Source organism: Microtus pennsylvanicus, chromosome 1 (genome assembly GCF_037038515.1).
Source record: "Microtus pennsylvanicus isolate mMicPen1 chromosome 1, mMicPen1.hap1, whole genome shotgun sequence".
NCBI lineage: Eukaryota > Metazoa > Chordata > Mammalia > Rodentia > Cricetidae > Microtus > Microtus pennsylvanicus.
The window spans coordinates 82,958,982-83,019,308 of NC_134579.1; the positions used below are offsets into that span (position 1 = coordinate 82,958,982).

Consider the following 60,327-nt stretch of genomic DNA (forward strand, 5'->3'; position numbering starts at 1 on the left):
CACCTACTGAGACAGTGTGTCTGTTCTAATGGGAGCTCACAAAGTTTAGCTAGACTAGGACTGAATGAGCATGTGATCAAACCAGACTCTCTGAATGTGGCTGAAAATGGGGGCTGACTGAGAAGCCATTGATAAAGGCACTGGGACTTGTTTCTACTGCGTGTACTGGCTTTTTGGGACCCTAGTCCGTTTGTCTATTTGGATGCAAAGCTTCCTAGGACTGGATGTGTGTGTGTGGGGGGGGGAGGTTTGGACTTCTCACAGGGCAGGATTCCCTGTCCTCTTTTAAGGAGAGAGGGGAGGGAGGAGGGGAGGAAGTGTAAATTTTTTTAATGGAAAAATAAAAAAAAAGAAATGGAGGAAGAACTGGAGAACTTTGCAGGTCCAGGCATGAGTGTAGGACCTTTGAGTGAGTAGAGCAGAGCCAGAAACCTTTGCAGGACTGGGCCCAACTCAGGAACTTCTTCAGGAGTAGGCCCAGACCAGACACATTTACAGAAATAGGTCACATCCAGTGAGGTAGGCCAGAGCAAGCCTGAGACAGCAAACTCCACAGAAACAGGAATAAGGGAGCCTCCACTGAGGGAGTAGGCCAGAACTAATGACCTGCAGGTCTGGGTGTGAGTCTGGGACCTCCACGGAAGTAAACCTGAACCAGGACCTCTGCATCCAGGCATGAGTCTGGGACCTACAAGAGAGTAGGCAGGAACCAGTGACCTCTGCCAGAGTAGGCCCAAGGCAGCAACCTCATCAGAAAGAGTCCCAAGCAAGAAATCTCCATGGGAAAAGGCCCAAATGACCCCTGGTATTGCAGAATGATCCCGGTAGTGCCAAGTGACCTCCAGGAACACGGAATGACCAACAGGTTGACTGTAACTGTAGCTCTGACTGTACACAGGGAGGAACACACTGAGCTTTGGATACACTGGCACCTGGAAGTTTGATTACCGGAGTCACAGACAGCCCTTACTACACCAATCAGAGGAAAAGATGGGTAGACAAGATGAAGCAGAAGAAAATGACCTAAAAATAACTTTAGGAGGATGTTAGAGGACTTTAAAGAGGAAATGAAAATTTTCATCAAAGAAATGGAGGAAAAGAAAAACAAAAATTGAAAGACATCAATAAATCCCTTAAAGAAAAATGAAAAATACAATCAAACAGATGAAAAAAAACTATTCAAGACTTGAAAACCAAAAGAGAAACAATAAATAAAATACAAGCTGAGGGAACTGGAGAAACAGAAATCACGAGAAAATAATCAGGAATCACAAATGCAAGCACAAACAGCAGATTACAAGGGATGGAAAAGAGAATCTCAAGCGCTTAAGACACAATAGAGGAAATAGACTCATCAGTCAAAGAAAACATTAAATCTAATGAAAGCTAAACACAAAGTATCTGGAAAATATGAGACACCATAAAAAGACCAAATCTAAAAACAATAGGTTTAGAAGAAGGAGAAAAACAACTCAAAAACACAGAAAATATATTTAACAACATCATAGAAGAAAACTTTCTCAACTTAAAGAAAAATATGCCTATGAAGATAAAAGAAGCTGAGAGAATAACAAAAGGACTGAATCAAAAGAGTCCCCTTTTGATTATTATATGGATAATAATCAAAACATTAAATATACAGAATAAAGAAAGAATATTAAGAGCTACAGAAAAAAGCCAAGTAACATATAAAGGCAGGCCTTTCAGAATTACACCTTACTTCTCATTGGTAACAATGAAAGCCAGAAGGTACTAGTCCCATGTTATGCAGACATTAAGAGACCACGGATGCCATCCCAGTCAACTATACCCAGCAAAATTTTCAATTACCACAGAAGGATAAAATAAGATATTCTATGACAGAACCTGATTTAACCAATACCTAGTGACAAACCCAGTCCTACACAAAGTACCAGAAGGAAAACTTTAATGCAAAGAAGTTGTCTACATCAACAAAAACACAGACAATAAATGATCTCACAGCAGCAATTCCCATAGAAGGGAAAACTACACACGATAACATCACTAACAACGAAAATTAAAATAAAAAGAGATAGCAATCACTGATCATTAATATCCCTTAGTATAAATGGACTTAACTCACCCATGAAGAGACACAATCTAACAGATTGGATATGAAAACAGAATCCATCGTTCTGCTGCATACAAGAAACACTCTTCAACCTCACAGCAAAAGGTTGGTAAATATTTTTCCAATCAAATGGACCTAAGAAACAAGCTGGTTTAGCTATCCTAATATCTAACAAAATAGACTTCGAGGTAAAATCACTCAAAAGAGACAACGAAAGACATTTTATGTTAGTCAGCAGAAAAATCCAGCAAGAGGAAGTCTTAACACTAAACATCTATTCCCCAAATACAAAGGCATCCTCATATGTAAAAGAAACACTTCTAAAGCTTATATTACACATTAAACCCCACACACTAATAGTGGGATATTTCAACACTTCACTCACACTATTAGACATGTGTGTCAGACAAAAACGTAACAGAAAAAGAAGAGAACTAATAGAACTAATAAATGTTGTGACACAAATAGACTTAACAGAAAGCTATAGAGCATTCCATCCGATGATAAAAGAGTCTACTTTCTTCTCAGCACCTCATGGAACCTTCTCAAAAATTGACTATATACTAGATAACTAAACAAATCTTAACAGATACAAAAAAATTGGAATAACCCCATGTATCGTATAAGATCACTGTGACTTAAAATTAGAATTCAACAGCAACACTAATTGCAGAAAATCCACAAAAACATGGAAATTAAACAATGCTCACCTGAAGCATCAATGGGTCAAGGAAGAAATAAAAAACGAATTTAAAGACTTCTTAAAATTAAAGAAAATGACCACAAAACATACCAAAATTTAGGGAAAACAATGAAATCAGTGTTAAGAGGAAAGTTCATAGCACTAAATGCCTACATAAAGAAGTTGGCAAAATCCCACACTAGTGTTTTAACAGAACATTTGAAAATTTTAGAACAAAAAAAGCAAACTCATCCAAGACAACTAGACAGTAGGAAATAATCAAATTGAAAGCTGAAACCAACAAAATAGAAACAAAGAAAACAATTTAAAGAATCAATGAGACAAAGAGTTCAAGAAAATCAACAAAATAGACAAGTACTCATCCAAACTAACCAAAAGGCAGAGAGAGAATATCCAAACTAACAAAATCCAAAATGAAAAAGGCACATAATAACAGACATGGAAGAAATTCAGAGAATCATTAGGTCATGTTTTGAAAACCTGTATTCTAAAAAATTGGAAAACTTAAAGGAAATGGACAACTCTCTGGATAAATATCACTTACCAAAATTAAATCAAGACCAGATAAGCAAATTAAAGAGACCTATAACTGCTAAAGAAATAGAAACAGTCGCCAAAATCCCCCCCCCCCAAAGAAAAGCTCAGGACCAGATGGTTTCAGCTCAGAATTCTGCAAAATTTTCAACAAAGTAATAATACCAATACTCTTAAAATTGTTCCACACAATAGAAACAGAAGGAACATTGTCAGACTCTTTTTATGAGACTATAATTAGCCTGATACCCAAACCACATAAAGATATTACTAAGAAAGAGAATTACAGACCGATCTCATTCATGAACATTGATGGAAAAATACTCAATAAAATACTGGAAAATCATATCCAAGAAAACATCATTTGCAAGAAAATGGATGGAACTAGAAAAAGTAATCCTGAGTGAGGTAACCCATACTGCAAAGATAAGCATGGTATGGACCCACTCATAGCTGAATACTAGCTGTAAAGCCAAGGATAAGGCTTTACTCCACAACCCTAGAGAAGCTAAGTAAAAAGAAGAACCCTAAGAGAAACATACATACATCCCCCCTGGGAAGGAGAAATAGGAAAGATCTCCTGAGAAAATTGGGAATGTGGAGGGGAGATTAGGCAAGTCAGAAGGGGAGGAGGAAAGTAGAAGAGGAGGGAGGAAGAGAACTAGAGGGTTGTTCAACATGGGTGAAGGACAGAGATGGAGAACAAGGGAAGATATATCTTGATTGAGAGAGCCATTATGAGTCTAGCAAAAAGCCTAATATTAGAGAAATTCCCAGAAACCCACAAGGATGACCCCAGCTAAGAACGTAACCAATAGTAAAGATGGTGTCTGAACTGGCCTTGCCCTGCAGTCAGATTGATGAATATCTTAAATGTCTTCCAAGGACTTACATCCAACAACTGATGGAGACAGATGCAGAGAACCACAACAGAGCACTGGGCTGAACTAAAAAAGTCCAGTTGAAAATAAGGAGGAGTGAGAATATGAGCAAAGAGGTCAAGACTGTGATGGGGTTACCCACTAAAACAGCTTACCTGAACTAGCAGTCTTTCAATACTGACCTGACAGCAAGGGAGCCTACATAGGAACAAACTAGGCCTTCTGAATATGGCTGGGGCAGACTGTGGGGCCACTGGCAGTGAGACCAGGATTTATCCCTACTGCTTGTTCTGGCTTTTTTGGAACCTATTCTTCCTGGAGGGACACCTTGCTCAGCCTAGATACAGTATGAAGGGCCTTGGTCCTACCTCAAACAATGTGTTAGATTTTGTTGACTCTCCATGGGAAGCATATCCTCTCTGAGAACAGGATGGAAGGGAGGATAAGAGTTGGCAAGGGGGAAAGTGGAGGGACCATGAAGATTAGAGGGATGGAAAATGTATTTGGCATGTAAAATGAAGAAAGACAGATTTTTAAAATAAATTAAAATAAAAATTGATTTGTTTTATGCTATATTATAATTCGCAGTAGTGCATAATGAAAGGATGGAATTATATCTAAAACAAAAGTATTTCTGTTGTTTTGATATCAGGGTAACTTCAGCCTCATAAAAAGAGTTTGTCAATGTTCCTTCTGTGTCTATTATGTGGAACACTTTGAGGAGTATAGGTATTAGCTCTTCTTTGAAGTTCTGGTAGAATTCTGCACTAATTTTTTTGTTTTTGTTTTTGTTTTTTGGAACCCATTCTCTTTGGAATGGATACCTTACTTGGCCTAGATACAGTAGGGAAGACTTGAACCTTCCACAAAGCAACGTGCCTTATTCTCTTTGTGGAGTGGATGGGGTGTATTATGGGGGAAAGTTGGAATGAATGGGAGGAGTAGAGGGGTTGGGAACTGGGATTGGTATGTAAAATAAAAAAGATAGTTTGCTTTATTTTAAATAAATAAATAAAATAAAATAAAAGAGTATTTCTGATAAGTGGTATTACAGGAAAGAAGTATAGAGATGAAAAATTATTCTATTTATTGATTTTTTTTACAAGTGTACTTGGGAGGAGCTGTACCAGAGTGCACTTAATAGCAGAACACAGATTACTGCTTGGAAACAATACTGTGAAATGACGAGGTAGGAAATTATCTTATGTATTTGTCTGGAATGCCCTTACTCATTTCTACATCTTTACAATCATTGCTACAAGGAGGAGAGAGCAGATCAGAGTTGGGATAGATACGAGGTCAATGTGTCTGTGAATGACAGACACCAAACACTGACATCACCACTTCACCTGCATGTGAAAGCATTGTATGAAGTATTTCAAGTGTTTGCAATGTGGAGTCCAGCTATGGCTTTTTCTCTTATCTGTTCACACTTCCAAGTGTCTTCCAAAACAGCAATCCAAATCAAATATGCTTGACCTATAATTCTGCCTCATGCTATGCTATTCTCCAAAGTCACTGTGGATGATTATGAAATCATAGAGGTAGGGAAATAAAGAAAGAAGCAAACATGTTTTTCTCCAGCATAGAGGATGCAGGTGCAGAGTCCCAGGGCAATGAGATCCCCAGAGCACACATATGAGAGTGAAAAGCAAGAAAAGCCAGTGCATTCATGTTCACTCTGATTATTTAGAGGAAAATGTCAACATTCACTTACCCTTGGTTTTCTAGACTTTCTTCTGTGTCCTTGTCTTGCATGAGAACCATAGACTATGCAACATCAGGAACCACCTGTAGCTAACAGTCTTCTCTGACACTGTCGAGGTCTGAACCTGTTCTATGAACTAAGCCAGTAATCTTCTTGGCTCAGCCTAGTTGCAGGGCATTGTCTCTGTGTGGTGCAGACCCTGACATGTCTCTTTCTTTGCTTTGCCTCTTTCTAATCTTGCAATCTATGTATGTGTTAATGAAAATAACTAATCAGAAGTGTTTTGAGTATGGGAAGCCCGCCACATACATGAAGGCTGACTTAATCCTAGGTGCGTTTATCCCCATTTTCTTCACACTAGAAGGACCCAAGGAAATCCAGATATTTTTTGAGAAAAAAGAGAATCCACTAATCAAAAGCTTAATGTAAGTACTTGTGCCCCTGTGCTAAGGATTATTCTCAAACTTAATGTAAGCACTTGTGCCCCTGTGCTAAGGATTATTCTCAAACTTAATGTAAGCACTTGTGCCCCTGTGCTAAGGATTATTCTCAAACTTAATGTAAGTACTTGTGCCCTGTGCTAAGGCTGTTCTAGCTGCATGACAGTGCATGCTCATCTGTGCACATGTAATTCCTTTAAGAATAATGAACTGTATACACAGAAATGTGAAACTCAGTTGGAAACTTTCCTCATTCATTATGCTTCTAGAGATCTTTACTCTCCTCCTCTTTATTTCTCTAGTCACGTAGAGATCAAAAGAGGGAAATCACCAACTTTTGTGTCTGTCCATATTGTGAGTTCATGGTAAGGCTTATATTATTTTCACAGATTGACTTTAATGTGTCAGGAGTGGTTGCACCCCGTTCACATATCTTTGGGATATGTTGTGTTTGAATGTTTCTTTCTTTCTATAGACCAGGAGAGTTTCTGGTAAATCCCCATGTCTTTAGTGCATACCTTAGCATCTCCGACCCCACATGTTCTTGCATTAGTTTGTTTAAATATCTCAAGATTTCGACATTGTGATCATGTTTATTACTTATTTATTTCTCATTGATATTTTAATGCATTGTCTGCAAATCCCATTCTTCATTCCTGATACTCTGTCTTCTGCTTCCTCAGTGCTGCTGGAGTCACTTTCCACTGAATTTTTATTGGCAGTTTCTTGATTTTATTTCCAACATTTCTATCTCTTCCTCCCTTACCCCAGAATCTCCATTTCCTTTTAGGATTTGACTTTCTTGGTACTGAGACTTTGGTACATATTTTTTTTCACCCTTCAGCCATTGTTTTCCTGTACAGTGTTGTATTTGTCTCAATGCCCAGTTGAATTTACTTTCTTGTTTCTATTTTCTTTTAGGTCATCCATCTTTTTACTGTTTGAACTACTAATCTGACATTCGATCTTTCTGAATATTTCTTGGTTCATTTGTTGGTTAGTTATATTTTGGAGTAATAATTTCGCTTTTTTTTAGTAATTTTTGTTGTTTGCTTTTATTGTTTTAACAGTACCTTTGTTCATTTGAGCATCAATTGTAGGTTTATATGGTCCTATACTAAGAAGTTTCTTCTTAAATGTTCAATGTATTCATTGCTCTGTAAGAAGGAAACAAACTTCCAGGCCTATACTCCTGTTACTTGTGGAATATGTGAAGAAAAAAATTCCTAGATGCTAGATTTATTTGTAACATACACTACTCTTAGGAATGCTTTCACAGGATGGAAGGGCTACAGGTCAGTAGCCCACTACAGCAGGAGATAGAAGGAGTTCCAAGACTAGGAGGAGAGAGAGCCCATCCTCAAAGAGAGGCAATGGGCAGGAAAGCTTTAACTGTTAACTGACAGCAGTACTTATCCGCCTGATGTGTCATAGGTGAATTCCAGTCGCAACTCACTGAATCTTGCATTAATTTGTTTTAGTTTACAGATGAAGATGAAAGACTTAGATATATTAATATTTCCACTCTCTGTAATCTGTAATGAAACCTTATTGTAGAAGAAGCAGATAGCCAGTGTCTATTTATAGCTGTTGTAGACTCACGATTTAGAGTCATATCAAAAGCTTAGTGATTCAAAGGGGGATACAAACATGAACACTCTTTCCCTGTTTCCTCTGTCCAGATTTTATGTATGTATGTCAGATAAGTGTTCAGCACAATGAGAAGCAATTTGAAGTCTTATTTAGAAAACAATGAAAGAAAATTAAAAATTTTACTCGTTGGCTATGAAAATAGTAGGTAGTACTTTACCAAGACTAGATTAATAGCTAATCAGAACTCTGCTGATTAATATGATAAACTATATATGTTTGAATCTTTAAGTCTCATTTTCATATACCTTAGATAAGTTAAACACACCTTTGTAACTCATTTACCTACTTTAAATCACTTCCCTAGAACCTCAAAACTAACATCAACTTCAAAGTTTTCTCCATCCAATCTTTTACCAGGAGACTAATATGATTGACTTATGGAAGCAATAATTCAAAAGGAGATTCTTTACAATAAAAGAATAGTAAAATGTATATTTGTTTCTAGTAATAGCATGATAGTTTCAATTTCAATTTGGTTTTCTTTTTTTATTGGTTTTTATTGAGCTCTACCTTTTTCTCTGTTCTCCTCCCTGCCTTCCCCCTCACTTTCAATCCTCTCCCAAGGTCCCCATGCTCCCAATTTACTCAGGAGATCTAGTATTTTTCTACTACCCATGTAGATTAGATCCACGTATGTCTCTCTTAGGGTCCTCACTGTTGTCTAGGTCCTCTGGGATTGTGATTTATGGGCTGGCTTTCTTTATTTTATATTTAACTTGTTTGTGAGATTATCTTTTTTAGTGTTAGCCCTGTCAGCAGGTAACCCTGTGTGTGAGTCTGCCTTTTTCAGCAGATGACCTGTTCACTGTAGAAAAAACAAGACCTGACTTTTGCATATGATATGGACTGACCATGCAACTGGAGCCTTGTTGGGAAAAAGCTGAGTAGGACTGCTTGCTGTTGCTAAAATTATAAAGCTAAAATTTGCTATCACCACTATTAGATATCTGAGGATACATGTGAGCAGGAAGAATAATCTAAATTGCCTCTGTATCATCTAAAACGATAGAGACTTACCTGATACTGGGGCAACCAGTTTGGGATCCTTCATATGATTTGAATATCTTTTTTGAGAGCAGAGATTGTCATGTTTAGACGTCACATGAGACACCACTGGACTTTGGTTGCCACACGGGACAGCATCAGCCTTCAACCACCAGACTCATGAGATTTGAGAAATGGATCTATGGAGGAGGAACTTGAGGAAACTGACCTACCTTGCCAAGGCAGAGTGGGGCATTCAACACCACAGTGTTCAAAGTTTGGGCAGGGATCAGGTGGTGGGTGAGACATGTGCCAGCTCTTGACCCAGTGGCCGGCATTAGTACAGCTGAGGTAATATCCAGGTGAAGTCTATAATTTCCATGGTACTTGTGGATAAACTCAACTACAGATTATGGAAGCTGGTATTTTTGTTTATAAGGTGAAGTTTTTTTATTAAGTACCTTAAATGCCATATTCAACAGATCTCTCTGAGGGGTTTGAGGGACATCATCTAATTTATTTACTATATCTGATTTTACACAAACTTTACTTCTTTTTAGTTACTTGCTTCAGACTTGTCATTGATAGCATAAGCAGAAGGCTAAAGCTTGTCCTGCTGTAAATGAAATACATTTGTACTCATCGTGATCAAAACAAGGCTCTGAGCAGGGTAAAGAATTTGATCATTTATAAAGTGACTGACCATTAGCTTGCATGTCTTAATTATCTTCTACAGTTTACAAGTTGGTAGCTTTTATAAGAATAGAATTTACAGTTTCATCCCTGTTAAGTGAGCCTTATAATTTTGAATTGAACATTCAATTGAAGACCCTTGCTGGGCAGTGGAGTTACATGATTTTAATTCCAGCACTAGGGAGACAGAGGCAGATGGATCTTTGTGAGTTCGAAGTCAGCCTGCTCTACAAGAGCTAGTTTCAGGAGAGGTACCAAAGCTACACGGAGAAACCCTCCTTCGAGAAACCAAAGGAAAAATAAAGATCCTTTGGCAACAAAATAAAAATTTAAACAAAATATATTCCACAGCACATCTGGGAACACAACTTCATGATCATTCATAGTGTATCTTTATAGAATATCAGTTTCTTATATGACATATTTTATTCAAAAAGCTCAAGATTAACAAAGTTATCAAATACAAAAGGGGTATGCATCCATCTTAGATTCAGTTTCTTCTAGCCAGGATAGATGTTAGAAATTTATAAACTTTATCAAACATAACTTATTCATTAAATACATATTATTCCTTATCTATATTGTCTATATGCCTAGGGTTGGACACAGTTAGCAATGGCAAAAATGATCTGACATACATCTCTAAATCAGTTTCTATTATGGTAAATAGGCTCTTAAAACCTTGGTAATCATAAATCATCTTGAAACTTTTGCCTTTAGCAAGTTCTTTTATCCACAAACGAGAATTAAATCAAATGACATGTGCAGTTTTCTGTGTCATATCTGTTTTTCTAAACAAGAATTGCATTCAAGTCACAAATAAGCATATTCTATATTTTTAACTCTAAAGTCTTTCTGTTACAAATTTTAACCTGAGTTTTTGTTTCAGATTTTACAGATTTTTAAACTATACTCAATGAATTCACAAATTCATAGCTACAGAAGCTTTAGAAAATAGACTTAAAAATCTTTAAGACAAATACTTTATCAAAAGTTTTAGGGATATCAGAGAGGGAAGTAGATTGGCAGCCATAATCACTATTTCAAAACGTTTGTTTTTTAGTTATTTTTAAGCATATGGTGTCTTTTACTTTTTGTTCTCCTTCTCCTTATTATAGATTCAGGTATATCTGACACAGGACAGATTTGAATGAAACTTTTAAGCAGCATACTCAAGTCTGGAGGGAGAGGGCTGAAACACAGAGCCAACTTCTTTATCGAATACTCAAAATAAAACAGTTTTTAAAATTATTCCTAGTGCAAAGATATTCGAATCTCTGTAAAACTGTTCAGTGGTCAGAGGAAAATACATGAACAAGCAGAGAGTAAGGAAGATTCCATGAGAAGACAAGAGCGGGGGACAAAGAAAACACAGATATAAGAGACTTTGAGAATAAATAGCAGAATGAGTTTGGAAATCAGGGACTGTGGGATCATATGCTTGTGAAGTAGAGAAAGTTGTTACAATTTTTGGGCATTTGGAAATCCAGAGTGTCATCTTTGCTCATTGACCTATCCTTAGGAATATCCATTTGCAAGAAGACAACTAGTATTAAGGAAAACTCTAAATCTGAGAGGGAAAAAAGATGAGAGAAGGCACATGAAAGTATTCAGAGCAAGCTCAAGGAGTAAGCAAAGAATATGTTTGGAGGAAGAGCAAGTATGGGGGAGAGAAGGGTAAGTTTCCTGGAGGTGTCAAGAAGTCTGAGAGATTTATCAGAGCAAAATGTCCGAAATAACAAAGGAGCAGCATCGCTTTCCATGAGATGGGTGTCCAATAGGGCAAGAGAAACTGCCTCGTGCACTTGCTAAAACTCTAAATAACCCATCCATTCACATATCAATGCTGAGTGGTTTCAAGACTGCATCTCAAAAGTTCTCGCTTGATCTAAAACCAGAGAAGTTGGAATAACAGAAACTAGAGGTTCCAATGTCTTATCAACATTGACCTTACTATTAATAAAACAAACAATCAAATATAAAACACATGGGCCTAAACTGAGAATTCAGTTTAGTGACTGAGAAAGAACATAAATATGCTCAAGCTCCTTATCAATTAGTGAAATGTAAGTCAAAACTTCTTTGATATTTTATATTTCACAAGAACATAAATCACAAGAAATGCAGGAATATATATGAGTTATGGGGATTACAAACTGGTAAGCCCTATGAAAATTAGTGTGGAGGATTTCTAAAAGTGTAGAAAGATATCTACACTATTCTCTATGTCTATCAGTCCTGGGCATATGTGTAAAAGACTGTGTATCCTACTATAGAAATTCTTGATCATCTATGCTCATTGTTGCTCTATTCACAATAGTCTTGAAATGGAAGCATCCTCAATGCCAATCAACTGATGAATGAATATTTTAACTGCGGTACATGTATACAACTTAATTTTATTTGGCTGCAAATACAAATAGAATTATGGAATCTGCATGTAATGGATGGAGCTGGAATTACCATTCTGAATGAGGTAACCCAGACACAATAAGACAAAGTCAAATGCTTTCTCTTATATGCAGATGCTAGTTTTGAATCTTCTGGTGTCTCTACTTGACTGGAGTACACATATTAGCCAGGAAACTACTAAAGTGCAAAGGAGAGGGGATTTCACTAGCAGGGAAATAGAACACATGTGGTATGAAGAAGGGAAGGGAAATACTGGAGCAGGAAGGGTTAAGTAGCAAGTGATGGGGAGCAGACCAGAGTGAGTGTGTGAAGGAATAACTAACTCTAAGACCTTGGAGAAAGCTCATGGAAATGTACTCCTATAGAAGCTTCCTAAATACATACACTTATAAAGCACTATTGCTGGGGGAGAATGCCTCTCCCAAAGATCATGAACCATTAAGCAAAATACAAGTGCTAGGTATGAGTTAACTGTCTTACATTGTTTGCAAATGTTTGTCGCTATACACACAAACATTACCAGCTTTTCCTTTGCTCTTGGTTACCCTCCAGAATCTGATGGCAGGACCTGTTTAATGGGAACATCACATAGTTGAGTCACAGGACATGGAGTAATTAAGCTGTGGCTGACATGGAAATTTCATTCGTACCTGCAGCATCCACAGTAATTAAAAGTGTTATACACATTAATAAAAAATGTAATAAACTGTATAACACACCAGCAATCCCTGAAACCAATAATTCTGACTGGCAGGAAAACATATGCCCACTGATGACATATCTTTATACTGGCATGAATATTATGGGAGTAACCCACAACATTCTTCTCAGGTTTAAGTCCAGCTCCAATAGTCACATATCATGTCCCATTGACATAAGAAACTATGGTTAGTTGTGTCATTTGTCCTAAATGAGAGCCTAATAATATTATTAGGCTAAATAGAGCAAAATGTTACCTACCTGCTCAGTTCTTACCTTTAAGTGGGAATTTAAGGGCATACTTCCCTTATACCTTCTCAGGGAGGCTTCATTTTCCAATAGATGGTGTTCAATACATAAACCTATAAGTAGTCACCAACCAGATAATGAGAGATTGTGGAGTACCCAGATCTGCATGGGGCACGTTTATCATGTACTCTTTCCCCTCAAAACTCAGAAGAGAGGGTAGAACTTTCTAAGAGTCAGAGGTAGTGCATAATTGGGTTGAAATTGTTTGTTCATTAAATGATATGGCCATGGCACACATGGACTGACTGCACAGGACCATCAAGAAATGAATAAAATCCCTGCATTAATGGGAGAGAGGATCATGAATACTGCTCCTGCCTAAGGAGCCATTGACAGTTTGTAGCTGCTCAAGGTAGGAAAATCGGTTTTCTTCAGGATGTGATCACTGAGGGGATTCCCATTCTTCAGCAGAAGGCCTCCCTCCCATGTATGTGCAGGTAATGCAGAGCGCCCTCTATGGGGATTTACAGAGAATGCACTTGAATTTAGGTGATGAAAGTGTCAGGAATGATAAGGGAACAAGAAGTGGTTAAGGGGCGATATGGATTTGATGAAAACACATTCTATGCATGTAAGATATTCTCAAATAATAAAGACATATATGCTATTTTTTTATTTCTTTATAAATAATGCCAGTGAAAATTTCCACTTCCTCCCCTCCTCCCACTTCCTTCAAGCTCCTCCAAACACCCTCTCCCCGACCCCCTTCAGTCTTAAGAGAGAGCAAGGCACCTTGGACTGTGGGATGTCCAAGGCCCTCCCCCCATTATCCAGGCTTAGGAAGGTATGCATCCAAAAAGAATAGGGTCCCCAAAAGCCAGTACATGCAGTAGAGACAAATCCCAGTGCCATTATCATTGTCCCCTTTGTCTGCCCCAACTGTCAACCACATTCAGAGGGTACAATTTGATCCCATGCTCGTTCATTCCCAGTTCAGCTAGTGTTGGTGAGCTCCCGTTAGCTCAGGCATACTGTCTCAGTGGGTGAACCAACCCCTAGGGTCCTGACTTCCTTGCTCATAATCTTCCTCCTTCCACTTGTCAACAGGACTTTTGGAGCTCAGGCCAGTGTTCCTATGTGGGTCTTTGTCATTGTCTCCATCCTTCACCGCACGTAGTCATCAGTCTGACTATGGGACAAGGCCAGTACAGGCACCCTCTTTTCCACTGCCCAGGGTCCTAGCTAAGGTCATCCCCATGGATTCCTGGGAAATCCTGCAGAGCCAAGCCTCTTGCAAACTCCAAAATGGCTCCCTCAATTAAGATATCTCCTTCCCTGCTTCCATATCTATCCTTCCTCCATCTCAACCATCCCACTCACCCAAGCTCTCCCCTCCCCTTCCCTTGTTCCTTCTCCCCTTCTCCCCTTCACTCTAGCTCCTCCCACCCCGTGCCCCATGTACCAATTTTTGCCTGGCAATCTTGTTTGCTTCCAATTTCCAGAAGGTTCTTTATGTGTTTTAACTTATTACTTAGCTTCTCTGAGATCATGAACTATAGGCTCAATGTCCTTTGTTTATGGCTAGAATCCACTAATTAGTGAGTATATACCATATTCATATTTTTGGTTTTGGGTTATCTTACTCGGGATAGTGTTTTCTACTTCCATCTATTTGCATGCAAAATTTAAAATATCATTGCCTTTTACCATTGAGTAGTACTCTAATGTGTAGATGTGCCACACTTTCTTTATCCATTCTTCAGTTGAGGGACATCTAGGTTGTTTCCAGGTCCAGGATATTACAAATAATGCTGCTATGAACATAGTTGAACAAATGCTTTCGTAGTATGATTGGGCACCTTTTGGGTATATTCCCAAGAGTGATATTGCTAGATCCTGAGGTATGTTGACTCCCAATTTTCTAAGAAACTGCCTCATTGATTTTCAAACTGTTTGCACAAGTTTGCATTACCACCAGCAACGGATAAATGTTACCTTTACTTCAGCATGAGCTATAATTGGTGTTTTTGATTTTAGCCATTCTGACATGTGTAAGATGGTATCTCAGAGTTCTTGTGATTTGCATTCCCTCATAGCTAAGGAAGTTGAACATGTCCTTAAGTATCTTTTGGTCATTTGAAATTCTTCTGTTAAGAATTCTCAGTTTAGTTCAGTACACCATTTTTAATTGGGTTATTTAGAATTTTAATGTCTAGTTTCTTGACTTATTTAAATATTTTGGAGATTAGTCCTTTGTCTGAGTGGGGTTGGTGAAGATCTTCTCCCATTCAGTAGGTTGTCATTTGTCTTAATGACAGTGTCCTTTGATTTACAGAAGCTTTTCAGTTTCAGGAGGTCCCATTTAATCATTGTTTTTCTTTTAGACAACAGACAGTGGTACTGGGGTTATACATAGGAAGTGATTTCCTGTTCCCAAGCATTGCAGGCTACTTCCAACTTTCTCTTCTATCAGGTTCTGTGTGTTCAGATTTATATTGAGGTCTTTAATCCATTTGGACTTGAGTTTTGTGCATGGTGATCTATTTTCACTCTTCAACAGGTTGACATCCAGTTATGCCAGCATCATTTATTAAAGATGCTTTCTTTTTTCCGTTGTATAATTTTAGTTTCTTTGTTAAAAATCGGGTTTTCATAGGTGTGTGGATTAATATCTGGGTCTTCAGTTCAATTCCATTGGTCAAAATGTCTGTTTTTATACCAATACCAAGCTGTTTTCATTACTATAGCTCTGTGATAGAGTTTGATGTCAGGGATGGCAATGCCTCTGGAAGTTCCTCTATTGTATAAAATTGTTTTGACTATCCTGGTTTTTTTCCATATAAAGTTGATTTTTGTTCTCTCAAGGTCTGTGAAGAATTTTGTTGGGATTTTGATGGGGATTGCATTTAATTTATAGATTGCCTTTTGTAGGATTTCCATGTTTACTGTGTTGATTCTACAAATCCAAGACAATGGGAGATCTTTCCATTTTTGGTATCCTCTTCATTTTCTTTCTTTAAAAGACTTAAAGTTCTTGTCAAATAGGTCTTTCACTTCCTTGGTTAGTGTAAACCCAAGATACTTTATGCTATCTTTGGCGATTGTGAAAGGTGAGTTTTCTCTGATTTTACTCTCAGCTTCTTTATCCTTTGTGTATAGAAGGGCTACTGATTTTTTCAGTTGATCTTGTATCCTACCACATCACTGAAGGTATTTATCAGCTATAGGAATTCTCTGGTAGAGGTTTTGGGGTCACTTATGTCACTATCATATCATCTGCAAATAACAAACGTTTGACCTCTTCATTTCCAATTCTAATCCCCTTGATCTACTTATGTTTTCTTATTTCTATTGCTAGAACTTTAAGAACTATGTTGAAGAGATATGGAGAGAGTGGACAGCCTTGTCTTCTTCCTAATTCTAGTGGAATCTCTTTGAGCTTCTCTCCATTTAATTTGATGTTAGCTTCTGGCATGCTGTATATTAATTTTTTAATAGTTAGATATGATTCTTTTATCCTGAATCTCTCCAAGACCTTTATCTTGAAGGGGTGTTATATTTTGTCAAATGCTTTTTTGGCATCAAGTGAAATGATTGTAAGGTTTTTTCTTTCAGTTTATTCATATGATTGATTACACTGATGAATTTTTGTATGTTAAACCAGACCTGAATCTCTGGGATGAAGCCTACTTGATTGTAATGGATGATTTTTTTTTATATGTGATCTTGGATTTGGTTTGACAGAATTTTATTGAGAATTTTTGCATCCTTGTTCATGAGCAAGACTGGTCTGTAATTCTCTTTCTTGGTTGAGTCTTTGTGTGGTTTTGTTATCAGGGTAACTGTAGCTTCACAAAAAGAGTTTGGCAATGACCCTTCTGTTTCTCTTATGTGTAACACATTAAGGAGTATAATTATTAGGTCTTCTTGAAAGTTCTAGTAGAATTCTGCACTAAATTCATGAGGCCCTGAGCTTTGTTTGATTGGGAGTTTTTTGATGACAGCTTCTATTTCCTTGAGACATATAGGTCTATTTAAATTGCTCACCTGTCTTGGTTTAATTTTGGTATGTGGTATCTATCAAAAAAAACCTGTCCGTTTCTTTTACATTTTCCTTTTTTTTTTTTGGAGTACATGCATTTGTAGTATGACTTAATGATTCTCTGAATTTCCTCAGTGTCTGTTGTTATGTCCCCTTTTCATTTCTTATTTTAATTTGGATGTTTTATCTCTGCCTTTTGATTAGTTTGGATAGGGGTTTGTCAATTTTGTTGATTTTCTCAAAGAATCAGCTCTTTGTTTCATTGAATCTTTGTATTGTTTTCTGTGTTTCTATTTTGTTGATTTCAGCCCTCAGTTTGATTACTTCCAGTCTTCTACTCCTCCTTGTTGAGTCTGCTTCTTTTTTTGTAGAGCATTTAGGTATGCTGTTAAGTCTTTAAAGTGAGCTTTCTCTGTTTTCTTTATGTGGGCACTTAGTGCTATGAACTTTCCTCTTTGCACTGTTTTCAATGTGTCCCATAGTTTTGGGTATGTTGTGTCTTCATTTTCATTTAATTTAAGAAAGACTTTCATTTCTTTCTTTATTTGTTCCTTGAACCAAGTGTAATTCAGTTGTTGACTGTTCGGTTTCAATGAGTTTGTAGGCTTTCTGGGGGTAGTATTGTTGTTAAATTCTTACTTTTCTCCATGGTGATCTGATTAGACACAGGTGATTACTCCAAATTCTTTTGTATTTGTGGATGTTTGCATTGTTACCGAGTATGTGTTCAATTTTCGAGAAGGTTCCATTAGGTTCTGAGAAGAAGGTATATTCTTTCTTTGTGTGGAATGTTCTATAGATGTCTATTTGATTTGATTCATTACATCTGTTAGTTCTCTTATTTTTCTGTTAGGTTTCTGTCTGGTTGAACTGTCTCTTGGTGAGAGAGGACTGTTGATATTTCCTACTATTAATGTGTGGGGTTTGATGTGTGATTTGAGTTTTAGTAATGTTTCTTTTACATATGTGGGTGCTTTTATATTAGGGGCATAGATATTCAGGGTTGAAACTTCATTTTGATGAATTGTTCCTGTTATGAGTATAAAGTGTACTTCTCCATCTCTTCTGATTGATTTTAGTTTTAAATCAATTATGTTAGATATTAAGATAGCCTCACCCACTTGTTTCTTAGGTCCGTTTGATTGGAAAATCTTTTCTCAACCCTTTACTCTGAGGTAGTATCTGTCTTTGAGGTTGAAGTGTGTTTCCTGTAAACAGCAGAATGTTGGATCCTATTTTTATATCCATTCTCTTAGCCTGCGTCTTTTTATAGGTGAATTGAGTCCATTGATATTAAGTGATATTAATGACCAGTGGTTATTTTTTGGTGGTAATGTTTGTGTGTTTCCCTTCTTTGAGTTGTGTTGGTAGAGGGTTATCAGATGTCTGCGCTATTGTGGGTGTTGTTGGTTTCTGTTGGTTGAGGTTTTCCTTCTAGTACTTTCTGTAAGGCTGTACAGAAATACTTCTTCTACTGTATTATTCTTAGGTTTGGTCTTTTCATGGTGTCCGAGATTTCTTGGATGTTTGTGCTAAGAATTTGTTGGATTTTCTTTGACCAATGATTCTATTTCCTCTATTGTATCCTCTGTGCCTGAGATTCTTTCTTCTATCTTTTGTATTCTGTTAGTAATATTTCCCTCTGTAGTTCCTATTTGTTTACCCAGGTTTTTTATATCCTATCTTCCCCCAGTTTGTGTTTTCTTTATTACCTCCATTTTGGCCTTCATATCTTGAACTGTTTCCTTCACCTGTTTGATTGCTTTTTCTTTATTTTCTTGAGTATCTTTGAGGGATTTATTAATTTCTTCTAATTTTTTGTTTGTCTTCTCCTTCATATCTTTAAAAGAGTTTTTTACTTCATTTTTAAAGGTCTCCATTATTTTCATAAAGTTGTGGTTAAAGTTGTTTTCTTCTACTTCTTCTGGGTTAGGATTTTCAAGTTTTCTTGTTGCATGTTCCCTGGATTCTGATGTTACCATGTCACTTTCAGTATGTTGGAGTAATGTAGGCATTGGCACCTACCCATCTCTTCCTTCTAATGAGGCCAGCAGAGTCTTGGCACCTGGATCCAATCTTTGCTGTGGCTGACTGATTGCTTGGGAGTTTTTCTTGGTCTATTGTCTCTTAGGTTCCCTCACCACTGGAGCAGGCTGTGATGCAGGGTTTCAAGGATTTTGCAGGCAAAAAGGCAGGCTCTCCAGTCCTCTCTCTATCAGGGTTCCAAGGACCTTGCAGATGAAAAGGCAGGATTTTGGGCAGGGTGGATGGGAGATAGAAGACCCAGTGGCAGGAACATTCCCTTCTGGCTCTCCAGTCCCCTCAGACCTGAAGCAGGCTGTGCTGAGGGATCCAAGGATCATGTGGAAGAAAAGGTGGGCTTGGGGGCAGGGTGGGATGGGGTAATGAAATCAGAAGTAGAAACACACCTCACTGGATGGCCAGAAAAGCTTAGGGAACTGGGGAAGGCTGGATTCTGTCTCCCTGGGAAGGTCCCAGAGAGTGGCACTTCTTGCTGTTGGTCTTGTGGCCATCAACTCATCTCTCTGGTCCCCTCAGCAGGAGAGCTTGGTCTCTTGCACGGTTCCAAGAACCTTGCAGATGAAAAGGCCTGCTTGGGGGCAGGGTATGATGGAAAAAAGAAGACCCAGTGGCAGAAGACCCTGCTGGCTCTCTGCTACCCTCAGCCCTGAAGCAAGCTGTGTTGGGGGTTCGAAGGACCTCCCAGAAGAAAAAGCGACATACACACTCTTTTAAATGTAATGGGGAAAATTTGAATCGAGTTTTAAAATAAAAAAAAAAGAAGCTAAGGGTTCGCTGAAAGGAATATCCCTGTTCTCAGTAATTGCCAACTTCCACTTGTGCATATGGAAGGAGTTCAGTTAACAGTGTGAACACTTCTTCTTTGGCTTATCTAGTTCCTGTGTCTATACTGAATGAGGGTCTGATGTCCACCAGCCTGTGTTAATGGGAGCCATTTTTCTTCTTTGAACATCAGAGCTCTATAGCCACATTGAGCTGTGAATTCTAAGGGCTGGCTAGATTCTCTCACTCTTTGGGACTACCCCAGACCATACTGCTCTTACTGCTGTATAACCGCTGGGTGACTCCATATTGACATGAATCTGGAAAGCCACTTTAGCATGAGAACAGTACAGGTGTTGACACTTTGAAAACCTGTTGGTTGTTAAACAACAGGCAGGAGGATGCTGTGTGGATCTCAGGAACACCACAATAATCTTTTGGTATCGGGCTTCACTGTAATGATCAACAGATTCATAGATTTATATTTTTACCACCTCAGTGGGCTAAGGCTCAGAGGTTTCATTAAAACTCCAGCATAATTCTCTAGTAAGAAACTTGATTTGTGGTTGCCCATGGCTGGACTCTATTTCTTATGTCCTTCCTAGACTAGCTTATTTGCTGCCTGATCATCTGGTGTATAACTTTCCTGCATGCCTGTTTTCTAAAATCCACATTCTGTTCTTTCCATTCAGAATTTGTGGAAGACTAAGTACAGTACCCACACCCTGTGGGTTTTCCTTCATGTCAGTGTGTTATATTGCTAAATCTTTAAAATTTTTGTATACTGAAATTTTTATATATTTTTTCTTTTTTACTAAAAAATTGCAATTTATATTGATCATTTTTTCTCTCCAACAACTCCACATTTAGAATATAATTCTCTTATTTCCTCCTCTTTACCTACATCAAACTCTGTCTTGTCTCTTAGAGCCATTTTCTATCAAATTCATTTTTATAATTATTGTTATTTAACAAATTCTGCACATATAAACAAATAAATTTACATATATAACCAACTTAATCAATTATTTGCTGTATACTATTGTTTTGTGTCATTGGAAAAACCTCAGCCCTGAACTCAAATGGAAAAAGAAAAAAATTATTCTAGAATCAAATTAGTGTGCTCATGGCTAGTGAACACAGATTTAGGTGACCCAAGATCCATGTTCCATTGAGGAGACAGTTTCATGAAGATTTCATAGTAAAATATAAAGCAAGTTGTAAATCAAGTAAATTAGTGGATACATCAGCCAGGAGGTCACAGGCAAGTCAGAAAAAAATATGCTACAGGACCAATATGATATCTGATGTCATGGTTAGCTTTTAGGTTTTTGGAAGACAGTGCTCTACTAAGTTCCTAGATTTCAAGGGAATTTCACCTTAGTTATAGGAGATTAACTCACCTCTAAAGTTGTCCATAGATGGCTGTTCATGTTGGTGCAGTTAGCCTGGAGTAAGGTAATGAGCTTCTAGATCTGCAAAATTCCAACATCTCCACATCGCTAAAGTTGATATCAGCCAGTCTCTGTAGACACGGATCTTTCCAGGAGTTCTCATGTATGCATTTATACACATGAATACATTTATACACATGTTAATCATATACACACATTTACACATGTATACATTTATATACATGTGTACATTTATACTGCTGAACACTCAGTATTGAATAATCCACAGGGAAGGGATTTCTCCTTTGCTCAATAGTGACTATTCATCGATTATGAATAACAGATTCTCTCTTAACATAGCATCTAGCAATAGACCTCACAGTTACATGGTGTAAACAAATGTCATATTTTTTCTGCTGCCAACAGATCTCTATGTAGAATCTCTCCTTTAAGAGAACTCAGTGGATACATGATTTCTCTTACTTGCTACAGTAGGGCTAACCAGGCTCTCATCTAACCCAGGTTTTGAAAGTATCTCCTAAAATCCCCTCTCCAATCACTGAATATCATAAGTGAGTGAAACAGTTTAGCTCACCTTCCTGCTTCCAAGGTTTCTTTTCCTCTCATTTTGAGAATTCTTTTAGTACTGTCTTGAATTTGGGAGCTTTTACTATTTTTCATATTCTAATTTTACTTATTATTTTACTTACATTTCTTCTTCCCTGGCAGGAGACTCTATTCAGTCATTTAATCTGCAAGTTTAGAGAACATTTTTTTCTTTGTTTACAAGTTTCTGAAATTTTAGAAATATTTCTTTTTTATTTTTTTGTCTATTGTTTGTAGATTGTTTTGTCTACATGTGTATGTGCTCCACATGTGTGCCTGGTGCCTGCAGAGGCCAGAGGAGGACATGGATCCCCAGAAAACAGGTGTTGCAAACTATTGTCACCCAAAGAGTGGCTTCTGTAACCTGAATCAGAATACTACACAGGAGTAGCAAGTAATTCCAGACACAAATACTAAAATATAATTCAAATACCAAGAACTTCATGAGCCATGCCATGATGTTCCTGAGCTGTCAGCAGCTCATTCACACAAGCTTTATGTGTTAGAATAAAAGTCAAGGTTTAAAGGCCTCTTCCTGAATCTGTTACAGAGTTTCTGAGAATAATGGCCTGATTGTACTCATCATTCTGCTTCTCCTGTTTAGAGAGAAATGGAAGAACTATCAATATTTGCTGACCTTATACTTTGCCATTGATGAGATCAATAAAGATGCACAACTGCTTCCCAATGTGACCTTGGGTTTCCACCTCTACAACACTTTTGACTATCACTACAGAACCTTAGAAGGACCTCAGATGTGGCTGTCTGGAAGGAGTGAGTTTATCCCTAACTACAAATGCAAAACTCAATACAAAGCTCTTGCAATCATTGCAGGAGTCAGGCCTGAATTTTCTGCTGCAATTGGAACACTTTTGGAACTCTACAAAGTTCCACAAGTAAGTTAATAATGTTCTGGTGACTATCCTCACATGGGAGACCTGACCAAAAGAAGATGAAGAGGTTGCTATATTTACCTCCAGTAATTTAAAATAAAAGTAAATGAATTACCTCGATTCTGCTATAATCAACAGGGGAAAGAGTGTGGTGAAAAATGAGAACAGCAAATATTTGAATTTCCAAACAGATGACTTACTAGTATTTATGATTCTATGTCCAAACATTGGCAGTATGTACTGTGGTAGATTATAGCTGAGTGCTGCTCACAAGTCAGAGTCTACAGCACAGATAACTGCCCAAGCTAGGTCATAAACATCTCATAGTTCCTCCAGTGGTTTTTTACTGACAGATAGAGGAACAGAAAGTTTGGGACATTTAAATAAATTTGGACAATCATCAAAGATATTATTCATAAAAGTGTTACAAGGAATTTATTTTCTCATTCAGAAAAGTAGATCTCTGAATAGCACACGCAGAGAAGAACTGCTTAGATAAATCCCCACAAGTGGCTCTTACCAGGCACTATTGAAGCAAAACAGCCATCATTAGGCATCACTACAAACAGAAAAACCTTAGATGAGGACCATGCTCAGGAATAAACAAGATTAGAACATCAGACAGTGCAATAATGATTATTATCACCCACTTAAAAATTGATAAATGTATTGGATCCTGATGTAAGAAAATTTATATACATGATAATAGTCATTATTATCAGATACTCACATTTTATATTCGTTGCTCAGTGATGACTCATCAAATCTATCATTAGGGAAGGAGAAGGCAACAAAACTTGCTGATGTTCCCCTAGATCTTCATGCCTCTCTCTTTTTTAAATGCAGGAGCTAAATCTATGAACAAATTTGTCATTTACTTTCCTAAAACTAAAGATTCTAGTAAAGATATTGATATGTACTCAGACTACAGCACTTGGTAATGCTTCTGCAGTCTTTCTCTACAACAGATGCTCTGTCCTATTGTTATTAGAACAATAGAATTCAATTATACCTTTCAAATCTGCCATGAAAATGATATGGGTCACTTTTTAGGTGCTTCAAAAACTCTTAGTAAATTTGGAGCCCATAGTACTTGAAAGTGACCATATGCCATCACATAATGAGAGAGAAAAGCTAATCTCACAGAAGACACTCTCTTCACCGACTTTCAGTTTCCTGATTCTCTTCTGTGAATAATAAACTCGCTTCCTCTCTAAGGGTGATGACTCCAATACCCAGAGTCTCTGAATGACTTTTTTTGTTTGCTTCATCAGGTCTCATATGGAAATTTTGATTCTGCACTAACTGACAAAGATACATTCCCATCCCTTTACCAGATGTCTCCAAAAGACACAGCTCTAATCCAAGGTGTGATCTCTTTATTGCTGCACTTTTCCTGGAAATGGGTAGGGCTTATTGTGTCTGATGATGTAAAAGGTAAGGAGTTCATCTCTGACTTGAAAGCGGAGATCGCATCAGAAGATATCTGTGTAGCTTTTACAGTAAAACTCCCAACTAATTGGAAGATTCAGTTAGTATCTGAAGTTGGGTTGCTGAGTTTAAATCAAGATACACAAGTAAATGTACATATATTCTATGGTGATATAAATGACATATTGTTTTTCTGCTTCAAAAATGGACTCATATCAAACAGAAGGAAAGTGTGGATCATGACAAAGCCACAATTATTTCACTTGGAGTCTGAATATGAGTTAAATATTTTGATGTACATTTTTGGAGGAAGCTTTTCATTTTCAAAAAATGAAAATATTCCTGGCTTCAAGCACTTTATCAAAGCACTTATGCCCTCCCAATACCCAGAAGATCTTTACTTCCGTAAATTCTGGATTGACACATTTGATTGCACACCTCCTCCTTCACACTGTGGAAAATATATACCCTGCCCACCAAATATATCCCTAGAGACTAAAGAAGAAAAGGTTGTGATGATCACTTCTGAACCCAGAGTTTCCATATGGAATGCAGTGTATGCAGTGGCCCATGCCCTCCATAAAATGCTTTTGAGTAAAACAGAAATAGCACCTCACAAAGAGGCAAACAAGGACAGTCTTCTACCTTGGCAGGTAAGCCAACTCATAACTAAGGGAAGCACTGGGCACTTACATTATTAATAAGTAATTCATGGTACACAAGCGTATAACACATTTTCACCTTATAATTAAAAGAGTAAGGCAAAGTGTAAAGGGGTTCTTTCACAATGTGTGTGTATGTGTCTGTAATATGGTGCACGCTTTGGGAGATGGTAGCTTTGCTTTGAAGATATTAATTCTGTACAAATTTCACCAAATGCTTTCATAGTATGACCTGAAATTCTGCAAGATATCCAAAAACAATTAATCTCAAAATTTTTAGGTTCAATAGTCAATTTTTTCTCTTTTCTTTTTTTATTATAATTTAAAAAATACCAATACAAATTACCACTTCCTCCACTCCTTGCCCTCCCTTCACGCATCCTCCATACACCTGCCTCTCTCCCCTATGCAATCTTAAGAGAGGGTAAGGTACCCTGTCCTCTGGAAAGTCCAAGGATACCCCCCCACACTACATCTAGGTTGAGCAAGGTATACATCCAAAGAGAATAGGATCCCAAAACTCCAGTACATGGAGTAAAGACAAATCCCAGTGCTGTTGTCATTGGCCACACAATCTGACCCAACTGTAAACCACGTTCAAAGGGACTAGTTTGATCCCATGATCATCATTCCCAGGACAGTTGGAGTTGGTGAGCTCCCATTAGCTCAGGCACATTTTTTCAGTGGGTCAACTCCTTGTGGTATTGACCCCCTTGCTCATAATCTTACTCCTTCCACTCTTCTACTGGACCTTGGGAGCTTAGTCCAGTACTTCGATGTGGGTCTCTGCATCTCTTTCCATCTGTTGTCGGATGAAGGGTCTACGGTGATATTTAAGATAATCATCAGTCCGAATACAGGGAAAAGCCAGTTTGGGCACCCTTTTCTCTATTGCTTAGGGTCTTAGCTGGGGTCATCCTTGTAGATTCCTGGGAAATTTTCTAGAGCCAGTTTTCTTGCTAAACCCCAAAAGGCTCCCACAATAAAGATGTCTCTTTTCTTGTTCTCATATCTGTCCTTCCTTCATCTCAACTATCCCATTTCTTCAAGCTCTCCCCAACCCTCTCCTTCTCCACTCCCCTTCCTCTTCTCCACTTCCTTCTACCCCCATACCCTATGCTACAAAGTTTTGTTAGGCAATCTTGTCTGATTCCAATTTCCAGGTGAATCTACGTATGTTTTTCTTTGAGTTAAACTTATTAGTTAGTTTTTCTAGGATCAGAAGCTATATGCTCAATATCCTTTTTTTATGGCTAGAATCTACTTATGAGTTATTACATACTATATTCATTTTTTGATTCTGGGTTACCTCACTCAGGATAGTGTTTTCTAACTCCATCCATTTGCATGCAAAATTCAAGATGTCATTGATTTTTACCACTGAGTAGTACTCCAATGTGTAGATCTATCACACTTTCTTTATCCACTCTTCCATTGAGTAGCATCTAGGTTGTTTACGTTCTGGCTATTACAAATAATCCTGTTTTGAACATAGTTGAACAAATGCTCTTGTAGTATGATTGGGCATCTTTTGAGTATATGCCCAAGAGTGATATTGCTGGATGTTAAGGTAGGTAGATTCCCAATTTTCTGAGAAACTGCTACGGTGATTTCCAAAGTGGTTGCACAAGGTTGCATTACTACCAGCAATGGATGAGTGTTCCTCTTACTCCACAGCCTCTCCAGCATGAGCTATCATTGGTGTTTTTGCTTTTAGCCATTCTGACAGGTGGAAGATGGTATCTCAAATTTGTTTTGATTTGCATTTCCCTGATAGCTAAGGAAGTTGAACATGTCCTTAAGTATTTTTTTTATCATTTGAAATTCTTCTGTTGAGAAATCTGTTTAATTCAGTACACCATTTTAATTGGATTATTTAGATTTTTAATGAATAATTTCTTGAGTTCTTTATATATTTTGGAGATCATTCATTTGTCTGATGTGAGGCTGGTCAAGATCTTCTCCCATTCAGTAGGTTAACTTTATGTCTGATTGACTGTGTCCTTTGCTTTACAGAAAGTTCTCAGTTTTAGGAAGTCCCATTTATTCATTGTTGCTCTTATTGTCTGTGATACTGTGTTTATACACAGGAAGTGGTCTCTTGTGCCCATGCATTGCAGGATACTTCCCACTTTCTCCTCTATTAAGTTCAGTGTGGTTGGGTTTATATTGAGGTCTTTGATGTAGTTGGACTTAATTTTGCTGTATGGTGATAGATATGAATCAATTTTAATTATTCTACAGACCTCCAGTTATGCTATTACCATTTGATGAAGATGCTTTCTTTTTTCCATTGCATAATTTTAGTTTCTTTATCAAAATTCAGGTGTTCGTAGGTTTGTGGATTAATACCTGTGTCTTCAGTTTGATTCCATTGGTCAACATCTCTATTTTTTTTGCCAATACCAAGCTGTTTTCATTACTGTAGCTCAGTAATAGAGTTTGCTGTCATGGATAATAATGTCTCCAGAAGTTCCTTTATTGTATAGGATTGTTTGGCTATTCTGGGTGTTTTGTTTTTCTATATGAAGCTGATTATTGATCTTTCAAGGTCTGTGAAGAATTGTATTGAGATTTTGATGAGAATTGATTTAAATCTATAGATTGCTTTTGGTAGCATTTTATTTTTACTATGTTGATCATTCCTATCCAAGAGCATGGGGGATCTTTCCATTTTTCTGATATCTTCTTTCAATTTCTCTTTACAAAGGCTTAAATTTCTTGTCAAATAGGTCTTTTACTTCCTTGGTTAGTATTAACTCAAGACACTTTATGTTATTTGCAGCTATTGTGAAAGGTGAGATTTCTTTGATTTCCTTCTTAGTTTTGATGTGGAAAGGTCTTCTTTTTTTGTGATGATTTCATTGGTTAATAAAGAAACTGCCTTGGCCCATTTGATAGGCCAGCCCTTAGGTGGGTGGAGTAGACAGAACAGAATGCTGGGAGAAAGTGAGGCAATTGCCATGCCTCTCCTCTCTGGGTCAGACATGATGAAGCTCCACCCCAAGATGGACGTACACTAGAATCTTCCCAGTAATTCACCACCTTGTGGTGCTACACAGATTATTAGAAATGGGTTAGTCAAGCTATGAGAATCAGCCAAGAAGAGGCTAGAAATAATGGGCCAGGCAGTGTTTAAAAGAATACAGTTTCTATGTAATTATTTTGGGTAAAGCTAGCCGGTGGCCTGGAGTTGGGAGACGGGAAGCAGCCCACAGCTCCTTCTACACAGTTTCTTTTTTTTCTGTTATAGATGTTATTATCTTTATTTATAATAAGACATCAAAATTAAGAGAGATAGAGGGTAAATAAGGAAATAAGTTTAAGAGTTTATTATTATTAAACATGAAGATATTTAACTAAAGAGCATAAGTAAGACAGTTCTCAAACACCATATATGCTTGTCCTGTTCTGTTTTAGATTTCTGCTTACCTGTGTTTGTACATTGCCACAAAGAGATAATATCTTCTGCTTGCTTTAGCATGTTAACATTGTAGAAAAATTTTAACTTCAGAGTTATGGTCAAGCTTTTTTTTCCTTTAGAGATTTTGGAATTCTATTAAATAACCAATTGTTACTTCCTTTTATAAAATTAAGAAATAATTCTACACAGTTTCTTTATCCTTTGTGTATAGGTAGGCTACTGATTTTTTTTTGAGTTGATCTTGTATCCTGCCACTTTACTGAAGCTAATTGTCAACAATAGGAGTTCACTTGTAGAGTTTTTGGGGACATTTATGTACACTATCATATCATCTGCAAATAACAAAAGTTTGATTTCTTCCGTTCCAATTTGAATCCCCTTGATCTCATGTTGTCTTATTGCTATTGCTAGAAATTCAACCAGTATGTTGAAGAGATATGAAGAGAGTGAACAGCCTTGTCTTCTTCCTAATTCTCGTGGAATCTCTTTGAGTTTCTCCCCATTTAATTTGTTGCTAGCTGTTGGCTTGCTGTATATTACTTTTATTATATTTAGATATGATCTGTGTATCCCTAATCTCTCCAAGACATTTATCATGAAGGACTGTTGAATTTTGTCAAATGTTTTTTCACATCTAATGAAATTAGTATCTGTTTTTTTTCTTTCAGTTTTTATATGATGAATTACATTGATAGATTTCTGTATCTTAAGTCAGCTCTGTATCTCTGGGATGAAGCCTACTTGATCATAATAAATGATCTTTTTGATGTGATCTTGGATTTTGTTTGCCAGTATTTTATTGAGAAATTTTGCATCGATAATCATGAGTGAGATTGTTCTGTAATTCTCTTTGGTTGAGTCTTTGTGGGTTTTGGTGTCAGGGTAACTGTAGCCTCATAAAAAAAGAGTTTGGCAATGACCCTTCTGTATCTATTATGGAACATATTGAAGAGTATCAGTATTAGCTCTTCTTAGAAGTTCTGGTAGAATTCTGCACTAAAAAAAATCCAGCCCTGGGCATTTTTTGGTTGGGAGGTTGTTGATGACAGCTTCTATTTCCTCATGACTTATAGGTCTGTTAAGATTGTTCACTTGGTCTTGATTTAATTTTGGTATGTGGTATCTATCTAAAAAATTGTTCATTTCTTTTACATTTTTCATTTTTGTGGAGTAAAGACTTTTGTAGTAAGCTCTAATGACTCTCTGAATTTCCTTTTGTTATGTCCCCCTTTTCATTTCTGATTTTGTTAATTTGGATGTTATCTCTCTGCCTTTTGATTAGTTTGAATAAGGGTTTGTCAATCTTGTTGATTTTCTCAAAGAACCAGCACTTTGTTTCACTGATTCTTTATATTGTTTTCTGTGTTTCTATTTTGTTGACTTCAGCCCTCAGTTTGATTACTTCCAGTATTCTACTGAGGTTGAGTCGGCTTCATTTTTTTTGTAGATCTCTGAGGTGTGCTGCTAAGTTGCTAATGTGAGTTTTCTCCATTTTCTTTATGTGGGCACTTAGTGCTATAAACATTCCTCTTAGCACTGCTTTCATTGTATCCCATAGTTTTGGATATGTTGTACCTTCATTTTCATTGAATTCAAAGAAGACTTTTATTCTTTCTTTATTTCTTCCTTGACCCAGGGTTGGTTCAGTAGTTGACTGTTCAGATTCCATGAGTTTGTGGGCTTTCTGGGGGGGGGGTAGTATTGTTGTTAAATTTGAACTTTGCTCCATGGTGATCCAATAAGACAGGTAGTTACTCCATTTTTTTTTTTGCATTTGTGGATGTTTGCTTTGTTACCGAGTATGTGATCAATTTTAGAGAAGGTTCCATGAGGTTCTGAGAAGAAGGTATATTCTTTTCTGTTTGGGTGGAATGGTCTATAGATGTCTGTTATGTCCATTTGCTTTTTTACATCTGTTAGTTCTATTATTTCTTTGCATTTTGAGGGTATGAAGTTACCTGTTCCCTGTGTTCTCATGGGTGTAGCTTGCTTTTTCGGGTTGAAGTTTTCCTTCTAATACTTTCTAAAAGACTGGGTTTGTGGATAGGTGTTGTTTAAATCTGGTTTTGTCATGGAATATTTTGCTTTCTCCATCTATGGTGATTCAAAGTTTTGCTGGATACAGTAGACTGTGCTTGCAACCATGACCTCTTAATGTCTGGAGCATGTCTGTCCAGGATCTTCTTTCTTTCAGGATTTCCATTAAGAAGTCAAGTGTGTAATTCTGATAGGTCTGCCTTTATATGTTACTTGGCCTTTTTCCTTTACAACTCTTAATATTCTTTCTTTATTCTTATATTCAAGTGTTTTTATTATTATATGGTGAGGGGACTTTTTTGTCCAGTCTATTTGGTGTTCTGTAAGCTTTTTGCACCTTCATAGGCATGCCATTCTTTAGGTTGTGAAAGTTTTCTATATGATTTTGTTGAATATATTTTCTGCTCTTTTGCACTGGAATTCCTCTTCTTCTACCTAATATTCTTAGTTTTGATCTTTTCATTGTGTCCTAGATTTCTGAGATGTTTTGGGTTAAGAATTTGTTGGATTTAACATTTTCTTTAACCAATGAATCTATTTCATCTATTGTATCTTCAGATTCTGACATTCTCTCTTCCATCTCTTGTATTCTGTTGGTTATGCTTGCATCTGTAGTTCCTGTTTGCTTACCTAGATTTTCCATTTCCAGAATTCCCTTAGTTTGTGTTTCTTTATTGCCTCTTTTTAAGTTTTTTTTAAAGATTTATTTATTTATTATGTATACAACATTCCTTCCATGCATGTTTGTATGCCAGAAGTGGGTACCAGATCTCATTATAGATGGTTGTGAGCCAGTATGTGGTTGCTGGGAATTGAACTCAGGACCTCTGGAAGAGCAGTCAGTGCTCTGAACCTCTGAGCCATCTCTCCAGCCCCCTCTTTTTAAGTTTTTAAATCATGAATTGTTTGGACTATTTGTTTCACCTGTTTGGTTTTTCTTTTTTTTTTTAAAGAAATTTATTGATCTTTTTTCAATTATTTTCATCTTTTCCTCCATTTCTTTAAGAATATTTTTTATTTCCTCTTTAAGTGTCTCCATCATCTTCATAAAATTATATTTAAGGTTGTTTTCTTCTACATCTTCTGTGTTAGGTTGTTCAAGTCTTCCTGTTTTATGACCACTGGGTTCTGGTGTTACCATGTTGCTTTTAGGTTGTTAAATGTATTTTTGCATTGGCAGCTACCCATCTCTTCCTCAAAATGGTATCAGCAGTGTCTTTGCCTCTTTCTACAATCCTTGCAGTTGGTATATGTGTCTCAGGAATCCTCTCTTAGACCAACCGTTGCAGTTGCTGTGTGTGTCTTAGGGAGCTGCTCTTTGTCTCTGTGCAGTCACTTTCTGTGTCTCACGCAGTTCTTTGGATGGGGGGATGGGAGTGGAGTGTGATGTGTAGTTTACAGGGTCTAAACTGACAGAAGTTGGAGCAGCCTACCTACAGGCGATTTGCCTTCAGACAGGCAAGTTTAGTGGAGGAAGGTAGAGAAAAGGCCTGGAGTTTTGCCCAAGGGCTAGAGTCTAAAGACTGGGATATCCAGTTGGTCTGTGCCTTACAGAGCTGATGAGGTCACTTGGGATGAGTGGGTTTGGGAGCAAAGTGGGACTTGCAGCTTACTGGGTATGATCAATGGAGTGGGTGGAGCAGTCTACCTGCACGAGACTTGCCTGCTGGCCAGCTAGGAAGCTCCAGTTTATTTATTCCCAAATGAGGTATTAAAAAAAAGATGAAGCTAAGACTGTGCTTCCATTATTAAAGGTTAGAACACAGATGGTGCTCACACATAGACTGAATCTCCATCTATTAGTGGTAAGTGGATATGTTTGGGTTTAACACCAATTCTATAAACCAGTCTTATAAATGTGGAATCACTTATACTTTCGAGCATTCACCTTCAAGTAGATTATCATCAAGGAAGTTATTGACCAAATCAAGTAATATTTTCATTAAGTCAAAGATAAATAAGTAAACAATTAAGTCTGTATGTTTACTCTATTATGTAGATTTTACTATTATGGATAACAATAATATTTGACATAGACTTTGACAAATTTTGTGAACATGGCTTCCACAGATGTGATATTATTTATGTTAGTATGTCTCATACAGATAACTGAATACCTAATTAACAGGTCTTTTTTATCACAAGTTGCAAACTAGTTAACACAACAGCGAGTCTCAGAAGTTGAAGTATTAACCCAATGTATTAATTTAAATATGTAATTAAATTATGATAGAGCGATTGCTCAGCAGTTAGGAAGACTTGATCCTCTTGCAGAGGACCCTACTTTGGTTGATCATACCCACCTGGTGGCTCTCAACTATGTGTAAGTTCCATTCTAAGGAATGTGACACACTTATGTCCCCTGTAGGAATCATACATGTAGTTTGTGTATATGCATACATGTATAGACAGTACACAGAAATAAAAAGAACACAAATCTAGGGGCCAGAGATTGCTCAGTGGTTAGGCATACTTTCTGCTCTATGGAAGACCCAGGTTCAGTTCCAAGTATCCACAAAGCAGCTTATAGCTGTCTGTAACTCTGGTTATGGAGGATTCAGCACCATCTTCTATTCTTCAGCAAGCAACTCAACACAAAATTAAAAGGAATTAATCTAAGAATAAATCTTTTAAAATTCTGGTTAAAGCATTGAATATTTGGGTTTTAATTTGCAACCAGTAATGTTCATACCAAATATAAAAGGAAAATTATGTGATTCAAACTAAATAAAGAAAGAATGGAGGCAGTTAGTAGGTCTCTTTATAGTTTCCTGAAGCATAAATGACACAGAAAATTGCTGCATATTTAATATATATTTTTGTAAATTAAGAGCTTTGCATGAACTCCTGCTGATATTATATGGTCAAGATACTCTGTATATCTGCCCATATACCTACCTACTTAACTAACTGTACACACATATGTTCATTGTGTGCTATAAAAATATAAATATTTTAATACCTATACACCCAAATACATAGTGTTGTTCACATTTTTACTTCAGTTTAGCTCTGAAAACATGTATATTTTCTAACTGGAGACACAGGGCCTTGGTTCTACTAAGAACATGCTTCCAACTATGCTATGTATCACCCCTTAGATGCCATTTCTATTTACGTTCAGCTACTCTTACTTTAGTTTCATGAGAGCAAAGTTCATCTCCCTGGAACATCTTGGGAGACAATGATTCAAATGAAGCCTTTTCAAAAAGAAAGCCGCAATAGGGAGAGAGAAGGAGGCTTGTTCTGAGGAACCATCAGTGAGACACTGGTATGCACCACTCATATCCAAGTGATGTCTCTCTCCAGCTTCATCCATTCCTGAGGAAAATTCAATTTACAAGCACTGATGGAGAACAAATAAGCTTTGATGAGAACAAGAATCATGTGGAAAAATATGACATAAAAAATTTTATGGTACACACTAATCATTATACATTTCTAGTTAAAGTAGGAGAGTTTGTCTCCAAGAGTCCACAAGATCAAGGCTTGTTTATTAATGAAGTTATGATCAAATGGCCAAGCCACTACAATCAGGTCTGACAAAATTTCAACCTTTAATATATTGAAAAATATGTACAAAGAGTTCTGTGAATTGTATTATGTCTCTATGAAATTTTCAAATAATTCTTTTTTATAATTTATTTTATTTTTAAAAAAGAAAACAATCTTTTTTTCATTTTACATATCCATCCCAGTTCCCACTTAGTCCCCTCTTCCCATTTCTTTCACCTAACCCTAAACACTACCCTCATGCACTCCTCAGAGAGAGTAATGTTTATTATTTTGGGGAAGATCCAAGGTCCTCCCTACTATACCTAGGATGAGCAAGGTATTCATCCAAAGAGAATAGGCTCCCAAAAAGCTATTACAAGCAGTAGGGATAAATCATGGTGCCACTGCCAGTGGCCCTGCAGTCTTCCCCAGCCATACAGCTGTCATTGTTGTATGGGGTCGGGGGGAGAAGTGACAGTGGAAGAGGAAGAGAATGGGAGAAGGGGAGAGAGGAGGAGAACTGGAGGGAACAGGATAGATGAGATGGAGGAAAAATAGAGATGAGAGCAAGGAAAGAGTCTAGATTGGTCCTATGCTGGTTCCCTTCCTGTCTGGCTGGAGTTGGTGAGCTCCCATTAGCTCAGGTAAGCTTTTCCAGTAAGTGTCACCATTATGGTATTGACATCTTTTCTTATATTTTTACTCCTCTCGCTCTTCAACTGAACTTTGGGAGCTCACCCAGTGCTCCACTGCTGATCTCTGCCTCTGTTTTCATCAGTTGCTCAATGAAAGTTCTATGGTGATATTTAAGGTACTCATCAATATGACTAGAGGGCAAGACCAGTTAGGACACCCTCTCCTCTATTGTTCAGAATCTTAGCTGGGGTTATCCTTGTCAATTCCTGAGATTTTCTCTAGAGCCAGGTTTCTTGCTAGCCCCATAGTAGCTCCCTCAATCAAGATATCTTTTTTTCTTTCATCTCTGTCGTTCCTCCATCTCAACTATCCCATTCCCTCAAGTTCTCCTCCCACTCTCCTCTCCTCCTCTTCCCCTTCCACCCTCTCTCTTCTCCCCCATCCACATGCTCCCAATTTTGTCAGTCAATCTTATCTATTTCTTTTTTTGAGGTGGATCTATGTATATATTTTGCCAATATTATAAGTTCTTAGCTCTGTTGTGAACTTGTGTGTGAATGCTTATGCATGTGAGTGCATGTTCCCGCTGAAACCACAGAGTGGATACCATCTGCAAACATTCTCCATTTTATTATAAACACAGTCTCTCTTTGAACTCCTTGCCTTCTGATTTAGCTTTCCTTACTGTCCACAATACCACAGGCTGTATCCTTGTCTCCATTACTGCCATAATTGGATAACAGGCATACAGTTTGGCACCTGACTTTTCTATACCTCCATTCTGCATAATCAAATCCAGGACTGTGTGCTTATGCGGGAAGCACATTAAATACTGGGCTACCTCTTTTGTTCTATTTGATGTTTTTAATTTAAAAATAAATAAATCTTTTATATTTGACTGTGATATTGTATATCAAAGTCATGTATATGTATATACATGAACATATGCATAGGCATATACAAACAAACAAGAAAGTATTATTAGCTAATTCCTGTAGGTAGAATTAGTTTGAATTGAATTTTAACTTTTATGCATTTATTCATATTATAATGAATGAATATATCAGTATTTATGGCTATATATATAAATGATTGTATGTATATTTCCATGTGTATACACATACACATTTTATTATACATGCATGTAGATGCTCCAGTGCATCTCTCCATTGAACACAATTCATACTCAAACTTGTCCATTGTCCTCATAAAGAAGTAAATTATGAATATGTAAATAAATCATCTCTATAGCCAATGTTTGTAAAGTACCTTTTTGTGTGCTGGGAGCTGGCCTCAGGGTTTCTCTGCAAAAGTAATATGCACTCTTAAATGCTGGACAAGTTCTCCATCCCAATATGTAGATATTTATGAGGCAGACACTGAGTCCAAATTATGACAAGAAGAAAGATATTAGATAAATTATATCTAAGAGAAAGATAGAAATATTTTTTGTATACACATTTTCCAAAAATATCAACAAACTGAAGTTTTGTTAAAAGTATAGTGATTAATGTAATTAACTTAGAAGTAAAATGGTTTAAAAAACGCTAAATGATTATGTCACTAATGTTTGAAAGTAAAAGCATGGTATTATTCTGAGCACAGGGGGTAAAGGATGAAACTCACAGTAATGGATCATAATTCAGTTTCTCTGGAACATCAACATGTCATGAAGCCAGGAGAAACTTTGATCACCTACCAATGGCCAAACTCTCTTTCATGGGACATGTCAATCAGAGTGAATGGTTGTGACTACAAACTTGGTAAGCTAAAAGTAGAAGCAGATAGGCAAGAGTGACTGGGTTTCTGCCTGACAATTCAACTGATTTGTAATTCATACAAAGAAGGAGTTTTGGCTTGCACTTTCACAGGAGACACTATATGAATGTTCTACACATTTCACAAAAGCTAGCAGAAGTGAGTCACAGTTTGGTCAGCATAAAGAAACTTTGAACATTTAGCATCTTGAAGTGTGCCAACTTCAACTCTACACTCTACATTCCCGTATGGACACTTCACCGTGCCTCATAAATATGTACAACTTTCATAGTCTTCATGCAGTTTAAATTGCTTGGCTTAAAATTACCTTAAGCCTGTGATTGAGGTACAAAATTATGACCAGGTTTTCTGTTTTTCCCTTAGACTCCTGAATCTGTATGTACACAGAGCTGTGGTCCAGGTTTCTGGAAAATTCTAGAAGAAGGCAAACCTATCTGCTGTTTTTCTTGTGTGTTTTGTCCAGAGAGACACATTTCCAATCAAACTGGTAATAAAATACTTTTCCTCAAATTGTTTGTTAATGCAGAAGGAGAAAGATAAGAAGTAACCACGATGTTGTAATGCAGCATGGAGAAACAGGTCTCTTTCCTTCATCCCCATAGTCAATAGTAACCACTGCTGATTCCACACAAGGTGTGAACATTTGAGTGGCGGTCCTCATGTTATTGTGTCATCTGCATCCATTTTCCCAAAACCTTTCTTTCTTTACATGATAGTTTCACCTCAGCTCTAGCTGTGATCCATACTAGAGGCTGCCCAGGCAATGTGAGGTATGCACATGACCATGCTACCTGTGTGTTCCTTGAATAAATGAATTCGATAATTCTTTCCTGAAAATAATCCCTGGGAAGACAAGAACATGTGGGGCTGTTACCAAAATATACCACAAATAGAATTAAAGTATACAACACTACTTTTATTTATTTTTTTGAGCTCTACATTTTTCTTGGCTCCTCTCCCTGACTCTCCCTTCCCTTTTAGCCCTTTCCAAAGGTCCGCATATTTCCAAATTTAATCAGGAGATCTTGTCTTTTTCTACTTCCCATGTAGATTAGATCTATGTATGTCTCTCTTAGGGTCCTCATTGTAGTTTAGGTTCTCTGGGATTGTGATTTGTGGGCTGGTTTTCTTTGCTTTATGTTTAAAACCCACTTGTAATAATTGTCTTTCTGTGTCTGCATTACCTCACTCAATATCTAGAAGAAAAACTCCAACCTAACGAAGTTGGCTACATCAACAAAAACACTGACAATTGATGGTCTCATAGCAGCACATTCCAAAGAAGGGGAAAATGCACAAATTAACATCACCAACAATGAAATTTAAATTAATGGGATATAGCAATCACTGGTCATTATTATCCCTTAATATAAATGGACTCAACTCACCTATAAAAAGGCACAGGCTAACAGGTTGAACACAAAAACAGAATTCATCCTTCTTCTGCATAAAAGAAACACACCTCAACCTCAAAGACAGACATTGTCTCAGAGTAAATGGTTGGGAAAAATATTACAATCATATTGAGTGACATAATCCTTTTGTATTCTTATTGCTCTAGCTAGAACTTCAAGTACTATGTTGAATAGATATGGAGACAGTGGACAGCATTATCTTGTCCTAAGTTTTAGAGGTATTGCTTAGAATTTCTCTCTGTTTAGTTTGATGTTGTCTTTCAGCTTGCTGTCTATTGCTTTTTTTTAGGTTTATGTATGTTCCTTGTATCCATGTACTCACCAGAACGTTTATCATGAGGAGGTGTTAGATTTTATCAAAGGCTTTTTCAACATCTAATGAAATGTTCATGTGGATTTTTTTTCTTTCAGTTTGATTATATGGTCAATTTCAATGACATATTTTTGTATATTGAACCATACCTGCATCTCTTGATCATCCCTACTTGATCATAGTGGATTTGTTTTATATTCTTGGATTCTATTTGCCAGTGTCTTTTTCAGTATTTTTGCATCAATGTTCATGAGGGAGATTGGTCTCCTTCTTTATTTCATATTTGTTTGGTTTGGACATCTATAGCCTCATAAAAAGAATTTGGCAATATTCCTTCTGTTTCTATTGTGTGCAACAATTTGAAAAGTTTTGATATTAGCTTTTCTTTGAATTTCTAGAAGAATTCTATACTGAAACCATCTCATCCTGGCCTTATTTGGTTGGGAGAATTTTATTTTTATTTTATTTTATTTTGGTTTTTTGAGACAGGGTTTCTCTGTGGTTTTGGAGCCTGTCCTGGAACTAGCTCTTGTAGACCAGGCTGGTCTCGAACTCACAGAGATCTGCCTGCCTCTGCCTCCCAAGTGCTGGGATTAAAGGCATGCGCCACCACCGCCCAGCTTGGTTGGGAGAATTTTAATAATTGTTTCTATTTCCTTAGAAGTTATTTGTCTGTTTAAATTGTTTACCTGGTCTTGATTTCACTTTGGTATGTTGTACCTATCAAGGAAGCTGTCCATTTCTTTTAGGTTTTTCAATTTAGTGGACTAGAGGGTTTTTGAAGTATGGCAATGATTCTCAGGATTTCATCAGTGTCTGTATTATATCCTCCTCTTCGTTTCTGATTTTCTTAATTTCAGCATGTTCCCTCTGCCTTTTGATTATTTTGGATAAAGGTTTATCTATCTTGTTCATTTTCTCAAAGAACCAACTCTTTGTTTCAATGATTCTATATGTTCTCCATGATTCCATTTTATTAATTTCAACATTCAGTTTGGCTATTTCCTGTAGTCCATACTCCTGGATGAGTTTAATTCTTTTTGTTCTAGAGCTTTCAGGTGAGCTGTTAAGTTGCTTATAAAATTCTTTATATAGGTAATTAGTGCTATGACCTTTCCTCATAGCAATGCTTTCACAGTGTCCCATAAGTTTGGGTATGTTGTGGATTCATTTTCTTTGCATTCTTAGAAGTCTTTGATTTCTTTCTTTCTTTCTTCTTGACCCATCAGTGGAGAATGATTCCATTTCCATGAGTTTGTAGGGTTTCTGTAGTTTGTGTTGTTATTGAACTCTAATTTAAATCTTGGTGATCTGAAAACAAGGTGTTATTCAATTTTTTGTATCTTCTGTGATTTTCCTGATTCCTGAGTATGTGCTAAGAAGAAGGTATATTCTTTTGTGTTTGGGGGAAATGTTTGGTAGATGTTCGTTACATCCATTTGAGTCATGACATCTGTTAATTCCCTTATTTCCCTGTTAAATTTCTGTTGATCAGACCTGTCCATTGGTAGAAGCTGGGTGTTGAAATCTCCTAATGTTAGTGTATGTGGTTTGATGTTTGATTTAAACTTTAGAAATGTTTCTTTTACAAATATGGGTGCTCTTGTATATTGGGCATAGATGTTCAGAATTGAGACTTCATCTTGATGGGTTTATCCTCTGATCAGTATACAGTGTCCTTTTCCATCTCTTTTGATTAATTTTAGTTGAAATTCTTATTTTGTTAGATATTAGAGTAACTACACTTACTTCCTTCTTCAGACAATTTGATTGGAAAATCAAACCCTATACTATGAGATAATGTCTGTCTTTGAGATTGAGGTGTGTTTTTTGCCTACAATAGAAGGAGATATCCTCTTTTCGTATATATTCTGTTAGTCTGTCTCTATTATGGTGAATTGAGTCCATTGATACTAGCTGTTGTGATTGATCAGTGATTGTTATTTTTTCTTATTTTGGATTTTGGTGGTAGTGATACTAATATTTGTGTTTCCCTTCTTTGGGTTTAGATGTTGTGAGATTATTTATTGCCTTATTTTCATGAATGTAACTGAGTTTCTTGGGTTGGAGTTTCCTTCTAGTACTTTCTTTTGTGCTGCATTTGTGGATGGAGAGATGTCTCAGCAATAAAGAGCACTGTCTGCTCTTCCAAAGGTCCTAAATTCAATTCCCAGCAACCACATGGTAGCTTATAACCATTTGTAATGAGATCTGGTGCCCTCTTGAGGAAGAGACCAGGTCAGTCATCATCATCAACTTAGACCATGAAACCGAACATGGACAAGTTCAGCAGAACTACCATATGTGAACTACTCATGCATGTTTCAGCATTGCCAGGGCATAAATTTCATTTTTTATTCATTGGTTAAATCAAGTTTTGTCATGAAATATCTTGCTTTCTGTCTCTATGGTGATTGAAAATTTTGCTGGGCTAGTATCCATGTTCTCTTATTATCTGTGAAATGTCTGTCCAGAACCTTCTGGCTCTCAGAGACTCCATTAAGAACTCTGGTATAAAATCCTTATAATTCTGTCCAGAAGGCAGAATTATATGCTATTCTCATGGTGATTAGGGATTTTAAAGAACCTCTTAATATAGTTACTGATTTACAATATGCAGAAAGAGTTGTCTTGCATATTATTTTTTTGTATAGGATAGTTTTTTATTTTATATTTTTTATTGATTTTTATTTATTTGATTTAGTTTTTATTAAAAATTTCTGCCTTCTCCCCACCTCCCTTTTCCCTCCCCCTCCCCCTACTCCCCATGCCCCACTTCCCTCCTCCTCCCTCTCCAGTCCAAAGAGCAGTCAGGGTTCCCTGCCCTGTGGGCAGTCCAAGGTCCTCACCCCTCAATCCAGGTCTAGGAAGGTGAGCATCCAAACAGGCTAGGTTCCCACAAAGCCAGTACATGCAGTAGGATCAAAACCCAGTGCCATTGTCTTTGGCTTCTCAACAGCCCTCATTGTCCAGCATTTTCAGAGAGTCCAGTTTTATCCCATACTTTTTCAGTTCCAGTCCAGCTGGCCTTGCTGAGCTCCCAATAAATCAGCCCCACCAACTCAGTGGGTGGGTGCCCCCCTCAGGATTTTGTTCCACCTTACTTAAGTCTTCTGATTTGTAAACTGCCTTCCCTGATTTATTTGCATCAGTATAAAATGCACAAGCTCCAGTTATTGGAGCATCATGTATAATTTGGGGAAGAATCCAAAAAATTCTCATTATAAGCTTAAGTCTATCACTTTTGGAATAATTGCTATTAATTTCTCCAAATAAATTAGCACATGTTCTTTACCATGAAAAAAAAAGAACTCTGGTATAATCTTACACCTGTCAGAATGGCTAAAGTCAAAAACATCAATGATAGCCTTTGCTGGAGAGGATGTGAAGTAAGAGGAACACTCATCCATTGCTGGTGAAAATGCAAACTTGTGCAACCACTCTGCAAATCAGTGTGGCAGTTTCTCAGGAAATTCAGGATCAACCTACCCCAGGACCCAGCAATACCACTCTTGGGAATATACCCAAAAGATACTCTATCATACTACAAAAGCATTTGTTCAACTATGTTCATAGCAGCATTATTTGTAATAGCCAGAACATGGAAACAACCTAGATGCCCCTCAACGGGAGAGTGGATAAAGAAAATGTGGAATATGTATGCATTAGAGTACTACTCATCAGTAAAAAACAATGACATCTTGAATTTTGCATGCAATTGGATGGAAATAGAAAACACTATACTGAGTGAGGTAACCCAGACCCAAAAAGATGAATATGGTATGTACTCACTCATAAGTGGATTCTAGCCATAAATAAATGACATTGAGCCTATAATATGAGATCCTAGAGAAGCTAAATAAGAAGGTGATCCCAAAGAAAAACATATAGTTATCCTCCTGATATTGGAAGGAGACAAGATTGCCAAGCAAAAATTGGAAACTTGGGGGTGGAAATGGGGTGGGGGTAAGGGGAAATGGGGAGAAAAAATGAGAAGGGGAGGATGGGGAGAGCTTGGGGGAATGGGACGATTGGGATGGAGGCAGGGTGGATATGGGTGTAGGGAAGTCTATATCTTAATTAAGGGAGCCATTTTAGGGTCGGAGAGAGACTTGACTCTATAGGTGTTCCCACGTGTCCAAGGAGATGTCCCCAGCTAGATCCTTGGGCAGCTGAGTAGGGAAAGCCTGCAATGGCCCTATCCTATAGCCATACTGATGAATATCTTTCATATCACCATAGAACCTTCATCTGGTGATGGATGAAGCTAGAGACAGAGACCCACATTGGAACACTGGACTGAACTCCTAAGGTCCAAATGAGGAGCAGAAGGAGGGAGAACATGAGCAAGGAAGTTAGGTCCGTGAGGGTGCGCCCACCCACTGAGACTTTGGGGCTGATCTAATGGGAGCTCACCAAGGCCAGCTGGATGATGGAGCACGTGATCAAACCAGACTCCCTGAATGTGTCTGACAAGGAGGGCTGACTGAGAAGCCAAGGACAATGGCACTGAGTTTCCATCATACTGCATGTAATAACTTTGTGGGAGCCTAGTCTGTTTGGATGCTCACCTTCCTAGTCCTTGATGGAGTGAGGAGGACCTTGGATTTCCTACAGTGCAGGGAACCCCGACTGCTCTTTATACTGGAGAGGGAGGGGAAGGGAGATAGGGGGCGTGGGAGGGAAATGGGAGGAGGGGAGGAGGTGGAAAATTTTAATTAAATAATAAAAAAGAACTCTGGTATAATTCTGATAGGTCTGCTTTTATACATTACTTGGTCTTTTTCTTTTGAACAATAGAATTCTTTCATTATCCTGTATGTTTAGTGTTTTTATTATTATGTGGTGAGGGTACTTTTTTGGTTTGCCTATTTGGTGATCTGTAAGCTTCTCATACCTTTATAGGTGTGTCCATCTTTAAGTTAAGAAAGTTTTCTTCTTGGACTTTGGTGAATATATTTTCTGTGCCTTTAAGTTGGGATTCTTCTTATTCTATTGAAGGAGTAAGTCATACAACAATCCCACACCAGTTTGGAATTATGATTAATAAAAGGGTTATTTATTTAAAGAGAGAAAAACTTACATATCACCATTCTAGAAAACAGCCCTCTGTATGATCAGGATCGAAGTCTAACAGCCAGAAGCAGAGCCAGAAGCAAGAGAGTGAACACGTGGCTACCACTTCTTTTTAAAACAAAAGAGACCACGCCCAAGTTGGCTGGTATATTAAAGGCCATTGGTTGAAGGAGCGGAAGTAGCTCCCACAGCATTCTGTCACTCTTATTCTTAGGTTTGGTCTTTCAGGCATACCAGATTTCCTGGTTATTTTGTGTTAGGAATTCATTAGATTTAACATCATTTTCTTTGACTGATGAATCTATTTCTTCCATCATATCCTCAGCACTTGATATTCTCTCTTCCATCTCTTGTGTTTTGTTACTGAGGTATCTGTTTTTCCTTCTTTCTTTCTCACATTTTCCATTTCCAGAATATCTCTGATTTGTGTTTTCTTCATTGCTTCTATATCAGTTTTCAAGCCTTGAACCATTTCCTTCTTTTGTTTGTTTTTTATTCTTGGCTTTCTTTCAGAAATATATTGATTTCTTCAAATTTTTTGTTTGTCTTTTTCTTGACTTCTTTAAGAGAATTTTTCATTTCCTCTTTAAGAACTTCTATCATCTTCCTTTAAGTAATTTTAATTTTGCTTTCTTGTGTTTGGCTGTATTGTAATCTTCAGGTGTTGCTGTTGTAGGATCACTGAGTTTTGGTGATGGTGCAAAATTGCTTTTTTGGCTATTGCATGCATTCTAACATTGGTGTTTACTAATCTTTTCTTCCAACCAATGTGGCTTGTGCTTGTGTCTGTTCTTCCAACTGTTGTGGTTCATTCTTGTGCCTGATTTTCCAAATGGTGTGATTTGAGCCTATGCCTACATAATCTGATGGGTCTGAGGGGGAAAACTAGCCATGGGGAGGATGTTTAGGTTCATGGGGTTGGGCAGCAGAGTGAGTCATGGTAGACAACATTTAGTGACTATTAGAGGTTTTGGTGCAGCCTGCTCACCAGTCTGCACATTGTCAGGAACTATACTAGAGCAGGGACTTCCACTGGTGGTGGGAACAGGTTCATGCTCCCTTGCTGGTGATGAGATATGAAGGGGCACAGAATGTACCCTGGGTTTGAGTTATACACTGCATTTGGAGCAGTCCAGTTGAGTGTTGGACTCTCACCTGATATTCCATCTGGCGTGGTTTGTACCTGTGCCTGTGTAATCTGCTGGAGCTGCAGAAGTGGGCTGACCATGGTTAGAATGTTCAGGTGCATGGGGTTGCGTGGTAGGGTGGGTCTTCATGGCATAGCATGTAGTAGGTGGTGTGCTTTGCATGCAGCCTGAAGACAGGTTTCTCATCTGCCTGCAGGCTGTTAGGGATTGCACTAGAGCATGGTGGTGGCATGGTCCAGCTGCCTTGCTGGTCCTGGATAGAAGGAAAAGGGGCAAATTGGGTTAAATTAGGTTCTGGACTTGGGGCAGTCCAGTTGACAGGCCAGTCACTCACATGATTTTCCAATTGGTGTGGTTGAAGCCTATGCCTATGTAGTGTGATGGGACTACAGGTAAGGCCTGGCCATGAGAAGGCTGCTCAGGTGAGTGGGGTTGGGTGGTGGAATGGCTGATGGTGGAACACTGTCCAGTTGGTGGTAGGGGCTTGGGCACAGCCTGGAGGGAGGCTTGTAGGGACCTTATCTGTAGAAAAAAGCAGGCTAGCTAAAGGATAAAACAATTATATTTTTATATTATAAGGGGAAAACTCAAAAAACAGGAAACTAGAAGTACAAGTTCCATTGCATGCCACGGGAATCACCCAGAAAGAGTAAGCACCTGGCCATGCACATGTTTTTGTCTCTGGGTTCCAGAAAGCCACACCTTAACTAAGACCCACCTCTTAAAGATAATTGGCTAACAAGCTTCCCCATCATCTCCCCCCTTTTGTCTAAACAAGATTCTGGAGTAATAATACATCAGCACCAATGTCTAGTAAGCCTTCAATAAAAATGCCATTTATACACACTCTTAGCTTTGGTGTTTGATCATTTATAGAAGTCTGCCAGAATATATATTTCCTATATCTTACTGAAGTTTTTGACTCATCATCTACATTTATTTCATCATCCAGACCAGTATTGTTTTTTAAAGTGGCAGTGGACTTTTTAATTTTCCTGGTGAGACATGTTTTCCACAGTAACTGTTGAATAGACCACATTCATAATGGGGGGCCTGCAAAAGTTTCCCAATGGTATTGGGTTGCCTTGACTGTCTTTTGTTGACTTAAATTCATTGGACTAATGTTGGCCTTTGCCACACATCTTACATATACCTGAAGGATGAGTCTTCATATTCTTGTCATTTCCAGAGGAGACATTATTCCTAGGAATTCATTGTCTATAATCCCTTCTCAGATGTCCCATTCCACCACATTTAAAACATTTGGTATTTTGATGTCTCCTTTTACCATTGGATATTGCTTCTCCTACCCATGTGTCTATACCATAGTAAAGTGTCTCAACATTCATTGTATGCAAGACCCATTCAACCATGAGTACTGATCTGTTTTTTAAAGGTCTAAGGATCCTTTTGCATACTGAGTTGGCATTCTCATAAACCAAAGATTTAATTAGTATACATTTAGCTTCTGGGTCAAATACCCCTACTTGTACAGCCTTAGTTAATCTTTGTAAAAAGTCACTAAAAGATTCTCTCTGAATCTGTTTAACCTTAACATATGATTCAATTCTATTTTCTAGTTTCTAAATCCTGTCCCAAGAATTTAAAGCTGCTGTGATACATAGGGAGAATGTGTGCTCATTGTAAAGAGCCTTATCCTGAGGATCAGAGTAAAGTCCCTTGCCCAAAATTTGATGTTGGGAAATCTCAAGTCTTTTTGCTTTTCCCCGTTGCTCTAAAATTTTAACCTCTCCCCTAAAGTAGCACTGCCAAAGCAACTGGGGTCCATTTTCTAAGACCACTAAAATTAACTGAGTCCAGTCTTGTGGTGATGTTTTGTTACTGGAAGCCCATGTTTTGACCATTTCCGTAACAAAGTACAAATGTATTTTGTAAAATACAATGGCTTATTTAATTTCTTTTAGATCAGTCATACATATGGGGTCCCATGCATATTCTTTGATTACCTTAAGGTATTTTGTGCCAGATGATATTTCTGATGATATCACCAGAAAGACAGGTAGAAATCTGGGTAAGTTTGGTACATACTGATGAGGCTAATTTTTTGTCTTTTTACCATTTGTCCCTGGTCTTCAAATTCAATAAATTCTTCAATCTTTTCAAATCTATTTACCACGGCCTTTTGTAAAGTATGGATCTCCTGTCCACTGTTCAGTTCTAATGCCCTCATTGAGGATTCTAAGACGTGAAGTATGTCTAGTAGAAATAATATATGATCCTTGAACTAATTTTTATAGCAGGCATATTACCTTCCTGGAGAAACATTCTATCAGTCAGTCTATCATATCCCTTTGACAGAGTCCAAATAATACATTAAACAGTACAAGTTTTCTCAATATGTCAGCACCCTCTGTCACAGACTGAGTTTTGTTTGTCAAATTGGCCGTATCCTTCTCCAGAGTGTTGAATTTTCCTTTTAGTAAATTACTATAAGTCTTTAAAGATTGTACCATTTCTAAAAGTACCTCATTCGACTGAGTTTTGTTTGTATCCTTCTCCAGAATTTTGAATTTTCCTTTTAATTGATCAGTGTCAGTCTGTAAAGACTGTACTATTTCTAAAAGTGCCTCATTCGTGGGCCCATTGTCATACCATGTTTTTAAGGGAAAACTATGGAAGACAACACTAATACCCAGAATCAAATATAATGATGTAGGAGGAAAATCATATAAACCTTGCATGACATAATACATAGTATAAGTAAAAAAGCTAGTGAATTCCTGGATAGTTAAATTGTCCATCATTTTGATCTTTTAAATTTATAATTTATATTTTTGATACTAAATCTTACTTGTGGTTTAGTTAGTTAACTGAAGTAGGTACAATAACTGTTAACTCTCAGTAGGTGTCAGCCCACTTGTAGTTGTATAGTTGGTTTGAATCTGATTCTGGTGCTAAATGATGAACTATGTTCAAATTAAAAACAGTTCTTTAATGTTCATCACAGACTGTGTGCTCTGTGGATGTCCCTGATTGGTTGGTGGTCACCCAAGCAGTAGAATAGCAAATACAGACAAATTGTTCAGAACAGTGGAACAGTAGGCTCAGACAGAGGAAGCCCAGAGCAGCTCTAAGTACTCAGGCACCTTGGTCTGAGGTGTGTAATGAGGACATATAAAGAACTGAGGCCAATCTGTAGCAAGACAAAACACTGTGCAAGAATTCTATACCCAAATAAACTGCTGGCTCTGAGCACAGGCCAAGGTTGAGGTGGGCTGATAGAGGGGGCATGGGCTAAATACACATCTAGCCCAAGAGAGGATGTGAGGGCACTCAGGACCATGAATTGTATACTAAACTTTGGGCTCCAAGTGTAGAACTAACTAGGCTAGTTAAAGGATAAAACAATTATATTTTTAGTTATTATAAGGGGAAAACTCACAAAACAGTAAACAAGAATCCCAACTTCTGCTGCATCCTTCAGGAATACTCCAGAGAGAGCAAGCACCTGGATGGGCAAATGTTTTATCTCTCTGGGTTTGAGAAAGCCACACCTCTCTTCTATCTCTTGTATTTCGTGGGTGATGCTTGCATCTGTAGTTCCTGTTCATGAACCCATTTTTCATTTCCTGAATTCCATCACATTGTGGTTTTTATTGCTTCTATTTTGATTTTTATGTCATGAATAATTTCCTTCAATTGATTCTTTTTCTCATCTTTTCTTGGTATTTTTTATGCATTAGTTGATTTTTCTCTAATTCTTTGGTTAGCTTTTTCTTGATTTTTTAAGGGAGTTTTTCATTTTATCTTTGAGGATATATATCATCCTCATTAAAGTTGCTTCAAGTTCATTTTATTGTGCTTTGTCTGTGTTGGAATACTCATGTTTGCTGTCATAAAGTAGATGGGCTGTGGTGGTGCCATATTGCCCTGGCTGTCATTGACTTTATTTTTACATGGACATTTAGGCATCTGGGTTTGGGATGGTTAGCTCTAGTTACTGATTTCTGAGTTTGCCTTTTCTTGGGTGGGTGTTTTTTTTTATATTTCCTCTCTGGTTTTTTTTTATGCCCTAGATTTCTGGTGGCTGGTGTGATCTCTGGAGGTTAGTTTCTATTTGCAGAAAGGGGTTTGTGTTCTTCTGACTGGTTTGGCCTGAACCTGTGCACCAACAGTTTGAAAAAGCTGGTGTGGCTTAATTTTATAATTATTTAAAGGATTGCTTGACAGTTTTACTTCATCTAAATAAGGAGATTACTATTTTACTCTCATTGCCCTAGAAAAACAGTAATAAACTTGACAGCACATGGCTTATTTTGAGGTAGACATGAAAAATAGTAGAAATGGCTTTTTAAATAGTTATTGTCCTTCTTGGCACTGGCATAAAGCAGAATGTGCCAGGCTACAAAGGACAACAGTAGAAGACATTCTTTGTGGCATGAATGTGAAATGAGTAAATAATTGTAGAAGCTGACATGTTGGTTCATTTCCTCCCATAGATCAGCAGAAGTGTATCCCTTGCCCAATTCAAGAGTACCCAAACCCTGAGAGAAACAGCTGCCTGCCCAAGTCAGTGACATTCCTGTCCTTTGATGACTCTCTAGGTATGGCTCTGGCCTGCACAGCTCTGTGCTTGTCTGTCAGCACAGTTGTAGTTTTTGGAATCTTTCTCAAGCACCAAGACTCTCCCATCGTGAAGGCCAATAATCGGACTCTCAGCTTCATCCTGCTCATCTCCCTCCTCCTCTGCTTCCTGTGCCCATTCCTCTTCATTGGCCAGCCAAACACAGCCTCCTGCATATTGCAACAAATTACGTTTGCTCTGGTGTTCACTCTGGCTCTTTCCACTGTTTTGACCAAAACTATAACTGTAATTCTGGCCTTTAGAATCATGATACCAGGAAGAACAATGAGAAGGCTCTTTGTCTCAGGCATCTATAATTCTGTCATCCCCATCTGTGTCCTGATCCAGCTTATTCTCCTTGGAGTCTGGCTGGGAACCTCGCCTCCCTATATTGAAGCAGATGCACACTCTGAACATGGTCACATCATCAATTTGTGCAACAAGGGTTCAGTCACTGCTTTCTACTGTGTGTTGGCATACTTGGGGATCCTGGCCCTAGTGAGCTTCTCTGTTGCTTTTCTAGCAAGGAACCTGCCTGATACCTTCAATGAAGCCAAATTTCTGACATTCAGCATGCTGGTGTTTTGCAGTGTCTGGGTCACCTTCCTCCCTGTCTACCACAGCACCAAGAACAAGACCATGGTTGCTGTAGAAGTCTTCTCCATCTTGGCTTCCAGTGCAGGGCTGCTAGGGTGCATCTTTTTTCCAAAGTGCTACATAATACTCCTAAAACCTGATAAGAACTCTTTGAAAGGTTTTAAGAACAAAACACGATCTATGAAAAACTGATCATTTTGATGAATTAACTATTTCTCTCTCATAAAATCTTAGTATAGTCAGGTGAAACTATTACCTACTTCTCAGTGTGTTTTTTTGAAATGTTGTTTAAACAAAAATGAAAGAGTCCCTTGCTGTATCTCACATAGAGACAATCTATTTCAGAATAGCCACTACTACTGAAAAATGCATGTTATTAAGTCATGCCTGTCACTTATTAACTTGTAGCCATTATAAATATTCAATATACATTATATGATAATAACCTAGATAAATAACACATTAACTAAATGATTTTCCTCTAAATCTTTTAGTTTTGGAGTATAGCAGAGCTTTATGTGATAACATTTATGGCTCACAGACATGCACAACATGGAGCTAAAATATTGTAAAAGGCAGAGGATCGGAGTTTACACTGAAAGTGTCTCCTAATAATGTCAGAAGCAACACCCATAAGTGTTACCAATATGACTGCATGAACATGAACTGAACATGAAGGAAATGATAATACAGATGCTGAACTGGACTAGAAAGAGACCATCAGGCTCCAACCTTACACAAAAATCTACACGGCTGAGAATGTAAGAAATAATCTTCCCCGGGGGGGGGGTGGAGAACAATAATGAGTTAGTTATCCAACACCAAATGATCAGCTCTGAAAACAGAAACAATAATATTATAAGATGGAGAAACTTATATGTAGGAGTATATACTTCTGTTCAGAAAGAGGCAGGCCTCCCATGGCTGTCAACAAAGCATGGCATATTGAGGTCAGACTGAGTTCCTCCCTAAGCATTAAGGCTGGGCAAGGCAACCCAGTATGAGGAATAAGTTCCTGGAAGATAGCCAAAGTGTTAGGGACAGGCCCAGATTCCACCACTAGGAGTCCCACAAGTAGATCAAGCTACACAACTGTTATACATATGTAGAGACAGGGATTCATAGATCCCTGGAAAGGGGAAATAAAAGAGATCCCCTCGGTAAACTGCTGGCCAGTGGAGTTGGGAATATAAGCAATAGGAACTCATGGCTTTTTAAAACTGTTATTTCATGCTTTATACACACATCTATTTTTAAATATAACCTGTTTGGTTTGTAAAATGCTACCAGTATATATGTTTTCAGGACTGAGCATCATATTTCTTTTTAAAACAAGATTAAATGCTCAAAGTTAAATAAAGAAATAAAAGGTAACCAATATTAATCAATTTTTAAAAATTGAAAGAAATACCACAAAACAACAAAATAATGGGAATTTATAAATATCTTTCAGTAATAACTCACTAGTAATAGATTCAATTCTACAACAAAATGGCAAAGATTATTGGATAATAAATTCAATTAGGATTTTTGCTGCCTTCAAGACACTCACTTCAATATATCAATGATAGACATAAACTTAGATTAGTTCTTTGAAAAGATTAAGGATCTTCACAAACTTTAGACTAATAAACTCAAAGAAAGAGAATTCGACCTAATTTGATAAAATAAGAGTCAAATTGAGGCACTGTACTGGCTAGTTTTTATCTCACCTTGTCACAATCCAGAGCCATCAGAGAAAAGAAAATCTCATTTGAGAAAATGCCTCCATAAAAATCAAGCTGCAAGGTATGTCTAGAGGCCAATTTTTAATAGGATTATTTGGTATTTTGACGCCAAGTTTCTTGAATTCTTTACATGTTTTGAGTTCAGTCCTCTGTCAGATGTGGAGTTGATGATCTTTTCCCATTCAGTAGGCTCCCATTTTGTCTTATTTACTATATCTTTTGCCTCACCAAAGTGTCTCAGTTTCAGAAGGTTCCATTTATTGTTGTTGTTCTCAGTGTTGTGCTACTGAGGTTATATTTAGGAAGTGATCCTCTGTGCCAATGTATTCAAGCCTCTTCCCACTTTCTCTTCTACAAGGTTCATTGTGCCCGGATTTTTGCTGCAGTCTTTGATCCTCTTGGACTTCAGTTTTGTGCATTCTATTAGATATAGATCTATTTGATTTCTTCTACATGTCAATATCCATTTATGCCAGCACAATTTATTGAAGACGCCTTTTTATTCATTATACAATTATGGTTCCTTTGACAAAAATCAAGTGTTCATAAGTATGTGGATTAATTTTGGTATCATAATTCAATTTCATTGATCCATGTGTCTGTTTTTATGCCAATACCAAGTTGTTTTTATTACTATAGTTGTGCGGCAGAGCTTGACATCAGGGATGGTGATGCCTCTAGAGGTTCCCAAGTTGTTCAAGAGTGTTTTGACTGTCCTTGTTATTTTGTTTTTTTCTTATGAAATTGAATTTGTTTCTTTCAAGGTCTTTGAAGAATTGTCATGGGATTGTCATGGTGATTGCATTGAATCTATAGATAGTATTTTATGGGATGGCCATTTTTCTTCTGTTGATTCTACCTATTCTAAAACATGGGATATCATTTTTATTTTCTGATATCTTCTTAAATATTTTTTGTCAGAGACAAAAGTTCTTATCATACAGATTTGCTTAGGGTTAAGCCCAAGATATTTTATGTTATTTGTGGCTAGGGTAAAGATTGATGTTTTTTGATTTCTTTTCCAACCCATTTATCATTTGTATAAAGAAAGGCAGTTGTTTTTTTAATTAATCCTGCATCCACCACCACCACTCATTGCTGAAGGTGTTTATCAGTTGTAGATGTTACCTGGTAGAATTTTTGGTATCTCTTATACATATTACCTTGTCATCTGCAAATAGTGAAAGTGACTTCTTTCTTTTCAATTTGTATCCCCTCAATCTCCTTTTTGCTGTCTTACTACTCTAGCTAGAACTTCTAGTATTATATTGAATAGATATGGAAAAATAGACTTCCTTATCTTGTTGCTGATTTTAGTGGAATCGCTTTGAGTTTATCTCCATTTACTTTGTCAGCTTGCTGTGTAATGCCTTTATTATGTTTAGGTATGTTCCTTGTATACCTGATCTCTCTAAGACCTTTATCATGAAGGAATGTTGGATTTTGTCAAAGATTTTTTTCAACATCTAATGAGATGATCATGTTATTTCTTTCATTCAGTTTATTTAAATGGTGGGTTACATTGACAGATTTTTGTATGTTGAACCATCCATGCATCTCGGAAATGAAGCCTACTTGATCACAGTGGATGATTTTTTGATGGATTCTGTTTGCTAGTATTTTACTGAGTATTTTTACATCAATGTTCATGAGGAAGATTGGTCTGTAATTCTTTTTCTTCATTGCATCTTTGTATGGTTTACATATCAGCTTTACTGTAGCCTCATAAAAAGAAATTGACAATGCTCCTTGTGTTACTATTGTATGGAAATATGTGAGAAGTATTGTTATGAGGTATTAATTAAAATTCTGGTAGATTTCCATGTTGCAATCATCTGGCCCCAAACTTGTTTGGTTGGAAGACTTTTAATAACTGCCTCTATTTCCTTAGGGGTTATAAGTCTATTTAAGTTATTTACCTGATTTCTTTCAGATTTTCCAATTTTGTGGAGTACAGGTTTTTGAAGTATGATCTAATGAGTCTCTAGATTTCCTCAGTGTCCCCCTTTACATTTCATTTTTTTCAGGCTAAAAGAACTTTATTACTTGTTTTAAAGAGTGATATAAAGTAAGTTTTCTTCTAATTACTGATCTACTCTGAACTTCTGGATAAAAGAAAGACAAGAACCTGGGAGATAATGATTCTGCTGGTTGCTCTTGCATTTTCACTGTTTTTTTTTTTGCCAGAGATAGCAAAAGATAACCCCCATCCACATGTGGTTCCTGAGATGCAGGAAGCAATTCCCTCCAGGGAACCCAGTGGCAGCTAAATGAGCTGAGCATGTTACCTTGAGGGTCAAGGAGAAAACACCAAAGTGTGCTGAGTACTGCTTCTATGGCATCTGCCTACACATTTGGCAATGTTACAGATGATTCTCGTTATAACAATTCTACTACTGTACTTGTTCTTCATGTTCTTTTTCTCCTTCCACACCAGTGGCTTCTGAAAATATGGATGTGCTGCGTAATAATATGAGTCTTCCTGATCTGATAGAGTGGGCAGGCATTGAAGTTGTAAAGCAAGTTATGGGAAAAAACCTGACTGATGAACGAATTGGGGAAATTTGGGGAAAATGCAGAAATTGGGTTTTTTACCTGATTATAAAATTTACCTGATTACCTGATTCGGCAAAAGAATCATACTGAAACAGAAAAGAACTTGGCTATGATGAATAAAGTTTATGAAGAACCTAGGGCCTTAGGGATGACTGCTTATGGCTTTATAAATCAAAACTGGAACCCCAACTCCCTTGGTTTTCTAGCCAGCCAGGAGGGAGTTTCTTCTGTCTAGGTACCCCCCACCCATCCAGCAGTCATCCAAACTACTAGCTACACCCAGTCCCAAACCCGCCTATATGCCTGCAATCTCAGTGGAACTCTGTAACACAGCTTGCTCCAATACTGTGGGTACCTAAGATGTGAGTGAACATGGCAAAACGCCCCACTCTCTAGGACCTCCCCATCAGAACAAAACCCAGGGCCTCTTCCGTAACTCCCTTGGTTTTTCTAGCCAGACAGCAGGAAGTTTCCTGTGGCTAGGTGCACCCTCAACCCATCCAGAAGCCATCCAAGCTACTAGCTACTCCCCATCTCCAAACCTGCCTATTTGCCTGCAATCTCAGTGGAAATCTGAAACAGTGCTTGCATAAATACTGAGAAAACTTAAGAAGTGAGTAAACAGCCACATTGACAGATGCCCCACTCTCTAGGACCTCCCCAGTGGGACAAAACCCAGGGGACCTTTACCAACACCCTTGGTTTTCTAGCCAGCCAGAATGGAGTTTCCTGCATCTAGGCACCCCAAAACCCAAACCCATCCACTGGAACCCTCAACCTACTAACCACACCCCAACTAAGAGCTGAGCACTTGCTAAAATATTGAGGGAAGGAAGAGCATGCTACAACACTGAGGGGATTAAGAGAGAACATCAAGAGAGCAAACCAGAAGAGAAGACCAAGAGAGCAGATATATAGAGAGCTTAGAGGCTTTCTGAGACAGACATTAAAAATACAGAGCAAAACAAGAAAAACTCTAAATACTCAGACAGTCACAGCAAGGATTGGACCAAGATGAAAAGACACTGCTGTCCTCATTTGAAGAAAGAGATGGGTAGGCACCAATGCAAGAATTCCTCCAAACACCTAAAAAGCAACATGGTGACACCAGAATCCAGCACACAACAGGAAGACTTGATCATACTAACCCAGAAGTAGAATAAAATGACTCTAAATGTAACTTTATGAAAATGATGAACACCTATAAAGAGGAAGTGAAAAACGTCCTTAAAAAATGGAAGAGAAGACAAATGAAAAATTGGAAGAAATTAATAAATCCCTCAAAGAAACCCAAGAAAACCAAGAGCAATAAGACAACTGAGGAGATCAAGGGGTTACAAATGGGAAATAATAAATCCATGTATCATTATTTGCAGGTGATATGGTAATACACATTAATGACCCTAAAATTCTACTGGGAAACTCCTTCAGCTTATAAACCTTTTAACAAAGTAACTGGATACAAAATTCAATCACAAATATCAGTAGCTCTCCCATACACAAACGACAAGCCATGGAAACAAAAACTTTCACAATAGCCTCAAATAATATAAAGGATCTAGGATAATTTTAACTAAGCAAGAAAAATACATATATAATAAAAATTGTAAAACATTGATTGAAAAAAGAGATTGAAGAAGATATCAGAAGGTGGAATGATGTTCTAAGCTCAAGAATCAGTCGGATTAATATATTTAAAAAATAGCCATATTATAAAATAGCCATTATAGTAATAAAAAATGAAACATGGTATTGACACAAAAGCAGACATTTTGATCATTGTGATTGAGCTTTAGACCTAGACATAAGTCCACACAGCTTTAAACACCTGATTTTTGACAGAGAAGCCGCAAATACACAAATAATGTAAAAATAGAACAAAAGACAGCATCTCCAAATAATAGTGATGGTAAAATTGCATGTAGAAGAATGCAAAAAAATCCATTCTTATCACTCTGCACAAAATTCTACTCCAGAGAGATCAAATATCTCAACATAAAACCACATATACTGAACGTGATGAGGGGCAAGTGGAAAATAGTCTTGAACTCATTGGTACAGGTAAAAAACTTTTTAAACAGAAAACTAGTAGTACAGGCACTAAGATTAACAATTAATAAATGGAACCTCATGAAATTGAAAAGCTTCTGTGCAGCAAAGGGCACCATCATTCAGACAAAGCAGCAGCCTACAGACTGGAAAAGACTTCTACCACCTGCATATCTGATAGATATCCAAGATATACAAAGAACAAAAAATTGAGATATCAAGGAAACAAATAATTCAGTTGTAAATGGGGTATAGATCTAAACAGAATCTTCAAAAGAGAAAACTCAACTGGCTTTTATCATCATTAGTCATCAGGGAAATGCAAAGCAAAACTACTTTGAGATTCCATCCTACATCAGTCAAAATGGTCAAGATCAATATAAGAAATACCAGCTCATTTTGGAGAGGATATGGAGTAAGGGAAACACTCATCAAACACTCTTGGAACTATAACTTGTGCATCCATTATGGAAATTAGTGTAGCAGTTCCTCCCTAAGCCTTGAATGGATCTACCTCATGATCCAGCTATACCACTCTTAGGCAGATACCCAAAGGATGCTTCATCTTACCAAGAAAAACTTGCCCAACCATGTTCATAGATGCACTATTCATTACAGCCAGGAACTGGAAACAATCTAAATGCCAACAAATAAATGATTAAAGAAAATGTGGTTCATTTACATATCAGAACATTACTCAGATGTTAAAAAAATGAAATCATGAAATTTGCAGTTAAGTGACAGCATAGGTACGGTCTGCACAGGTTTGCACCAGATGGAATCCTAGAGATGAAATGAGAAGTGAACACAGGCTTTTAGCCCTAACCCAGAAGCTATCTCCAACTGATACGCACTTGAAAATTTTATATTCTCCAAGGGAGTCACACTGGGTAACAAATTTCTCTTCCAGGTGGAATGCATGCCCAACAGTAGATGGTCAACAGAAAATGAACGCTGTAGTATCTTTGGAGGTTCCTGTCTCATAATGTCCTATCTGGACCTTTCTATTTCCTTCCTTCCTTTATTTCTTCCTCATTCCCTTTCTTCCTTTCTTCATTCCTTTCTTTCTATCTTTCTTTCTCTTTTTTCTTCCTTCCTTTCTAAAATATCCTTTTATTTGACACATATGTATGTGTGTATGTATGTATGTATACATTTTACCCTACAAGATTTTGTATATTATGGCTTTAATTTTTATTTTTTTTTGATTATTGAGTGTGTAAATTAGTGGGTTTCTCTGTCTATATCTGTTCCTTGTGACTTTTCTTGGTTTTTTTTTTTACTTATTTTTTTGTCCTATTCTTATGTGTTTGTTTTGCTTTATTTTATTATGTTTTAGTATATCCCTTAAATGCCAATTTGTTTTCTAATGAGAGACAAGGAGAGAAGGTGGGAAGGGAACTAGACATGTTATGGGGTCTGCTTGGCTCTAACACAACTCAAACATCAAGTGAAAAAGAAAAGAAAACCTCATTGTAATCAAGCCACTACTATTCAATTATGGCTGCAGAACAGACCTGGGAGCTGAATTGTGACCCTGAGCCAGAATGCTACCAAGTTTTTAAGCATAGACATCACAAATGCCACAAACATTTGTGCAAGTTACAGTTACAATTTCCACAGGTCAGGATTCAGAGATAGGGGCCTTTCTTGAGAACATTTGTTGTGGTCCACTTATCCTGTTCTCATTGGTTGGTTTATTCAACTGTGGTTGGGTGCCTTGTCCCACATTCATGTCTCAACTTCCCAATCATGATGTCAGTCACCCAGGGAGGTCTTGGGATAATAAACTAAAGTGAAGAGTTTTGGATTAATTCTGTTGGCAGAAGAAATCTCAAGTCCACCTAGCTTAGACTCTGTCGTGTGGTTATAAATGTTAATGCTTATAAAGATTTATAATAAAAATGAGCATGCTGAGCAGGGTAAATACAAAATATAAATTTTGAGGAGAAAAAAGAGAACCCAGGAAGTGGAATGAAGGTAAATTCTAATGAGGGCCTTTGAGGTCCAGCCGAAAGACTCTCTTCAGGGTTCAGATTGGATGCTACAACAGCCAAAGGGGACTTTTTTTCTTAGGATATTTGGGGGTAAATGAATGAACTCTTTCACTGTGTGCGTTTCCAAATCAGTCTCTTCATTTCTCTTCTTCTATTCTAATTGTCCTGTCTTACTTCTAATTTTTCCTAGCTTCATCTTTTCTTCCTCCACTCTAGCCTAAAATCTCTCTCTCTTCTTACAGGAGTCTTGAAGCTATAAAAAGAATTACAAGAGTTAGCTCTCATTGATCAAGAGCACTTCCCAGGGTAAGCAACTGGGAGCTGAGCCATTGTCATAGCAACACAAGGTTCCAATGTTGCAGGAGTAAGAGTGTGACCAGATTGGAGGGGAGGCACAGTGCCCATTGACAAATTTTAAGACATTGGTTTATTGTCAGCAATCTGGTAAGTGAAAATTTGACATGTTTTTTCTAGGGTGCTTTTGTGTTGCAGCCTTGGTTGAACATCTGTGACTCTGACCTTGGGTAAATCTATAAAGTTCCAAACTTATGATCTATTTACAAAAAGCTATTAGTCTCCTAAGAAATTATTCTGAGGTCAAAGTGAGCAAATTGTGTGTAGTTAGTCTGAAAAAAAGAACAAAGAAGGCTTTTAAGTGTCTACAATCCTTATAGGACAAATAGATCTAGTTATGAAGCATGTTCCAACACATTCTATACACCAAAATTATATAGCTAAATGAACAGCCATCTTCTTGACCTTGAACAGATATATGTGCCCATAAGATTGAGACATAAAAATGAGATTACATATAAACATTACATGAGATTACACATTATAGTGCGGATATTGGGTAGACACCAAACTGTTTTAGCAAAAGTGAGCAACAGTTCCAGAGTCAATGATCCTGTAGGCCTTGCCTGGACAGGATCACCCTCCATCAGAATCACTCCTCTGTTAGGTTGACATCTGAATTATCAGTTGCCATAGGCTGTATATTTCTATGGCCTCTGACAAAATTCTGTGTTCAAGGAGATAAACAGATTAAGGAATAGAATAAAGGGAGTGGTAACCTCAGGCAAGATTCCGTGTACCTAAGGTTCCAACTTGTAAAAAGGAGCTAAGGAATAGCTTAGAGCCAGTATGGTGGGGCACACACTGAGAAGGAAGAAGCTGGAAGATCTCTGAATTTGAGGCCAGCCTGGTCTGATATACAGAGCAAGGTTCAGGGCACTCAAGCTTAGCAGTGAAGGACAGAAATTTGGTGAAGATGTAATTGAAGGTAAGCTCTGTGGAATCCTGCCACAAAGCCTCAGCCAATACTGAGTGGACCTAAGACATGAGTCAGCAGTGGCCTGTATCCCTGGATGCCCCTTGCCCTAGTGCCGCAGACTGACTCTCTTGGAGACCAAAGACAGAGGGAGAACAGGGGTGAAGGCTTAGGAGAACCCAGGAGTCGGCAAATAACAGACAGATACAACTCTAATGAGATTTGAATCTGCTGCAACTTTACTAAAATTCAAGCATCACTTTTAAGAGATTACAGAAGGAAGTTGGCAGACATAAAAGTTTCCATAGAAAAATGATTACAGACAATTGATTATTATTTTTTTGGCAACTTAACTATATTTTTTATTCAATGTGAGCTATAATGTATCTAAAGTTGTGCAAGCCTTGTGGTCAGGGCCAGGTGGGCAGAGCTGTTCTTTGAAATTCATCTCACACCACTAACTAACTATGCTTTCTCATGGCCCTAAATCATATCTTCCCTCAAGGTAACCAAGGTACCCCAAACACCATTCTTCAGGATTCCACCCCCAGGGTTTGTTCCAATATTGAATGGCTGACTTCATGTTATCAAGAATATCTTGCCTTTCTTTCCTATCTAAAATGCACCAGGGGTTTCTCATTCTGGCTAGCCTCTCCATAAATGGTAACTCATGCCATTCCATACATTTTCCTTTATAATTTACCCATCTTCTACCAAATCTCCTATCATGAACTCTTTCTGTTCTAGGGTATCTGTAAATTCCCCCAGAGAGCGAGCCAGAGTCTTAATCATAACATTAATGGCCTGAATCAAGGGAGGGAACTGACACATCAGTTCCTCCGTATTCAAGGAGCCGTTGGACGTGTTTCCTGGTTCCTTGAACAGATTAAGTTTTTGTCAAGAGAAAAATAGAACAGAAGAAAGGATAGCAGAGTCAATGCAAGAAACCATCGCCAGGAACAAAGTGAACAAGGTCGTTGAGGCTAATCAGGCACCTCAACTCAAGCAGACTGCCAGGGAACCGCCAGGGGCCAAGCTCCAAGAAGCATGAGCCCCTCATTTTGAGATGGCCACCACCTGAGAGGCATTTTGTCACACAGGCGAGACAGCCGTGGATGTGGCATCCTAGGACCTCTACGTGGGAGAAAAACCAGGGGCCCCTCACAGGCTCCCTCGTCATTTCTAGCTGACAGTAGAGAGCTTTCTTGCTAGCACTCAAACCACCCAGACCCCAACATGATTTTCCCTGTGAGCTCCTTAGAACCCTACTACACAGCCTGTGCCAATACTGAGAATACCCAAGAGCCTGCTACAATACTGAGTGGACCTAAGAGACAGCCAC

At 37.7% G+C, this 60,327-nt stretch overlaps 1 protein-coding gene across 1 annotated transcript; it reads left to right on the plus strand.

Moving 5' to 3' along the window:
* Window positions 1–6,122: 6,122 nt before the first annotated feature.
* On the plus strand, window positions 6,123–49,578 carry LOC142847171 (vomeronasal type-2 receptor 26-like). Its single transcript, XM_075967931.1, has 6 exons — window positions 6,123–6,343; window positions 22,500–22,791; window positions 24,063–24,872; window positions 33,652–33,879; window positions 36,616–36,739; window positions 48,665–49,578. The coding sequence occupies exons 1-6, from the start codon at window positions 6,123–6,125 to the stop codon at window positions 49,576–49,578; spliced, it is 2,589 nt and encodes an 862-aa protein (XP_075824046.1).
* The last annotated feature ends 10,749 nt before the right edge of the window (window positions 49,579–60,327 follow it).

Excerpts from the sequence above, each read along its gene's own strand:
- LOC142847171 (XM_075967931.1), top strand. The coding sequence starts at position 6,123 with ATGTCTCTTTCTTTGCTTTGCCTCTTTCTAATCTTGCAATCTATGTAT. Across the intron at positions 22,792-24,062 it reads AACTCTACAAAGTTCCACAA|GTCTCATATGGAAATTTTGA; the intron begins GTAAGTTAATAA and ends TTGCTTCATCAG. Across the intron at positions 24,873-33,651 it reads ACAGTCTTCTACCTTGGCAG|CTTCATCCATTCCTGAGGAA; the intron begins GTAAGCCAACTC and ends GTCTCTCTCCAG.